The 51,874-nt window shown below is 37.1% G+C and overlaps 1 protein-coding gene and 1 pseudogene across 1 annotated transcript; both read left to right on the top strand.

Annotated features, from left to right (window-relative positions):
• Window positions 1–23,730: 23,730 nt before the first annotated feature.
• sfrp1a (secreted frizzled-related protein 1a) lies at window positions 23,731–33,766 on the top strand. Its single transcript, XM_087798341.1, has 3 exons — window positions 23,731–24,396; window positions 28,300–28,380; window positions 32,609–33,766. The coding sequence occupies exons 1-3, from the start codon at window positions 23,874–23,876 to the stop codon at window positions 32,932–32,934; spliced, it is 930 nt and encodes a 309-aa protein (XP_087654467.1). The 5' UTR covers window positions 23,731–23,873; the 3' UTR covers window positions 32,935–33,766.
• Window positions 33,767–49,395: 15,629 nt separating this feature from the next.
• LOC148088635 (uncharacterized) lies at window positions 49,396–51,041 on the top strand (annotated as a pseudogene).
• Window positions 51,042–51,874: the final 833 nt, after the last annotated feature.

Genomic DNA, 51,874 nt, shown 5'->3' with positions numbered 1-51,874 from the left:
ACTCTTCAGCTCATTCAGAACTCTGCAGCTCTTGTCCTTACTAAGACTAAGAGGCGCAAACACATTTCCCCTGTGCTGACCTCTTTACAGTGGCTTCCAGTAGAATTTAGAATACAATTTAAAATCCTTCTCTTAACCTATAAAGCTTTACATGGCCTAGCACCAACATACATTAAGGATCTAATCCAAACTTATAATAATAATAATAATAATAATCTCTATTTATATAGCGCCTTTCTAGACCAGGGTCACAAAGCGCTTTGACAGCCATTCACACATACTGATGGGAGTAGGCTGCACCACACGGCGCCGAATCTGCCCTCAGGAGCAATCAGGGTAAAGTGTCTTGCTCAGGGACACAACGACACAAGCTTGTCTGGAGCTGGGATTGAACCTGCAACCTTTTGGACTGCAGGCAACCACTCTACCATCTGAGCTATGACACCCCTGGTTATCAACCCTCTAGGACCTTACGATCCTTAAACTCTGATCTATTAGTTATACCACAAATCTCTAAATGTAGATTTGGAGCCAGGGCCTTCAGTTTTCAAGCCCCGGTGCTGTGGAACCAACTATCGGCTTTAGTCCGGAGGGCAGACACCCTCTCTATGTTTAAAAACAATCTTAAATCCTTACTTTTCGATTTCTGTTTATCTTAGCTGCTATAGGCTTAGAATGCTGGAGGAGTTTTAGACACCGAGATCTGTATATCCTTCCTTCTCTGCATTACATTCATCACCTGTGCAGTTTAAACCCACACTTTTTTATTTCTCTCCCGGAGCCCCAGGGCTCCACCTCCAGAGCTGCTGCTGATCCAGGACCCCCACCACGTCATCGGATCCAGAGTCCTCTCCAGCACCTCCATGGATTCTCCTATACTCTCCCCATATTTTTCTCTCTCACTGTATCCTCCCTGACTCTTCTCTCTGTCCATCTTTTTACCCTCCCATCCTTCCTCCCAGCCGGTCACAGCAGGAGGCCATCAACACTGAGTCTGGTTCTGCACGAGGTTTCTGCCTTCTAAAAGGAAGTGTTTTTCCCGCCAACGCCACAATGTGATTTACTCATTGTTGAATTACTGGGATCTGTTTTTCCTTTCTATAGTCTTACTTAACCTGTAAAGTGTCTTGAGAAAACTTTGTTATTATAAGACACTTTAAATAAAATTGAATTGAATTAAAGAAGCAGGGCATGATTACAGCTGGCTGGATGAGGAGTGACACTTATTATTACGTAGTAATGCTCTCGTAACCTCTTGTTCGCTGAGATATCAGACTAGAGAGAACTATAAAGTAATTACTACAAAACCTCATTATTATGAACTTACTGAATATGAGAGAGGAAGACTTTAACATTTAAAACATGTAAATAAGTGAGGAAAGTTGGGGGTTTGACATAAGTTGCCCTTTAAGCAAACCATGAAAATAAAAAGGTCAGGATCAAATGTTAAATCAATTTGTCTATCTTTTGTTGATGTACATACCCACAGAAGATACACACTCACATTCCTACTTTCCTCTTGAACATTTCATTTTGACAAACACCAGATCACGGTCAGGCCTTTCATGTCTTGGCCGAAGACCTGCTTGTATGGGAGTCTATCCAGTTTCAAGCTGGTTTCTGTTAAACAGTTTATATCTTTTGACTCAAATATATGAGGCTGTAGCAACAATTATCCTTGATGGGATCTGAAGTTAATCTATAACCCACGTGTGCTGCCATACTCTTATATCCATTAATGTTCTCTTTGGCTGCGAGCATTTAACACAGGTCTATGCAGTGAAGGCCAAACAAAAAATAGCTTCAGCATAACAGTGCTGGAATCTTAAGAACAGCACTGCCAGTATTCCCATTGAATTTAAAAAAGGAATTCACAAAAGTTCAAGATTTAATGTTTATGGGGTTCTTGGAATATAGTCCAGTAGGAACCACAAAAATACTGTCAACCATTTTCCTAGATAATTTGACCTATCTGTGGATTTCAACATGAAGGTACGTACGTAGGTCATATGACCCTACCATGGCAGCAAGAGGGACTTAAGTATGTAGAGAAAGGTTTCAGTATGTAACTACGTTGATAGACAATGGTGACATAGCCAGTCAATATAATAGATTGGTCTTTAATGAGCTTTAAAACCTGAGAAATCGGCAAATCTGTGTTTGCTGACTGCACGGCAAGTAAAATATCACCAGCTGCCCACTTCATTGGTTGGTTCTTTCAGCGTTTTATCTATAGCTACTTAAATCATATTAAGTACTATCATTTCATCTAGCAATGAGGAAGATTAGTAAAAAAGAGAATCATGTTTTTTACATGTTTGTTGCTGTACTCTTGTTGTTCTTTAAAGCTTTTTATTTTCAGGCTTGAATGTACATGGTTTTTGTGACTCATTAAATTCCTCCAATTTCTTCTTGAAATATTAATGAGATGTAGTTTTGCTTCATTTCTGTTTGTGTATTCAGTTCTGCTCAGTGGGTGCTTGGAACTGTCCCTCTAAACACCACTTAAAAACTTAGAAACAGTTCTACATCTTTACTAGCTATTGCAAATTCGTTTTTATAGTGTCTTTGTTGTTTTTGTTTCTTGATCAGCAACACAATTTTATATTTCACTTCCTTTAGCCATGTTATAGCCCAAACTACAAATGGATCTGCTTGCAAACCGTTCAAGATGTTGGTTGCTCTAATGTTGGGCATGTTTTGACTACAATTAAGGGAATCGTATTACCTCATATTTTACCCGCCAGAGCCAGTGGCATTTATCATCCTATTAGTCATGGCAGTTTTATAGCTTGGTGTGTGAGAGTGCTTATAAGTCATAGATCACAACCACTCTCCTACGGCCTACATTGCAAAACCTAAAAATACTGCATTTTTAGTTTGTGGATGTTATTTAAGGTTATATCTTTGAGACTTGATGTGCTCACGGTAGCTTGCATCAAATTTTCAATGTTAGGTTTGGTAGAATGCATCCTAAAATGAGTCTTTTCAGGATAATATAAAACAGATGATCTTGTCTATCTCTGATGATCGACAAACATTCTTCACATACAGGGAGTACACATAACATAAGTTCTATTTTGGCTGTTTTGTATTCGCAATGTAAGTAAGTTGTGGAGTGAGGTCTTTTCTGGTTTTCTCTCTCTGATATGTATTCAGTCTTTTGTTGATGGTCACACACAACTGGGTGAAAAGGTTTTAAAGCTAACCATGAGTGGGAAGTGGCAGAAACATTTTTTCCTATGGCATGAAGATGATGTGAATATCCAGGTTTGTCACAGAGCTAAATATATAGCACAAATTTTAAAGTAGTATAAAATGAAGTTGTTGTGTATGCCAGGAGGTAACATAAGAAATGAAAGGAGCTGATTACATTTTTTTTAACAACAATAGATAGATAGAACTTTATACATACAAGAAACCATTTAAAAAATCCCCAGTCTGTCAATATGATATATTTTAAATCTTGGTTCTGCATCAACATACATTCCAGGATCATCTGTCATGTCATCATTCAGCGTAAAAGGTTTGTGCACACTGGACAGAAAAGTTTTTTTTAACAACCCTCAAAAAGTAAAAGAGTGGCATAAACATCAAGGCTATGATGCATTTTTCTAAACCTTCTAAATCACCAATATGTTGTTGCTAATTGAACATTGTCCGTCTATAAAGGCTAATTTCTTAAATTAAACTTGGTATTTACATATTAGTCTGCTTTTCCAAGCACAGGAATTGGACAACAAATATAATTAAAGCCATGGAACTGCTGACCCTGTTATGCAGTTATAATAACCAACAGGGATTCATTGGATTTTGTTGTTCAAACATCTCATCGCTCATGTTTCTGTAACAATACCTAATCCAGTGGATCAAAGAAACCACAGTGTTTGTGTGGGTCTCCCTCAAAAGTAGCTCATTATCTGCTTTATAGTACAACATGGCAAACAACTGAAATGAGTGAGTTGATCAGACTAAGCTGTCTGGAAGACGGATCGTGTTTATCCCTAGAAAACCACCATGTTCTTCTGTCAAAGATAGAGATGTCTTTCATTTTCTCTGGCTTTCATTACACTTTTTGGAAATATTGGGTTTTATGAGTGAAAAGGGTACTTTCCATGTGAGTTTGAGCAGTAATGTTTGAAAAACAGACGGTCATAAAAAGTGTTTTCTGAACAAGGTTCCGCTAGAAATGTGGTGACAAATGACCAGCAAGTAATTGCAGTACTTTGAAATTGTGAGAGGGCTTCCACTCTGCCTTCTCAGCGCTTAGTGGCCAATGTTTTGGTTAACTTGAGACAATGTTTATTTGTTTACTTGAATACGATGATAATGTCTTTATTATCACAGTGCAACCGTGCTGTACCATGAAATTCAGTATGACCGCTCTACTCTGCTGGCAACCAACAGTACAAAAATACAAAACAAGATTAACACAAATTAAAATAAATATAATAAAATTGAATAAAATAAAATACAAAAAAGTTAAATAATAATAGGAAATATTGTTCTAATATGAAGTTTATAACCAAAATGTGATTGCCCGAACTACGGAGCCCCCAAGGGGACATTGTGTGATTACGCAATATTTTTGCGAGATCTCGCAATGATGCAGGAAGTACATTCTGGCCGAACAACCAGAAAAATGAAGACTGGGGGACAAAATCTGTGGGGAAGATTAAATTAATTTTATTTCGAGGTTGGCCTTAAATATAAAGATATTCGATATGTGCTTATTCGTAAGCATTCTTTGACCATTAGTGAAAGGCATCTTAAGAGGATTTTAAGTTAAGGGGACTCTCTCTGGGTTAAACGTACTGCGCTCAAGGAGATCTCGTCAGATTCATCAGCAACCAGTTGCAATCCTCTGGACAGGGCTGCCATGCTTTGAGTGCGACAGTCACTTAATTTGACCTATTCTCACTCTTAAATTCACCCATTCAATACTATATATTTATTTTTTAATGATAATAGACGTTGGTCATTTTTGTGTAAATCTAGCCAATCACTAAAGTCACCACGCAATATTTACCACTCAGAAGCAACATAAGGCGGGTCTATCTGTCAGTTCAGCATCTCTACTCACACGGATAGAAACAACTGCGAGAGGTCGGGTCATCATAACTTAACAACAACATCATACTGCTGTCAATCTATCAGTTGTTCCGGTTTCTCCACTCATGAGCCGCACTGCCCCAATCGCTGTTAAGAAGGAGGAAATAAACTTCAGGCTTTCAGATTAAGAGCATTAGCGCAACTGTTTTCATTATCACGGTGATTCTCTGAAATGAAATGTTTGAAACGCACATTTGATTATCTTTTTTATTATTCATTAATTCATTAATTTTTGCCATATGTATTGATTGCTTAAAACTATCTAAGTTTGTCACCCAATAAATAGGAGTTACTGTACATTCTGCAAATCTAGCGAAAAAGTATTGCAAGATCTCGCAAAAAAGTATTGCGTGATCTCTTGTACGTACGCACCATCGATGTCGTAATGAATCAGATTGTGGATAATGAATATGATATGCGTTATGACGGCTTGTAAATAACTTTAACTTTGTTTTTGTACTGTAATCCCTCCCCCCCACCACAACTAGCGCGATATGTAGCATTTTCAAATCATCCCCAAGAACTTTTAGAGTAAAAATAAAAATCCCACAAAACACATTACTGCCCTGACATCGTCTATATGCTCCGTGAAAAATTAAATTTAGGTTTGTATGCTTAGTTTGATATGTTTAATTATTCATTGGACAACGGAAACGTTTATTTAACCTGTGTATTTGACTACTTGATCGTATGCCAATTGTGTGATGTAAATATGACATAAATATTATGTTAAGATGACTCATGTTATCTAACAGGATCTCTTGAAGCAGTCAATACCCATTACAACCAGCAATCTCTGGGTTGAATGGCTATATACCTGGTTGTTAGCTCCACATTCAGTCAGTTGTTCTGCACTGTTGACTAATGAATCTTCAGAGCGTTCTTCACTGCATTCATCTTCTTGAGAAAAAAATTGATGCTTCTTTTTATGCAAATATAAAATCTCAGTAGTTTTAGTTTGGTTTTATCATAGAGTCTAGTAACAGTCTCTTCGATGTTGTTGTTTTTTTTTTATCAGAAATTTTAAATCTAATATCTTCAGCGTGTCCTTTTGGTGAGTGTCCATCGGTGGAAAAAAGATTCTTTCCTATATCCAGGATCTGTGCAGCAGTTGTTGTTTTTTCAACGGATGCATGTCTTGTCCCTCCACTGTTTTTGGTCCACACCTGGTGGTATTCATTTCCAATTTTGTTATGGAAGAAATGTCTGTTGATAATTTGTTTTAATCATTGTTTTAATCAAAAAACATCACAGACAACAACTCAATGAGGGTGTAGTTTAGGGCTAAAAGAGCACCACAAACAAAGAATGCAGAAGTATTTGTTTATTTAAATTTTATTTTGTAATATTGAATCAGCTAACATGTTGATGTTTGCTGTACAATCATACAATCTTCATCATAGCCACCTATAAACCTAGAAAACAATTGTTTTCTTCTTCCCATTTTCATTTTATTTTAGACTGTCTGTTAGACAAAGTATTGCGAGATCTCGCAAAAGTGGCTACAAAAGTACAAAGTACACAATGGCCCAGCAACCCAAAAAATAGAGACTGGTAGACACAATCTGTGGGGAATATTTATTGAATTTTATTTCGAAATTGGAATTTCGTAATATATATTTTTTCTTCCATGTAAGATTGCACATCAGGTGTGGGAAAGTTTTATTGGAGAGGCCTGGAAGAAGGGGTAATGCTTTTAACTGCCCGGGGATAAAAACAGTTATTCAATATAGTTTAATTTGCATTTAAAGTCAGCAATGTCCTTTAAGAAGGGAGGGAAAGGGACAGAGTCCGTGTTGCCTGGGTCTTTTAAGATACCCCTCGCTTTTTTTTGGAGTCACTGAAAGTGTTTATCTGGACAGGTTCATCTGGGCAGCTCCACAGATCGGAAATATAACTTAGAACGAGTACTAACACTACCATTTAAATCTGCCCTTGGGCAGTCTGAATCCTGGTCACTTTTATCAGTAATAGACTACTAGTCCTCAATTAAAATATTTGGGAGGCTGACAGAATTTAACAATCATTTATGTTATTGACTGTTTAAGCAACATTTTTACTGTGGCACAGTGAATTCAACTCCTTCACTCAATTGGTTTGTAAACTGTTTAGAATGCTGAAAGAGCTCCTCAGATTTCTTTTTCCAAATGCTCTGTGTAGCACGTCAGATTGTTGATAATCAAATCTTACAAAGTACTATCTTTCTTCAACTCCTCTGCATTTCATTCCAACATATTCCATCAACAACAGTACCACAGATGAATACGCTTGTCTGGCGGGGAACCCAGAGCATGATTTAGAAGTTCATATAAATAAGATGTTAAAACACTGGCCCCTGCCGTGGTCTGGGAAATATTTGTTGGGATTGAAAGACAAAACAGGAGTTTGGAAACTTAATTTATATTTTAGATGCTTTATAACAGCATATACGTTCATCTCCATTAATTTGAAGCTTTCAATCACACCAAATGTTTCCGCCATGATTCTATAAGAGAGCAAACTATGTGTTCATTTTGTGAAAAATGTAGATGCCAAGAATGATTGAAACAACATGTGTTATTATAACTCTTTAATTTCAAACTTTTCTGATTCATAGACCTGGTCCCAAAACAGGTCACTATCAAAATATGCACTCTACATACTAATTATCACTGACTTGTGTTTTAAAAGGGGTTCATGACTGGACTCTTTGGTATACAGTCCATGAATGCAATATGGCAAACTGCCCAAGCAAAAAATAAAATAAATAAATGTATTTAGTGATAGTTTTGGTAAAATCCATGGGGCAAATCTTTATTTGGTCAGTGTCGTCATTTGTTTTTCATAATATGTAAGTTTGTGAGCTAGCACCATTTCAAAGTTATTGATTTCAATTTGTATGCTGCTCTGAAATACAGTCAGGTGTGGGAACCAACATATGGTTTGTACTAAATGTATTTATTTTTGTTGTCACACCAATTCTCAGCAATTCAAACAATCCTTAGTATATTCGTCACCAGTAGAATCCGCGATGAACAAGAAACATGCATCTGATTTAAAATATACTGACATGAGTGTAATGAAGCATCTCTAATCAAGCCACATTTTGCAGTCCTTGTTTCCCCTCCTTTGATTGAAACAAACATAAGTGAGCCTGTCAGTAAAACATAATCCCATGAGGATTCAACACCTGAAGACAACAGGTGGGAGGCCTTGGCAGTTTTATGACATCAACAGACGTTTGTTACATGCTCTAACTTATTTATGGCCCTGCCCATGGAGTAAGTTTGTAAATATAGGTTGATCCAGTTGACCATCGGAGACAGGAAGTCTCCAAGTGTCATCCACCTTAGAGGAGAATAAACAGATGGACTGAAGGAATGTGCCGCGATGCAAGAACCAATTTGCTGACCATGACCCTGCTTGGATAAGACTCATTGATATGTCCTTATGTATGAACATGTGTAGATGTGTATGCGTGTATGGGTACATGTATGTGTATGGATCTTTGTATAAAAAAAGAGATATATGATGCCTAACCCTATAATAACTGCATGTGGTTATACTAGTCATAAAATTTATTTATTTAGAAGTGTTGTACTCAGTCCGGTGGGAAAGAATCTAGATAGAACAAGATGATTAAATTATCCCAAGATGATTTTCGGTTGTTAGGGAATGAGCTACGAAGTATTGAATAGCTGCAGAGGAGTGATGGAGGAGGAAGGAAAAGGGAAACAAAAAAGGATCTCAGCAGGGAGCCTGAATAGCAGCCAATAAGAACACTGAAATGGATCAACCACCCAGGTTTGTCAATATAAACTCAGCCCAACAAGTGTCAAAGTGTGTGCTCCACAACAATACTAAGTTGCACCCACTTGTGCGCTTCAAGACAACTGAAGCTTCCATCACCTGTGCTTCAAAGACTTCCAGCCTGCTGACTTTTTCTCTTGCCAAGTCCGTCTGCAACTGATTCCTCATCTCTTTGGCGAGAAGCAAGCGTCCGCCCCAAGTTTCGCATTCTGCTGAACTCAGGTCATCCTCATCTCTTTGACGAGAACAGAGCATCAGTACAAGCAATCTGCAACTACGTCCAAAGTTGTGGAAAGTCAGATCAGGTACGGTTGTACCGCTAAGAACTTTCCCTCACCAACGTGGGCATCATGGAACTCAACGCTGCCCTCACCCCTTAGTCTCTGACTTAGAAAGCAAATGCTGTGAATCACCGAACGCCTCGTGGAAAGAATCCTTTTTTTCTGGCCCCTCAGCGAAAAAACTTTATCTTTCCCTCGTCTTTGCCACCTTCACCAACTGCCCAAACCCCTCGTCGAAAAAACCCATTTTTCTCCTCATCACTTCCATCCTCCTCTTCACCTTTTATGTCCTTCATCAAATATTCAGAGTAAGAACCTGAACATTTCATCCCTTATACAGATTGATTGAATCTGGGGTTTTTAATCGGTTCTTTCCCTAATTAAATCCGTTAGCAAAGTAACATAACTTCATCATTTTCTCATGTTATATCCATGAAATTATCATCCATTTCTTTAATAAATCTATAAAACATCTCATCGTCGTACGCATATTCCTTTTGGTGTTGATCAGTTGAGGAGCCTCTTTTTCAAGGATGAAATAGACAGAATGGATGGCAGCCAGATTTTTAAAAAAAATGTGAACCTCTCTTTTTCTAAACTTGAAAAGAACTTGTATGCTGAAAGCAAATCCTCTAAAACAGTGGTCCTCAACCACCGGGCCGTGTTGCATTTGTTACCGGGCTGCAGAGAAAAATACCTAATAATGTTCCATGAAGACAGGCCCTAAATTAGGGGGGTCAAACTCATAACAGGCCAAAATCACACAAGGGGCGAAAATCAATTAGCGGTCTTAGTTGCGGGCCAAACACGTATATTTACCAAGCTCTCCATAACAGTAAGTATTTTTACCGTGACACCTGAATGGAAATATGTAAGAATATGGGCATGTTTTTGAATTCATGGCTGCAACACTCAAAGTAAAAAATGATTCCACAGGACACATTCAATATGATAATATTTAATTGATTTACTGTATGCCATGCACAAATCAATATTTTTTCATTCATTCCTTTTTCTGCCGCTAAAAATAGTATTGTAACTAAGGCTAGGTAGAGCCATTAGAGTCAAGTTTGTACTAAACCAACAAACAATGACTGACTGATAGTAGACCACTAACGTTACTCACCAGACTCATCCCAAGAAGGTTATTTCACACATTCAAAACATTCAGTACATTATTCTGCACATGTTCATTCATAGTTTTGATGCATTCAGTGAGAATTTGTTATGTAAATAGTCATGAAAACAAAAAACATCATTGAATGAAAAGGCGTGTCCAAACTTTTGGACTCAAGCTATCAAACAACAACACTAATCTACTCCAAGATGACTCTGAGGACGACACCATCCTATTGACATATAAGAAAAAAGTGGCTTCCTAAAGTCATTGATTCTTTTTTAAAAGTTATAGAATAAATATAAATAATTAAATAATAATAATCATTACTGACTATGTACAGTATATATTGAAAATACATGTGTTATAATTAAACCCAAATAGAAGTCAAAGTAAATCAAAAGTTGAAAAAAAAAATGATTCAAGCAAAAAAAATGTGTGACACAGAGGTAAAAATGTTTATCTTAGAGGCCAAATTTTTTATATGATAAAATACGACCCCCGCACATAATACTGGATTCCAATGGAATACAAACACATGTTAACATAAACAGCACTATTTTTATCCTTATGCATCTACTTGTTTGAAGTCTTTGCAACCATCATGTTTTGGAGCAATTTTACAGACTGTTATACAGAAAACAAGCTGTGTTTCACGCACAAGATTCTAACTAGAGATGGGTTTGACATTCAGCATGACAGTATGTACCTTATGTGACACAGCCTAAAAAGCACCTCAGTGGTCTCAAGAAGCAGAAAAGGTCTCATTGATTGGTCAATGGTTATGGAAATACCATGTACAATGACCCTGAGATCACCCCCACCACCATACAAATCCATAGGGTCTGACTATGGGGAGCAGGATAGAAATCCGGGGGAGCAAGGGAGAAAGAGGAGGGGGCTATATCCATGTGAAACCTACCCAAACAAAGACTCCCTGTTTCTGGATCCAGACAACCCCCACCTCTTCAACCAAGTTAAATAAATAAATACAAATGGAAAAGAAACCATATACGCCCACTGACAGACTCTGTAAGAGAGTGACTGACAGACAATTGAAAAGACAAATTGTGACATTGTCTTTGGGTGGGGGTAGCTGTGGGGTTGAAGCGCAAAGGTAATTACAAGGAGACGTGAACCATGGGGTCAAGGGTCGGACTGTGTGTCTGACCCAAAGTTTAGGCCATCACTTTGGAAGAAAGAAGCTCTGAATTGGGCCAACATTTCTTTTAGGCCATTGGTAAGCCGCATTGGTCACCCAGATATACAAATTGTCTCCTTTTACTGTTTTGGCTTTCAATAGTATTCCTTTAGTAAAGGTTTCTTAAAAAACTGTCTTTTTTTCTGAGCTAAATAATGCTGATTAGGCATTTGTCCTGCAGCTACTCACCCATGTTTAATTTAATTGCTTTTCCACCCCTGTGTACCACCGCTGACAGCGGCCAAGGTCTGACAGACGCAGTTGGAAGCTTGGAGGAGTAGGTACTGTTATTTTGACATTCAGGCGAAGAGACAAGGTTGACCTGACCCGAGCTTACTTGGCTAGCTTAACCATGATGCTAAGGCAGCTGGGGAAGGAGAGAAGAGTTAAAGGAGTATAAAGACAAGATGAAGATTTTCTATGATATAATTCACCTAATGAGGTATTCTACAAACAGAAAATATTTGCTTCTCTATATTGGCATTATTACGTAATTTTTTTATGCGGAAAAAAAGCGACTTAAATAACACGTGAAAAGCATTATCATAGTACTAGATTCAAAATGTATGGCAATTAATTAATGGCATTAATTAACACTCATGACTCATGTAGTAGAACTCTCTCAATACAACAGAAAAAAAATATGACAAAGGAATGAATGGTATATCACACTAAATTTCTAACAACATACAATCCACAACAAGTCCAGTTCAGAATTAATGTCGTGTTACTTATGTGCTTTGTGTAAATGAAGACAACTGGCAGCAATGCTGCATTGCCTTCCAGGAACTGTTGAGTGATCTAGTTCCTTTTATTTTATGGTTTACTTGGTGACGAAGTTGGTGCAGAAGATTTATTGCTGTGTACAGAATAGCATTATTACACTTCAGCTGGAAATTACACAGCAGGAGACCTAGGGAGAATAGACGAGGGCAATACGACCAAAACAATGAGTTAAAAGAAACCTATGACAGAGGCTATTATTCTCATGTTGACTAATTGCTATTCAAATTGTAATTCTGAAACATCTCGGAGGGGCAATAGTTTGCACAAACTCTACGCTACACTTTGAACAACATGTTGGAGTCAGGAATAAATATTGACCAATGTCTGATAAGCTTTTAGCAAAATGTTATTTAAAGAAGAAGAAGTAGAGTATTATAAGATACCTTATTTCTACAATTTGTTATTTAATTCATTTCAAATGTATATATTTCACAGGTATCATATTTCTATAACTAAGCACATTGTGTTTATTGATGTTCTACCAATCAAAATGTTATACATCTCTGAATTAATGATTATGGTTGTTAAGACAAGATGTACAAAAGGTGTCTGTATTCTACCAAAATGCCCTTATTAAATGAATATATTATGTAGTTTAACATTTATTTGCCAGTATCCAAAGCGAAAGTTGATGGATGTTCTGTTCGCAGAAAGCATAAGTGGTGGCAAAGTTTATACTTTTAAACTGACATTGAACATGTTAGGATTGTTGACTAATGAGTGTGCTGCCTCAGCATTTGCTCCTGCATTATTGGTGTCAACATAAAGAAAGCGTTAACATTAAAATGCAAACACCATAAAATAAATGATCAACCTGTATAAACAACTTCAAGTTTGGTGTTTGTGAATGTGAATAAAGCCTCTTAGTGTAGGTTAGCGTACTAAATTACCATATTCAGATGATCTGATTGTGAACACATTTTGGGACATTCTTACAATTACCCCTTCCACTAATTTCCGCATGAGATTAAAGTGGGTTAAAGAGAGATTACTCTAAAAATAATCCCAACCCTTAGGTGACATGAGGGTAAGTAAAGTTTGATTTTTTGTTGAAGTATCACTTTAATAACAGGCACTCCTATAGACAATTTATTAAATCCATCAATTTATGCTTTGGGACTGTGAAAGGGAGCAAAAGTCGAGAGTTGAAAAAAAAATAGGCAGAGAAAGCACCTGTTTGCTCTGGGAGTTATCTTAAGCACTTACCACAGCTGTGCTCAACATATTCTTTCTCCAATTATTCATTTGTTGACATTGATTGCTGCAGAATACAGACTTGCTGAAACGGTTGGGATTGTTAGGATAACAAACGTTAGCATTTGTTTGTGTTAACTATTATTGAATGTAAATCTGTTCCACTCCTGCCTCCTTAACCTTCTGTGTCCTCACACTTTAAATATTTACACCTGAGTGTAAGGGAAATACTACACATTTCCGTGGCAATGCTTCAATTCAAAACAGAGAATCTTATAAATCAGTTTTTATTTATTGACATGTGACTAATTTCGGGGAAGAAAATATTTATTGTATGTATGTAAGAATGTACTGAGGTGTTTGTTAAGTCTTAAACTAGAAAAGTACAAAGTTCTTCATTAAGAGTGTACAAGTAGTTGCAAAATACTGCTAAGGCCCAAATAAGGGCATATCTTGTATTTGTGATTTTATATTAACACTTAATTTATTGTGTGCTGTGAGGAAACACTGTGACCACTTAAATGACCATGTGAACAATAGCACCTATAGGGGGAGGGGAAGATTAAGCAGGCCACAAAGACTCATTAATCGCAATTATTTATGCATGTTAATGTTAGCCAGAACACCTGGTGAGGTCTGCTTTGTGTCAAACAGGCAGCATTCTTCGTAGGAGTGCCTGTGAGGTGGTAGCAGAAGTGTATGACAATCCTTAAGGGCACTCAGCAAAGAAGATTTATCACACAACAAATATAACTTTAGCTCTCAGTTTTGGGAAGAAATAGTCCATTTGCTTAACTGAATTCATCAAATGAGGCAAAATAAGAACGAGGATTAAAAAGGAGTGTATATATGTTTCATGTTTTATATAGTACTTGATGGTGGACATGGAGAAGGGAAGGAGGAAATACAGTGAGAATAGATTGATAGATAGATATAACTTTATTGATACCTCTGGAGATCTCCTTCGGGAAATAGTTTTTCCAGCCAGCACACAGCAACACAGACAATAGATTCATAAAAAACAAGTACAAAGTGCAATAAAAAGAAAATGTAAGATGACACAATCTTAGTCTAAAGATAAAGAACATAGATCAAAGAAAAATAACAAAGACAAAGGATACAAAGATGAACATAGAATATCATCTTTTTTACTCCACTCAAATGAATGAATGAATGAAAGCAACTATAAATATGAGGAAAGAAAAAACAAAGTAAGTAAACTCTGTGTGATCCATGTGGATTTTTGCATTGAAGTGCTTGGTGGGTGGACGATAAAGAACCTGATTTTAATCAATGTCAGCTTTTTATTAGCTTAGACTTGCACAACATGTGTTTGAATTTGGAAAGGCAAAGTGAAGTGCATGTTTTAAAAATTGAATTCCAAATAGCAAACATTGTGCAACATTTATGGGAAATTTGTAGATTGCTTTAGCATTTCTTGACACAAATGGTTCTGATCTTTTGGCGTAAGAGACTGAACATGTTTTCAAATAAGCGATGATTGCTAGGAATAAGCACAGTTCACCACAAAGCATGTTGCCGTCTAGTTGATCAAGTATGTGGCTCTGCTTCTTCATTGTGAAACAGGGAGGTTCCCATAAAGCAGCTCCCAAAATGTATTCAAAAGTTGCAGCGGTTTACTCATCCTAATTCTAAGCAGATGAACCAAGTCAAAGTTTAATTTGAAACAAATTTAAACAACCAATGACACCATAACTTTGGCTAGAGCTTAAAAACAATTTCTAAAAGTTTAGGGTTTCTATCAGAGATCATTTTTATTCATCATCATTTACTTGGTCACCAGATGTAGCCCTTGTACTTCCAGGAGTCTATTATCTTCACTCTGTTACACCTCAGAAGCAAGACCAAGCTACAAGAATGGCATTATTTTAGTTATTTCATTGTATTAAGTAAGCTAAGTAATAGTTATTTATGAAGCGCCTTTCTAGGCTAGGGTCACAAAGAACAATCAAAAGCAATACACAGTTTAAAATACATACAGATTTAAAAACTATAAAAGGCCAAGACAACATAAGACATAAACAGGAGTCCCAGAAAATTAGGAAAAAGCCTGCACAAAAAAATGGTCTTAAGATGCTTTTTGAAGCTGACTCAGTAGATTCTATTAAACGCAGAGGGAGAGGAGGATCGTTCCAAAGCTTCAGGGCAACAGCCTGGACGGATTCGTGTAGTAATAATAATAATAATAATAATAATAATAATAATAATAATAATAATAATAATAATAATAATAATACAACTACTAAAAAAACATGTTTCCAATCAACCTACATAGGTTTTTGGACTGTGGGAGGAACTTCTAAAAAGAAAGGTCACAAGTTTGCTCTCTCCTAACCGGCAACGTGAACGAAATGTACATAGCCATGTGTGCAGAAATTGCAAACGCTGGATTACTGTTTCACAGATGTCAGGTTGAACCCAGTGTTCATCTGTGCAATGGCAATAAAAGATAGTCTAAAGTCTAAAGTCTAATATTGTATGGTCCTCTTACCTTTCTCAAAAACCTCCACCAGATCCACTGTAGGATCAGGATGAAAACATGATGACCTTATAATTAAGTTTCATCATTTAACTCTGATTGAAAGGTCACATTTGGACAAAGGTTGAGTTGTATAAAATATACCTAATATAGAATCCATAAATGTAATTAGGAAAAAAAAGGATTCATAATGTGTACATGTTCCACAAGCATACATTCTGGCAATGACTCATAGCTTTTTGATGAACTATTCTGGAATACCAGTGAAGCCGTCATCAACATTATTTAGCTTCATCTTTCAAGCCTCCCCCTTCATCTTACTCCTTAAAATTCTCAACAGTGTTCATTTCTAGAGACTGGGCTGGCCATTGAAGAGCACTACAACCTTGCAAAGCACCACCCCGCAGGAGAATGTGGCCTTACTTTGGGTTTTGGAATGTCATGAGCAGCAGGAATATTCTAATATTTCAGTTTGTTAAAGTTGCCATCAGCCCTGCCGAGCTCCCACACACCTCTTTCTAAATGTTGCCACGTGTAAGTCACATTCAGGCTGAGCCAATTCTGATTCTAATTGGTGGACGATAAATTAAGTTGTGTTTAATGTCCTGGTTCAACCCTTTGCACTCATCTGGCCTGACAATTTAATTACAGTTATAAGGAAACCATTGAACTTTTCAAGAATCCAAATAATAGTACAGAATAAGTATTTTGATTCCTGCTACTATCTTAATGTGTTTCTATTTTCCCAGACAGATGGTTTCGATGTAAGTAAAATTTGTCCTCCAAGTCAATGAAAACCGATTTAGAATGCAGATTTTCTGCTGGTTACCAGACACTGATGCTAAGGGCAGGCGAGAGACATTCTAAAAGGGCCCTAAGTCTCCTCAACTTGCTCTCTTTTTTGAGTAGCAGTTGTATCCTTTTGAGTCCAAAACGACCAAGCTCCTAAGTATACCTAAGCCATAACCTGAGTAAAGACACACACGAGAAAACAAATCTTTGTGATTTTTATTCAAATCTTGCTCTTTCAGCCACTACTCTATGTTCATTACCATAGACGACCAAGAAGGAACGCAGATTTCCCTGTAAATCAAGTGGCGCCTTTTTCACTACGACTGAATGCTACATCGGGTCCACGACTGATGTTGCTGGAACAAATCTGTACAAGTCCTGACTTAAAACAAACATCAGCACCTCATCATCTGCAAAAAGCATTGATAATTAAATTAAATTAAATTAAATTGTATTTAAAGTGTCTTATCATAACAAAGTTATCTCAAGACACTTTACAGTTGACGTAAGACTATAGAAAAAAGAGAAAAGAAAAAACAGATCCCAGCAACTCAACAATGAGTAAAGCACTGTGTGGCGTTGGAAAGAAAAAATGTACTTTTAGATGGCAGAAATCTCGAGCAGAACCCGACTCATTGTTGACGGCCTCCTGCTGTGACCGGCAAGGTGGAAGGATGGGAGGATAGAGTGAGGGAGGATACAGTGAGAAAAAAGAGGAGAGTATAGAAGGGTCCATGGAGAGAACTTGGGATCTGATGACGTGGTGGAGATCCTGGATAAGCAGCAGCTCTGGAGGTGGAGCCCTGGGGCTCCTGGAGAAAAATAAAAAGTGTGGGTTTAAACTGCACAGGTGATGAATGTAATGCAGAAAAGGAAGGATATACAGAGCTCGGTGTCTAAAACTCTTCTAGCAATCTAAGCCTATAGCAGCTTAAGAAAAACAAAAAGGGCTGATTCAGGCACAGTCCTAGTCGGTCCTATTTATAGGCTTTATGGAAAACCGGACCGAAGCCGGTAGTTGGTTCCACAGCAGAGGGACTTGAAAACTGAAGTCCCTGCCTCCAAATCTACATTTAGAGATTTGTGATTTAAATAATAGATCCGAGTTTAGGGATCGTAAGGTCCTAGAGGGTTCATAAGTTTGGATTAAATCTTTAATGTATATTGGTGCTAGACCATGCAAGGCTTTATAGTTTAAGAAAAGGATTTTAAATTGTATTCTAAATTCTAGAGGAAGCCACTGTAAAGAGGTCAGCACAAGGGAAATGTGTCTGCGCCTCCTAGTCTTAGTCAGGTCACGAGCTACAGAGTTCTGAGAGACTTTTGAGAACATCATGACAGAATAGAGTTACAATAGTCCAGCCTGGAGGTAACAAAAGCATGAATGAGCTTCTCAGCAGCATCTAAAGGAAGGAAATGCCTGATTTTTTAAATGTTACGAAGGTGGAATTAGACACCCAGATTCTTTACAGTGGTGCTAGCAGCAGGTCCATTTTGGAAAGCTAGATCATTAGTTAACGATTGTCTGAGATTTTGTGGACCAATTTGTAGAACCTAAGTTTTCATCCAGGACTTGATATCAGTAATAGAGGACTGTAGTTGTGTAGTCTGATTTCTTTCATCTGGCTTCATTGACAAGTAGAGTTGGGTGTCAGTAAAAAAATGTTTTAGAGTGCCTTCTAATTAAGTCCTCTTTATTAAGCATATAGATTGTGTATAGATTGGACCAAGAACAGAACCTTGTGGAACACCATATTAGCTGCATTGTGCTTTCTATCTGACAGGTAGGATTTAAACCAGTTTAGAGCAGTTTCACATATGCCTATGTGGTTTTCTAATCTCTGTAGAAGAATTTGGTGGTCAACAGTGTCAAATGCAGCACTGAGATCTAGAAAAACAAGAAGTGAAAAATGGCCCTGATCAGAGGCCATTAGCAGGTTGTTACTAATTTTTACCAGGGCGGTCTCTATGCTGTGGTGTTCCCTAAAACCAGACTGAAACACCTCAAATTGTTCATTGTCATGGAGATAATCACAGAGTTGACTCGTAACCACTTTCTCCAGAATCTTTGAAATGAAGACAAGTTAAGAAATAGGCCTATAGTTAGTGAGAACCTCTGGATCAAGATTGGGCTTTTAAGCAGAGGTTTAATTACTGCAACTTCAAAAATCTGAGGCACATAGCCTGATGTCATTGACAAGTTATTAAGGTCAAGTATGAAAGTGCTTAGTAAGGGGAACACTTCTTAAAGTAGCCATGTGGGAATAGCATAAGGATAACATCCTTTCGCCTCTAAACTGAAGATCTTCTCTGCCCTAGTGCACTGTGAAATGTTGTCCCTAAAAAATGTGGAAAAACTTGGAGACTGGGAAAGAAGCCGACCTGTTACTGAAAATGTGAATAAGACTCTTCACATTTTCAGGGTTCAGGTCTCTTAAGGTTGAATTATGTAAATAATAAAAAATATTGTATTTCAAAGCATCTTGTTTATCCAAGGAACATATTTAAAAAAAAAAAAAAACCCAACATTTAAGGGGCCTTTTTTAACCTGCTGTTTTGATTTTGTAGAATTCTTCAATTCATGCTTCATGTTCTATTGCCAACAATCATACCACAACTATCGTTCTTTTCTCTTTTAAGTTCATGGAAAAACATGTTGAGGCAGGTAATCATCTCTTATCATAAGTACTTCTTAAGACACTCAAGTGGAAACGGCATACACTTTGATGATGAATAAAAAGGGGAAAATAAAGTCATGTTTCAGTCAGGAACTTCCAGCTTTGAAATTTTTTTTTTTCTTCCCCACCCATGCCTCTATTGGTGTTACCTGATAAAAGGCAGGTCTGCTTCTTTTTTTTCTATAATTTACTATAATAGAGCTTTGTGGCAAACTGCATCTTTTTCATACACCCCTTTTGCACTAATGTGGTGCTCTATAGCCCATGCCTGCACTGACAGACACTTAATCATGAGTGCATATAGCTGAGCTTCTGCCAAATGGTTTTACATGGCAATGCATGACCATGTTCCCTGATTTAAAATAGCACTACAGCCACACAGCTGTTTTCATTTCAAGTACCTCTCTTTGGCCATGGCAAGCTACATCTGAGAAAACATAGAGAAAATATCCCAGACAGACTATATTGTATTTAAACAAATCATCAATCAATATAATGTTTTAATATTTACATATATAATTTGGATGGAAAAAAGACTTACACATTCAAATCATTTGGTCAGCTTAATGTACAGTACGATATAAAATACAGTGGCATCATGTACCTTTAAGGGTATAACTCACCTGACTCACCAACATGTTTCAAAAGTCTTCCTCTCCAAGATGCAGTAAGTCTCTCATCATCTTTGTAAAGTTCTCTTCTATGAAATCTGAATGAGAGGTTACGAGAGCGTAGTCCATTATGACGTAATAATGTGTTTCAATCCTCTTCCAGCCAGCTCTAATCACGCCTAGCTTATCGTTTATAGAGTCCTGGATTGGTTACACGCAGTGACAAACCTCAATGCTTGACCAAACAGAGCAGAGTGGGTATGGTTATAGTAAACAAGATTTCATCTCCTGAAAAAGTTTTTTCAGTGGGCGGGCCTAAAGCAAATTTCCTAATGTAAATTCTCAATCAAAAGAGAGTTTTGTACAAACAGACAAACTAATGAGTAATGGGTTTCACTCCTCCTCCAGCCAGCTGTAATCACACTCTAAGATTAATTTAAAAGACACTTGAATCAACACATTAGTTACCCTTTTAATGTGTCTCTGTTAAGCAATTCTCAACATGACAACAGAATGCCGACAAGGATATGAGCAGTAAATATGTACGTACACCACCTTCAAACTTCTTTGGAAGTACTCTATTTTTTCACGCTCTTAAAAATACTTTATACATATGAACTTTGTCGTTATTGAGCAGATGGAGTGCACGAATGCTCCTCCCCAGATGCCACACTAATAGACTCAGGGACTCATTCATTCCTCGTGCAGAGTGAAAGATGGTGTATGTTAATCTTTGTATCATTCTCTTTGTGTTATTTCCTTTGATCTATGTTATTTGGATTTTGTCATCGCTTGCACTCCAGCAGGTCCACGTTAGTGTCCACAGTCAGCTGAGTGAGCCACGTCTCTGTGAAGATCAACAGGCTGCTCTCTTGATAGAGTCGCTGGTTATTGAGGGCAGACAGCTCTTCTATCTTGTTTGTCAATGAATTGACGTTCCCCATCGTGATCGCGGAGATCGATGGTCTGTGACATCTCCAATTGTCCCTTAGCTTAGCCTTTATTTTCTTGCTCTACATGCACGAAAGCGGTGCTGAACTTCCATTGGGATATCGTGACGATCTCTAGCCTGTGCCATTGACTTCAGTGACAGCAGATCCTCTCTTGAGTAAACAAGACGATTCTCTCCATGTTCAAAAGTATCCATCGAAAAAATTATAATAAAAATTATTAATAAAAAACAGAAAGTTATTGATCATTGCTGCAGAGCTACTGGAGAAGCTTGTGACGCCTTGTGAGATATTAGTCTACATCCTCTAGATCTCAGGCAGTTATCAATTGTTGATAATTATTGATTTATAGCATCGTAGCTAAAGTATGATGTTTTAATTATCAATTTGTTTAAAATTCTATATTCAAAATCTTTAACTTGCCATTCTGAGACCTTTAAATTGGCTGAGAATCTTAGCTTGACAGCAAAATAATGACAGCACTGTATTTGTATAAAAAAGTTACCATGACTCGATCACACAATGTTGTCTGTAAGTAGTGACGATGTAATGAACGATAGAACCCGCCTTTTGTTGCTTCTGATTGGTTAATATTGCGTGGTGCCTTCTGTGATTGGCTTGATTTACACAGAAAGGACCAAAGTGTATAATCATGAAAAGATAAATATTAAATGGGTCAGTATAATCATAAGAAAAACAAAGAATGTTTTATTTAAGGTCAAAATTGACTTTGTTGTTAAAGTCGCCTTATTTTCCTTTAGTTTTAAAATTCTCTCCGCGTCAATGGAAATTTGATGTGATGAGGCACCTTATTGTGTGCCGCAAACTTTGCCTTTTCACTGAGGTTGCATTTCCGATCAGCGAAACTAAATAAGACCCTTAAAAACATGACACTTAAATGGTCAAAGACACTAGCCAGAATGTGGAGAATCAGGGCAAATAAACGTGTCTGCAAGCATTATAGTGGCTACATTCAGCTATATGGTAACCAGCGCGCGTCAATTACATGTACCAACAGCCTCACCTGCCTCCCCTGACCGCAAGTCCCTGAACTGTGAGAGTGGGGTGTGATATCTGAGGAAATCCAGGTCTAGCTAAAGATTGCAGCAGAAGGCCAACAGCCCATAAACCAGGCTGTGTTGAGTCCACAGCCACAAAAACTGCCACGCTTATTAAACCATCACAGTTCATTTGAAATTTTAAGAGACGTATTGTCTCTTAAGTGGTTTTGGGAATCAGTTAGTTTTTTTTATTTAGCACACGTCACCTCTCTGGCATGCTGATTGCTCCACTGTGTTCCTCCATAACGTATGACTTCACTTCACAGTTGAATCGTTGTTGTTATTTTTCCCGTTCACTGTTGACTTCATTTGTATTTTGATTAGACCCGTACATTGATTTATTGAAATACCTTACAGTTTGATATGTTGTTTTAACTTATGCACTCAGCAAATTATTATCAGTTTTTCATTTCTCTGCCATCTGTCACCAGGCTGCAATTTTCTAATGTATTTACCATCCTGCCACGGCATGTTTGCGGCTTGCTTCCACTCAGCAAGTGAAAGAAAAAGGAAATTGGATAGTTAGCAGTGGCGATGGTGCCGACAGCTGCAAACAGGTACATTTTGATAAAACCATTTATATAGGAGGTCTGAGTTTGCCCTGTCCATACTTAAAATCAAATTAAGTACTTAGTTGTCCATGCTGCTCAGCAGGATCTGTTAACAAAACAATGGGATGCAAATGTGGCTTTGTTTAAATAGAGGCACCTATTACCTTTAGTGTTATCAGAATTCAGTGAGGAGATGGACACATGGTGCTCAACAAATTGACTTTCGTCTATGGTGCTTAATTCAATTGGATAAGGAAACATATCCCCAGTGTGCACATTTCTAACGCTTGCACTTTGATGAATGAGTCGAACCACTCGAGCAGGAATAGGGGCCAAGTAAAGCACCATGTTTATTCTCATTCAAATCTTAGTTTGGTAATAAGGATTACATTTGTATCTTATATTCCTCCAACTCCCCAATAGTGACAAAGTGAAAACCTTAGAATGTTGATGCTTACAGAGAATTCAGATGTACAGTAAAATGTGATTGTGATTGTTTGTGGAGATATTGGTTGTTCTTATCTCTCTCTTCCAGTATAAGGTTTAATAAGGACCTAACATTTTAGATAGATATAACTTGTCTGTGTTGGTTGTATCAGTTGCACTTAAAGTAGGAATGTGCCTGGCAAATCAAATGGCAAATCATTTTCAACTATTTTCCTCCAGCCATTTTGTTTGAAAATACAAATAAACATTTGATGTAACCACAAAGTGTGCACACTTGTCTAAACATAAAAGTTTTAACGTTTAGTGCTGGATGAAATAAAGGATATCAGTCCATTTTCACAATTGCCCTGTCAAGTCTGGTGCGTGATTTACATTTACGCATACCATAATAATCAAATCAATGCCAACCTTCATAAAATCCACTTGCATTGAAGAAGAGAAGTAATGCGGACAAAACAAAAAGTTTTAGTAGTTTTCCTTTCATTCGACGTTTTGTTTTGCTAAAGGAGAAACAAACAGAGGAGTGGAAGGAAGAGAATGGAGGCTCCCGGGGAGTTCTCTTACACGCTCGGTAATTAAGCTGTGACTGACAGCGCGGAGCCAAAAGGCTGAGCCGAGCTGCGATTGGCCGGGAATAACTTTAGAAACTCAGTCCCCTCCGAGCCCAGCGTTCAGACTCCTCACCTCCTCCTGCTGTCAGGACGCGCCACAGCACCCCCGGACCTAACTCCTCAAACCCCTCTTCTATCCGCTGCTTCTTTTTCCATGAGTTCACTGTTGAGTGTTTAACAGCGACGTCCACCATGAGGTCCACTTGTGAGCCCCTGAGCAGCTTGTTCCGCCTGTTGCTGACCGCGGCGCTCATGTCTTCCTGCGGCGCGTCCGAGTACGAGTACCTGAGCTGGAAGTCGGACAACTACAACGGCGGCCGCAGCTACGGCAAACCCCCGCAGTGCGTGAAGATCCCGGACGACCTGCGGCTGTGTCACGGCGTCGGCTACGACCAGATGATGCTGCCGAACCTCCTGGAGCACGAGACCATGGCGGAGGTGAAGCAGCAGGCCAGCAGCTGGGTGCCGCTGGTGCACAAGCTGTGCCACCCGGGCACGCAGGTCCTCCTGTGCTCGCTGTTCGCCCCGGTGTGTCTGGAGCGGCCCATCTACCCCTGCCGCTGGCTGTGCGAGGCGGTGCGGGACGGCTGCACCCCCATCATGGAGGCGTTCGGCTTCCCGTGGCCGGAGATGCTCACCTGTGACAAGTTCCCCCAAGACGACGTCTGCATCGCCATGACGCAGCCGAACGCCACGGAAGCCACAAAACCCACCGGTCAGTTCGACTTGTTGCAATTCATTTATGCCATTGGATTTGCTTTTGAAAGTCTTCTTTTTTAAACAATAAAGAACAATACATTCTTGGTAACCCTTTAAAGCAGATTTTAAAACCTTCTATTATTGATATTGTATTATTTTTACTAAAACAGGGTGCAACTTGAGTGCCAAGAAAGACACTTATTGTTGTTATTATTATTATTAACCTTTAGTGATCCGATTTTTTTATTGCCAATATTAATTTTGGAATGCCACAAATTACAGTTCAGTTACAGTGATCTATCAAGAGTGGTCCCATAAAACTCTTACATAGATTTACAAAAAACTTAGCCTGATTTCTTCCATTTTGTCCTTGTTAACAGGAGTTTGGGGGAAGTTTCACCTAAATAATTGTTCTTTATAAATGGGGGAAGGGTAAAAGTAGCACGATACCCAGAACACCCTCGATTTAACTGTAATCAGTAATGTTTAACTAGTCGGCTTTAAAAAAAATAGCATGATCGTTCAAATACGTGAGAATTATATTCAATCACAATATGCTGCTGGGAAAATGTCATTTAGTAAAAGTAAATGTAAAAATTACTCCTCACTTAAAGAGCAATTAAAAAAAAAAGGTTATTCATTATCATGAAACTAGGTGGTATCAGTTAATGTGGTCTCTTATTCGATTTAAATAAAATAGAATAAAATAGTGTCAAGTAAAAACTGTTTTTATAAACTGCAAACGGCACTCTATTACCCTTCATTACACAACTAATTCAAAGCCACTGCCTGACTAGAAAAACAAAAAGCCAACACTTTTGCCTCGCTGTAAAAAATGTCACCCATGCAGTTAAATGAGCTTGAGAATGTTGTTTCAGTAGCCACAGCATGTTTGCAGATGCAAATGCCCAAACAAGCCAGAGACTATTCAGCTGTGCCAACCCGGATTCGATAGTGTTTCACATCCCTTCAGGCTTTAATATGTCGTGATTGTGTATTACTTTCAGTAAAACAAGTTGCTTATTTGGAATGATCTGAAATACAAGTATGGATCTGTAAATGTTTATAATTTGTGTAAGGAAGCTTTCTAAATGGCAAACAATTTGGGTATGATGAACATAATTAACTATTACACAGTAAATAATAACAAAGGTGTTAAGCAAAATGAATACACATTTAAATAAAAACATTCTTTAGATATGAATTTTATTCATCAGTGGTTGGAACCTTAAGTCCACTTTGACCATGAAGTAGAAATGTATTGTATATGTATATGCAAAATTTCCATCTTAGGTTTATTCTTACAATGTGCAGGGCCAGAGACTGTAGATCTTCTAGCAGTTTCACAGTGATGGCTGTGTGTGTGTGTGTGTGTGTGCATGTGTGTGTGCGTGTGTGTGTGTGTGTGTGCGTGCGTGCATGTGTGTGTGTGTGTGTGTGTGTGTGTGTGTGTGTGTGTGCGTGCGTGTGTGTGTGTTTAGAGGGGGTGGGCAGTATTGACTGACATGGTGGCATGGATTGGGGCCTGTTCTGCTGAAAACTAAAATTCTCAATATGGGTTTTCACAGGCACACACAGATCTCTTTTGCTTAATGTAAATGACCTGTTATCACTTGCATTAAGCCCCCAAAACTAAAATCTTGCTGCTCAGGCCAGTTTTTTGCTAGGCATTAGTTACCTGCCTCATCTCCACCCGTTTTAGTTTCCAAGAACCACAACTGGAGAAATGCAGAAGCAGTCAACCTTGTTTTGATTTAAATGCACCTCAGAGAAGACTTTGGAAATGGATATTTTCCAAATTTCTGTACATTCCTTTAACCCGGGAAGTGAAACCTGCAAATTTATTGCGGTCTCAAAATCAGTTAAGAAGATTTGGATGGCAACAGGCTGGACAGAAGTACAAGCTGTAAAAAAAAGTATCATGCTTTTGTATTTTCCAGTTCCAGTTTTATCAAGTCAGGGATTGATTTGTGTTTTAAAGTAAGTCATTTATATTTGTAACATGCTTTTCACGGACCAGGGTCACAAAGTGCTTAAACAATCAAAACAATACACAGTTAAAATACATACTTTAAAAGGCCAAGACAACACAGTGACAAACACCACAGCCTCAAGAAAATTAAGCCTGCAAAAATAAAAAAGGTCTTAAGATTCTTGAAGGAGTCAGTCTTTTCTGTATGAGTCACTACAACCAACACGTGTGCTCATTTTTTTTATACCAGACCTTCATATTATGAAGACAGTAGAATGAATGAAAAAATTCACATAAATAAAACAACCTTATTTGATTCTAAAATTTCGAATTCCACTTTATTTGATTGACATATTTCGAATTAAATTTGAATTTCTATTTAAGTGACTTCAAGCCTCGCTAAATTGAATTATAATTAAAATGAACTTAAGTCAATAAACATGATAAATGAGTGTAAATCTTTTTTCACACACAGACGATGCAGATGATAAAATAAATAAAATCAAGAAAACACTTGTTGAAGATTATCCCATTACTATTTATTTTTATTATTTAAAACTGTTTATTTTATAATTTCGTATTCAATGCGAATTTCTGTTTGTTTTTTTTTCGTTTTTTTTATTACAAATTTTTAATTGTCATGAATACTACGGCAACAGTCAGTCAAATGTACAACATTTAACTATTTTTTTATTGGATTCTATTATTATATCTATTATTTATTTTATGTTTGACATATTTAACAACCAAGTACTGTTCTGATAACAACTATTCCCTTTTAACAAAAATTATATTGTGTTGGTGTTGTTGGTAATTAACTAAGCTTAATTAAAGGACTGTTAGAAGCCATGGTGGCCGGTCTACACATGGAGACGACAGGAAGATAACTTAAAAGTAATACGTCAGTATACGTACATAGGTACATACGTACATACGTAAGTCAGCCTGTTTCACAAATTCCTTCAATTTTAGATAAACATTTACATGAAGCTGTAGCTGAAATTTGTTAGACAGCATTGCATTACAGACCCACAAACCTTTAGTTAGATGGTTAAACATCTTGAAACAAAGATACACTACAGAGTTAACTGAGCTAACCACAATGGTGATAATTGTTTTAAAAGACAAACTGGCTGATACTGGCAGCAGGACACAGCAACTCTGTCAACAGTGTGTGTTTTCACAAGCTCTTCACACCACAGTGATACTTTCACAAGCTTTCGCCAAACACATGTAATGGACAACTGGGCAATCGAGAGCAAACTATTTGTACTCCTCCTTTCTTCCTTTCAACTCTTTCACCCAATCCACTAGATACACTGTGATGTGGGAATCCAGTCTGTTAGAATTAAAATGCTCAAAAATGCTTCAAAGGCTGTTCCAAAATTATTTGAATGAAGTGAGTTTTTGTGGCATGGTGATCCTATGTGTTATATTAAGGGTTAAGGAAGACCTCAACACTGTGTTTAGTTTTGGCTCTTTTGTGTGAGATTATTTTTTTCTCTTTCTGGGGGTTTTACAGTATTCTACAAAAACAGAAATGTCATATTTGATCCCTTTTGCATTTTTATATGTTTGTTCTCACGTGTTAAACTTGGCGCATCGTTTTGAATCAGAACTGGCCAAACGCTGCTGAAAGCAAAAAAGTGTTTACTTCAGTGTTTGGTTACGGCCCGTCATTAAAGCCCAAGACATTCCTGACTGAGGTCAGTTCATCAGGGAATACAAAGACTTGCAGACAGATAGCTGGGACTCACTCAAGATAACATCTCTGGATACATAAAGAGTATGTTAGGTGTGTTCGGCCTTCTTAACACAGATCTTTTTAAAGATTCCAAGTTCAGCGCTGAGCTGCTTTTAATAACTACCACATTTATTATGATTATCTGAGCCTTTTTTGTTGTTATTGTTATTTTTGCCTCTTTACTAAATATTTTTTCTTTCTAGGTTACTCACCCATCTGCCCTCCATGTGACAATGAAATGAAAACAGATGCCATGCTGGATCACATGTGTGCTAGCGAGTTTGGTAAGCCTCCTTACACAAGCCTACATGTACTGAAAGTTATTTGGTATGTACCTTAGCCCTTGATTTCACAAAACTAAAGTTTGCTTCAGGTCCAACACTTTTATGTTGTCTGTGTAGGGAAAAGTTTCCTTGGGTCAGAAGTCATTCGTCTGAGCACATACTTGGACTAGTGTCATTAAACTTTTATTTTAAAGGTCAGTGCAGTTGTAAAGAAGAATGTTTACTCGGCTGTCTGGACTGAATCTTCTACTCCCTTAAATTGATGTGGCCTTGTTTGCAAGTATGAGAATGACCTATTCCAGCGATACCCAAGACCAAATGTGATCAGCGGAAAGTGGTTTCAGATTTGTATTTTATTCTTTTATTTTAAAATCATGTGTACAAGGCAGGTCCAACCCAAAGTAAAAATAGCCAATAGTGTAATAAAGAAAAGTGTTATTATCTTCCTTACAGAAGACCAAAGCATAGTTTTGCCTCATTTCTGTCACAATAATGCTTGAGAGCTTTATTGTGACAGAAATGTTGAATGTTGGGGATTTGATTTATTGTGGTTTCATTTTTGTAGTAAACATATTAAAATATATAAAAATAAAAGTAAGCTTAAAGCAACATTATTATAACAAGAAAAAAAAATACAATAGCTGTCTATTTATTCTTATTGTCATAACATATCTCAATACCTAAAAGAGCAACATTTTTCTACAGAACATAAAATAATATGGTATATGGCATTAATAGCAGTGGGTCTGGCTAGTATCCTAAACATCCTAACCAAAGACTGATGTTGTTTCTCAGTTTGTGTGGCTTTTAAATCTTAAACTTGTAGTGTGCACAGTTGGCATCAAACTTCTCCAATTTTATTATCAGCCAGGATGGAAAACATACCAACAAATCATATTTAAAGTACTATACTAACCTTTGGAAAACAAGAAACTTGTGTAAGGAAAAATGGTGCTGTCAAAGTTGTTTGACTAACTGCGCTGCTGTTTATGCGTCAGTGGTGGTGGGGCCTTGTCTGTCAGCAGGGTTGGGGGGGTTGTACATTCACGTCTGGTTTAATCTGTGGGATGAAGGATTTTGTTTTGTTTCGTTGTCAATAGTCTAGTAAGCATCTGACAAGGAAAATAAACAGAGAGTCAATACCACCCTTAGGAAAGAGCAATGGAATATATACATGACAATAACAAATATCACAATAATAGCACGATAAAATACATAATAAAGTTTATTGGTACAAATTCTAAAGTACCAGTTGAGGATAAGATTGCCAAGGCTTTGATATAAGATCCTTTTTTTCGTTTGTCTGCTTCAGCTCACTTTGGACATGCCTTCTCAAGTTTTAGTCACAAATGAATGCCGAACACATTAGTACAGATAGCACAATGTAAATAGAAGTCTTTATTGTACTCTTACCGTTGTTTTCTAGCTATGGATGCAGCCCATATAATTACAAAAGTTAGAATTTAATCATTAAACAGATGTAGGTTTAGTGTTTAAATAAAACTTAATACTTCTGCATATACTCATTGGTTTACAGTCAAATCAATTTAACTTGCAGTATTATAAATACATTTTTGCATACAATATATGTTAGAATAATACTAAACCAGTACCAATCCATCCAGAATAGTCACCTCTAGGAAAATCTACTTAACCTCTACCATGTAACCACGAGAGCTTTTAGTTGGCGTATGGCTTGAGTTGTATCTGTGTGACTGGAGAGATTCCTGGGCAATATCACAGAAGCACAGCCAACCATTTGTTTGTCCTTTTTTCCACCAGACCAATGGAAACTTGTTCTGTTCTAAAGAAAAAGCTACAACAGTAAATACATCTGACAGCAGTTGAAGGCAAGCATAACACAACGTCTTGAATTTGAGAGAAAGAAAACATGCTGACGGAAAATACTTTTTAATCAAAATCTTATGGTAAAACAACAGATAGGACTTTGAGCTTTGATATGACTCTGAGATGACAAAATAAATGTTTCAATTCTCATTTCCGAGAATGTAGATACCCGCCACCACCACTATGTGACAAACTGTAACCTAAATCAAGTAAATCAATTTAGGAAAATATAAATAAAAAACCCAACCAAATGTTTAACCTCATTTTCTTAGCATTTAAAATGTTCCAGGCACACGTGTAGATTTTACCACACAGGTATACATATACAGTATATATATACCTTTTTGTGCCAACAGATGTGATAACAGATTTACAACTCATCCCACTCCACACTTCGGTGCCACTGCAATTTATCTCAGAACGGTCTTGTCCCAAAGACTGCAAAAGCACTTTCATTAAATCTCTCTCCTGCCTCTAGATTTCTCCTTTTTTTTGACATCGAAAAATTGTACCTCCCTTCCCAAGCTTAACGGATGATGTTGTTGTGTATTCGGAAGGGGCTTTGGAGTTTACGACCCACTGAGGGTTTACGTCACATTCGTGGGCCTGATTTAGCATTGTGTCAGAGGTCACATTGGGCAAGAGGAAAGAAAAGCATATAACAGCCATGGTTAGATTTTATATACACTTTGAAAATGTGGAGAGAAGAACATTAGATGTTACTACCGAAACCATGCAGAGAATTTAACAGAGATAAGGAATAAAAAAGAAAAGGATTCATGTACAGCCGTCTGCTATTAAGTAAACAGGGGAAGCTTTGAAAAATCAGCTTTGAATATTTTTAACAGGCAAAACCTACTGTCTGAAAGGATCTTGTGAAGAAGAACATAAAACCAGTGCATCTTGGTGGCTCCTATCTATTTTATTCCATTAAAGAACCAATAACCATTTTATTTTATAAACTTCTGCAAAGTGGCTCCAAAACTGTTGTTTATGTGGGCAGTTACATTGAAAATAACAATATATTTATAATTCTAATCATAATATATTTATTTAATACCATAGCAGCTTTTAAGAGAACATGGATTTGTTTTTCAGTTTATATTAGCCTTGCCCTATGGCAAGTTGTTCAACCTGATTTTCTTGGTAAACTTTTTAATGTCTTGGGTTTCAAAGAAACTATGCTTCTGTCATTTTTTATTAGAATAGCAGCTTAACCTTGGGGAAGGTTATTATTGTACTTGATTCTTTCTCTGTTCGTCAAGGAGAGATTAGACCATGAAAAACAAGGTGCAATTTAAGTTCAAGTGTCAGAGGATTAGCCTGCATGAAGGGTTTATCGCACTGGTGTCATTTTAGTGTGGGCCTTCCATCTTTTTGACTCACTAATTATGAATGTTACCCTTTTTGATTTGACTGAGCTTTAAGCCTCCGTCCCAGAGACGAGAGACAGAGGATAAGAGTCCTAATCCTTACCATGTGCACCCTAAATACCGGGAAAAATACACCTTGGATCACTTTTAACACCTTAATTAGCAATGCATGCTTCGAGGGAGGCACAAGAGGGGTTTACAAATTTTCCCAATGTGTACTTTTGTGTAATGTTTACACAAAAGTATGTAATTTCTATTTTATTGTAAGAATTTTTTTTTTATCTGCACCATACATACAAGATAAATCCTTCTTATTCAATTACACATTTGGTTAAAGTTCGCAGTTTACATCATGTTTTCTTTTGACTTTTATTTCTACCATTATGTCAATTCTTTGTTGATTTTTTTTAACCCTTTTTGCCTTAAGGCCCGAAAACAAATGTGTTTGTGGTATCCCCTGTTTTGTCTGTGGGTCAATTTGAACGACCTCCACCACTGCACATGTATTTATGGAAGCCAGGGAGGTTGTTCACCATGACCGAGAGGCAACACAAGGGTTTCATTAAAAACTAGTTTCAAGGTCACTTAAGTAACTAAATAATGATCTAATGTTAAACCTGGAATGAATGTCACATTAGATTAATTTTATAAACCACGGCTATTGTACCTCATTGAACCACCAGCAGGGTCAGTTATGCAGAAAAAGGTGTTTATGTTCTTTGCAGATTGTCTGACAAATTCTTCAAAACAATCTTTAACACAATCAATAGAACATTTTGATAACATTATATATATATATAAGTTGTAAAATGCTACATTTAGCCTTCATCACTCTGACGATGCTAAGGATGTCGGAAAGGTGATATATAGATAAAATAATTAGAATTTCTCTTCTTATTTTAAGTAACTTACCTCCTACATCTTTCATTACACAGACACACAAATATTTATGAAAAGTAATTTATCTTCAAAACCATTCATGTTTTCTCTTGCTTGCTCTCCTGCAGCTTTCAAAGCCAAAATTAAGGAGGTGAAGAAAGAGAACTTGGATCGCAAGGTGATTCTTCAGAAAAAGAAAAAGATGATCAAACCCGGGACCCTGAAAAAGAAAGACCTGAAGAAGCTTGTACTGTTCTTGAAGAACGGTGCCGACTGTCCTTGCCAGCAACTCGACAACCTTTCAAACCAGTACCTTATCATGGGCCGCAAGGTGGACAAGCAGTTTCTTCTGACCGGTATCCACAAGTGGGACAAGTCTAGCAAAGAGTTCAAAAAGGCCATCAAGAAACTGAAAACCTATAAGTGTCCTGCCTTTGAGAATGTCTTCAAATAAGACTATGGCTTGTCCTACACATTACAAGAACTTGCACAAGCATTCAAAACCATCTTTCTTTTGTCATGTTCATATCTATATCTTTGTATATTTTCAGATATACTTTGGAATGTCTACTGTTTTGCTTTAAGCAGCAATCGTAAGCAAATTAAGATACTTTTTTTTTAATTGCCCTTCGTCAAGGATTCCTAACCTCCAACTGCATGCAGATGCTTAGAGAACTCTCAAAGCGTAGTTCCTACAGCACAAAGTTTTTCATATTTACTGTACTATGTTTTTCAATACCTGTCTTTGTTAAAAGAAAGGGAGCATTTATGGATGCTTCAAAACGTTTCAATGTTTGCTCAGATTGGCACCGGCCATCCAATAAAAGACATTTCATTTTCCATATTCAGGTTTAAAGAGTGGAGAGAAACATCAGATGGAGATCCTGTTGGAAACAATTCATGGACATGTGACTTCCATTTAATGGAAATTACAAAAACAGCTATGATGATTGTCCTTATCTTATTATTCAACATTATAGGTGATTATCTTTTGTCTGGTTTAATCTCAAAGACTCATAACTTCCATATCTGCAACCAAACATATGCAGGTGTGTCGTCCTGTTGTTTCTGCAGCTCTCGTCTAATTGCAGCAATCATTATTCTTTGGTAATGGAAAAAGCCCTGCAGCGTTGAAAAAGTGACAATATTGCCAATTCTGTGCTCTGGTGTGTTTCGCTTGGTGTTGATGGTCTGTTTTAGCACTATTTGAGTCTTATGATTTGAAGGTTAAGCGATGAAATGTTGCCTCCTTACATGTACATATAAATTTTACATAAATGCTTAAACATGTATTATTGGTGTGATGTTATTTGAAATCCAGTTTAAACGATAATTCAAGCAAAGGAACTGAAAAGAAGAAAGAGCACATATAAAATGTTTTCTGGAATACAGAGCAAGATCATCTATTTAAAAAAGTTCAAGTAAAATGCATGAGTGGATGCTCATGGATAAACGATCAACATATGTAAATATTTTGTGAGATTTAGGACTTAAGCAGTGGAGTAAAATAATAGAGTCAAACTTGGGGAACAATGCTGTACAGTTAACTTGATTAAAAATGTTAGTAAGTTTTAGTATAAGGAGAAGTTTTGCACAATTATTATAATTATTTTCTGGTTTGTTGGGATGGAAAAAACGGAATCTTCCAATAATATACTAAAATGGAAACACAGACCTTGACTACAGGCTTTGATCAGTTTTCCATTTCATTACACGCAGGGCAGTAAAACAGGTCAAGTTTGTGAGCTTAACTACAGTATATACATACAATGTATTCCTGGACGGAAAACCTACTCATGAAAATACATAAAAATAAAATTTTGTTTCCGTATGAAACATCGTATTAGTAAAGTTACCACTGCCAAGGAGTTGCATAGATATTATACTTCTTTTTAGTTATGTTTAGAATTGTTTCTTAGCTACAGGAACAACTAGAAAATATGGAAAACTGGACTGAATTTATATCGAACAAATAACTCAAATGTATTAACTTTCCTTCGCTGTGGTGTCAAAATGTGTTAAAGATTATCATTCTTAGAGGGATTTTGTTAGATTCTCATGGTCAATTTTGTTTTATTTATTCAATGTTGTGCTGTCTTTGTGCAATCCGGCCTTGGTGGAAGGTTGCTGTCAATCAAACTGCTTAAAGTCAGCCAACCATTTCTTGGCGAGATACAGATGTTTCGCAACATTGGGTAATTTTGAAGACATATTAAGTTAACTTCTTACTAAAGCACGCATTCTCATCTTTAGACTTTAAGATTACATCGAAATAAAGCTCCTTGTAACGGGTGATATTATCGTCATGCTAACTGTCCCTAACTAGTGAAGGGCTGATAAATCTCTACAACGATTATAGAGCAAAGAGTGCGATTGAGTGGTCGCTAAAACATGCTTAATGAAGCATCCCTTTTTTTTTTCATCAGCCCTACACTTCTGATACCTCAGGTAAATATCAGTTGCCTCGCAAATATATAAAACATCACTGCCTAAAATTGCCATGGAGTCTGTTCAATCGTTGCATGATCAGTACCAAGGAAGTATCACTACATAGAAACTTTATGATGTGTTTATCAGAGCATATGACCAGCTACGTTACCTGTTCACTGTGCTTTTCAAACCAGACACAAGCAACAAGGACTAGATTTTAAGCTTGGAACACAATTGGAAGGATTGTTAATAGAACAACAGATCTGACAACAAAGTAGTTAGTACAGGACATGTAAATAGAAAAAAACAATGAATGGCCTTTCCAAAAACAGGAAGTATCACCCCACATCCTATCCATCTGGATCCAGTAATAGCTTTGGAATTGGAAAATATTTTTCAGATGTTGACTTACTAATCATGAGTCCTGCTCCCTTCAGAGAAGCGTTAGAAAATCCAGCTTTCATCTATTAGAGCAGGATCTTTGGGGTTCATAGTCGCAGTGGAAACCGCAAATTCTCAATCCTGATAGAGTTTTTTTATTGGTTACACCTCAGCTATCTGGAATGTACTCAACATCCCTGGCATTATAAATCACCACAGCTTTGATTTCATCAGATGGAACGCTTTTAGGGGTGTGTGCAACTGCTGACTTTATCAACTTCAAACTTACTACAACAAGTAGTCAGTGAAAGGCATTTTTCAAATTTTGACAGGAACACATAGCAGTAACAAGTTAGACTATTAAGAATAAAGAAATAAAAATATTACTCTAAACATTAGACAAAAGCCAACATTAAAAGGCAACTAATGCGTTGATTTAAGTGTCTCTTAAATTGATCTTGGACCTCTATTGTACTCATCAGTATGTTTGGACAAAACTCTCTTTTAATAGAAATATTTACATTAGAAAATGTGCTTAAGCCCCACCCACTGAAAATGCGTCTGGAGATTAATGGGATGCATGTTTACCATAACATCAAGGTGTGTCACCGCCATTTTTTTCAGAAGTCCCCACCTCCAGGGGACTCGTTGTGTAAACAAAGCGTGATTACAGCTGGCATTATTATGAGAACTCTATAAAGTTACAACTCCAAAACATCGTCATGATCAGGGACATTTTGGAAAGGAAAAATTTGACACATGTGAGTAAGTTAAGAGATTTGGAGTTTTTAACATTAGTTGCCCTTTAAAATTAGATTAGAGAATTTTATTATTGCTATTGACTTGATTTTAGCTCCCCATCAACTGTACAGTAAAAAGTGTTTATATAGCTGTTTGACTTAAGTATAACCAGATGGGAAATCAGTTGAAGTATGTGTTTCACTCTATCGTTTGACTCACTTAAAGCTATTAGCTTTGCTTTATCATTGTGTTCTTGGCAAGAATCGCTAATATGGCTAATACAATAACATATAATAACTTATACAATACAAAAGTTTCTTCTTATGTATTCTGCGTGAATCAGAAAGCAAATCTAAACCCAACTATTTTTTCTACTGTAATATAATTTTCAGTGTCCTCTGACAAACCTCCTGGGAGTTTATGCTTGTGGCCAAAAAAAACATGAAGATTCAGGTTCCTAATGAAATAGTTTACTTAACAGCAGGTAACGGAGAAACTGTTGAAGAAAAATGATTTTAGAGATTTCTTTTTAAATCATAACCTACAGCTGGGACTGGGCAACCTGTGTTCATCCCAAAAAATGACATGAAAAGTCAGAATAAAATAAAATAAATACATAATACATTTTCTAAACATGCCTTTAAAAGAAATCCTAATTCATGTTTTCCCTCAAACAGCTCTATTTGCCTCCTCAATTGCCACATCTGGATATATTTTGACCATTTTCAGACTCAACAATGAAGTATTGCAAATATTTGGCAGTATTTTAACAGGACATTTTCTGTTCTTTTTCACCGTACTCCTCTCTTTTATGGCTCTTTTAAACACAGCTTAACGTTAAAAGCTGTTTTTTGTCTCTCTTTTTTTTATGTGACGTCAAGGGAAAGTCAAAACCAGTAAAACTTTAAAAGAAACATTGATACATTATATACTGTTACCAGTTACCAGTTTTAATGTTAGTCAAATTCAATAGCAGGACAACCATGTATGTCTGATAGCAGAGTGGTAAAAACATCAAACTATAAGATACATATTGTCTTTTCAGTTTAGTCTTTTAAAACATTTTTTTTTTACAAAAGATAGAATGGAGTGCCAAATTCTGGGGTGAAAAATTGGAACTGCACTGGATTGTAAAAAGTAATTTACACAAAAGTGTCATTGGATCACAATCTGACCCCTCAGTAAACCATGAATTCATCTGGCAGGATTGGATTAGAAATAATGCCACGTGTTTCAATGTTAGAAACAAGGATCCCTTGAGGAATTCTGGGATTTTAGTCAATTTGGCAGATTAGTCCTATCGATCTTCATGCTTTTTAGCTGCCCTGAACCTCAGGCAGAGCAAATGCAGCTCACAGCATGCGATTACAACTCCATTGGCCACTGAAGCTCCATGGTCTCAGAGGTACCTTTGAAGGAGAGAAAGACAGAGCATCAATTGTGTTCTTTTTCACTACAGGGGAGCAGTGGAGGTACAGAGTGGTGGGGAGCCGTAAGGTTTTGAATAATAGCCATTACTATTAAAAGGATGATGTCATAACACATTTGCAGTTCCAGTAACTGTAATCCTTTGGTGCAGGGGTGGATTCCCTTAAGGCAAGTTATTAAATAGGATTCAATAAGTAGTGTGTGAAAATGTTTGTGTTAATCTTGAACCTATAGTTCAGACAACTCAAACATTCTTATAGCTCTGTCCAACAAGTCAGATTATTTGCTTTATACGATTTGCTATTTTTAGTTTTCAGCCGGCTGTTCTTTTGCTTTTTGGAAAAAAACTCTCAGTGGGCCCTGTGTTGATCGCCTGCAGACTTTAAGATGTGAGAAGAGATGAATATGGTCAGTACAGCGCCAGTGTCAACATGGTTGCTGTGTTTTGGGAGCACTTAGCTGTCAATCACTCAAGGAACAGCGGGTGGAAAAGTAGAAATGGATTGATGTTAAGACCTTCTCACCAAGAAACCTGTCAGGCAGAAAACAAATGGTCAATTCTGTAAATATTTTAGAGGTCAGACGCACTTCAGGGATTCCATCTTAAATGGTTCTTCTTGATTGATTCATGGCTAGTTCAACTGATATGTGATGTTTTTAGCAGGCGTTAGATATTAAAAGACAACATTCACATAACTCAATTATTTGTCTTAAAGATGATGTTTCTGAATTTAGTAGTCACAAAATATGTCTAATACTCTAACATATTCGACGGATATGTTGGTTTAGCAACACTAAGATTTATAATCGAATAAAGTAGTTTTATAGAGCTAGATAAGTTAACGTGATAGGATGGATTGGATGGATGGGTGGTTCAGTAAGTTCCTAATTTGATTACGAGCCTGAAGGTGACAAAACCGTAAAGGTCAATGAGCTATTTCAAATCTTGAAAACTAAACTGATATGTCAAAGGCCTTGAATGAGGGAACGTGTTTTCTTTTCCATACAAGAACAACAAGTAATTGCACTAAAGTACAAAGCAGGAGATATGGAAATGTAGTAAGCAAAAAACCCAAGAAAGACACCGTGGAAATATATTAAACAGTTAAAAAAGACAGGCAGAGAGAGATGGAGATCGTGAAAAGAAAGTCTCTCGAAAGCCAAGACGAGAAAATGTGCACTGAAATGTGATGAAATGTATGTAGCACTTAGCTTCACTAGGACGACAGTGGGAGACGAGGAAAGACAGGTGTGTTTACTGCGTATAAAAGTGTTGGCAGCAGTAAGTAAAGCCGAGCAAAACCAAAAAAATAACTTGAAGAATGTACTCCCCCCAGTCACACTGATAAGCCCCTTAAGTTTTTTTGTGAGAATATACCCAAAAATCACCCTGCTCTATAAAAGCTACGCCAGTAAACTATTGAGTACAGTTAGAATCATTTATGATGATGAAACTTTTCCCTGTCCAATGATTGAGTGAAATGTTTACTGAATGAATGTTATCAATTAAAAGTAAAGAAAACTTTTTGAAGATATATATTGTCATTAACTGTGAGAAGAGTAAATCAAAAACCTTAATATGTAAAAGTAAAACACCTGGGGGTTCTACTTTTAATGTCAGATCTCACCCAATGAGAATACCTGGGGGTAACAGATCAGTTAGGTGGAGGGAGCGTAAGCCAACACAACCTCAGACCCTTGTTTCTTTGAGAAAACAAGTTCTTCCGACAAGTTAGTCTTGCCTGCTCCACCACATGTCCATAGAACACCTAAAAAACATAGAGGTCAAAGTGCAAACTGTAGCACCTGATTACTTCCCTCTGTTCATCTGGAATATAGTAAAATCAGGCGATTTTCAAGCTGAAGAACTCTGCTCAGCTCCAGGAACTTCTGTTTCCTTTCTGAGGAAGCAATAAAGACACGCTGCTGAACAAATAAATACAATTCAAAATGTGAATTAAATATAATATATACAGGCATTTATGACTGTATTCACAAATGTGTTTATTTATTTAAACATTTGGTTGTGCCTATACATTTATTCCTTTGTTTATTTAAAATTAAAATATTTATTTTCCTTCAAATTTCTTGTCTGTTTATGATGGAATCATCTGTTACCACACATCTATTCAAATGTGGTCAAAGTCAATTGGTTTATCCACAGAATATTATAAATAACATCTCATATATCTTCATGGCATTGAATGAGTCATAGTCTGTCATTTCTTAATTGTTACAAATGATAGAAGAGTATTGCAATTTAAACATATTATAAATCGGTAAACTTAGAAGTGAAGAAGTGTCATCATTCACCTGTATGTCTCCTCGCCACTGCTACATTATATACATGGCAATACGATTATAGCTTTGTTGTTCATTGGTTCATACATTGCAGAATGTAGTGTTCTTCTACACTATTCTGGACATTATAAGACACCACATGGTTGCCAGAATTAAATCTTGAACAACCAGAACCATCTATAAAAAGGTTGATCTAGTGAATTATTTTTATTAATTCTAAAAATAACCACATTTTCTTCAATCAGTATTCCAGGGGAACCCAAAAAGATCTCAGTTCATTTCATTAGGATGATGTTACCTGCAACCATCAAGAGTGCAAGTGTCTTCCAAATGAAAGCTTGTAAAAATGATCCCCGCAGGCCAATATGCACCCTGTGATGATGTGGTCATGTCTGGACATGAGTTTCCACAGAAATACTCTGGTGGGTTGGTGTAGCTTGATTAAGTAAACTTAAAATCACAAGGTGTGAGGAAACAAAAGTCATAAATGTCTGGTGAGATGTTTTTTTTATTGAAAAGCTTTTTCCAGCTTGACTGTTTACATAATGCACCTTTACCTCCTACTTAGTCTCCTTCAGGTAGTTATTTCTACCTGTTTCATTTTGAGAACTACCTACACACACGCAAAGCAAAAAGAAAAGGTTAGTCATTTAATCAGGATGTGAGAAATATACGGGATTTTTTGTGACCATAAGACATACTGTTGAAGATCATGTATTGATATATATATATACAGTAGATCCAGATTGTAGTATTTGTATACCACATGTGTCTGTGTTTTTCTTCTGACTTATTAAAATCCAGTGATGGGTACCATTTACATATACAGCCCATCACTTATATAAATATTAGTGAGTACACCCCTAATGTATTTGTTTGCAGGGCTGACCCAAAAGCAGACAAAGTCAAAAAGAAAATATTACTTTAGTCCAAAACAAATTATTCCAAGATGTATTAAACAGAAATCCAGTAAATCAAAAATGATTGTCAAAGCGAAGGTGTCTCGTCTTCAGTCATCTGTAGGCTCGTTTTTATGTAGAGAACAATTTTCAGAAGTAAATAAATTCAAGTCTATGTTCCTTCTGCTCTTCTCCTATTCTTTCTGTAGCTCATTAAATCTTTGACAATCTTATTAAATAGTCCTTCTCCTCCGTTGTCCCACTGTGTTGCTGTATAATATTAATACAACAACAATTGACAGTTGTTCCCACAATCCTATATTACATTAATATGTAAAGGTTCAAATTCCTGTTCTTTTGGTCCAAATACCAATCAACACTCAGAAGTTGGCAGTTACATTTCAGCAGGGGCCATATTATATAATATGACTGTTGTAAGTCATGAAGTCAAGAGAAGTAATGAATTAATCAAAGGAGCTTAAATATGACGGGAATCTTCGTTTTTTTTTAAAGAATAAAAACTAGATAACATATCCAATGTTTCTTGCCTGATTGTGCTGCATATGGACTGGCATTTCATGTTTTTCAGCAAGTCTGGAAATTGAACTACACTGCCACCTGTCGTCCATGCAGAGAAGCTTTTATGTTTCTATGATGAAGAACATATTATTTTCCCTTCACTTAACGAAAAAAAAGAAAGTTACAACTTTTTGGATTTCATATATTTTGTAGTAAAGAAATTCAATTTAAAAGATTAGGTGTAGTTAAAAAAGAATACATAATCTAATGTAGTCTGTTATATATAATTTGTAAATATAATTTAAAATAAATGTATTATCTGAAAATAATTTACAAAAATGGATCAACAAAAGAAAGAAAAGAGACAGAAAAAGTTCTCAAATAAAGATCTGTAATGACCGAAATTAGTTGAAAGACTAATAGATAACCATGAGAAAACATTTATACATGATCAACATAAATACATCCAGAGACCCCCTGACCGTACTTTGCACATGTCTGATATTTATTCATGGTTCATTGTGATGTTGAAAGGTTTTTTTTTTCTCTAGTATGTGTGCCTTCAGAAAAGATAAGAAAAACGAATGTATGCAACACCGCATACGTGAACCTATTCTGTAGTCCGGAGCCAGAGTTAGAGGGAAGACTTAATGATGGGGTTCAGATTTTTGAATTATGTGTTTTAAATATACCTTAGCTTAACCTAGCTTGAACCGTTTTTCCAGTCTTGCATCCCTTTCCTTTACAAATAATAGTTCTGCTGAACTAATGGGATTTTCCAATATGTGTACTTTTTTTCAGACTTTACTCCACTCTAGCAACAAAGAAGGATCTGTCCTAATAGTGTGGGAATCTTTTTTTTCTCTTTTTTTATCTACAGTTAAGAGTGGTTGTGAGAGTTGAATCATCACATGAGTGTTGTCAGATCTTCTGCCAGAATTTATTCAGGGTTAAAAACACTCAAGCAAAGGTTGTTGATGCAACGGCATCATTTGGAAACTACAGAAAGAGACAACGTTTTAATTGTTAGGACACATTAACTCACCAAATATAGACTTTTTCCTCAGAAGAAATTTGCTTTATGCAGAATTACAGAAACTGGGACTAATCTACATTGTGTACAGTATACAGCATATGAATGAACCTTGGTCTCCTTTACAACTTTTTGAAATAAAAAAATAAAATAAAAGCTTTTTAATCAATCAAAAACCAGCATCTGTGCTAAAATGAAAACTAAAAGATATATTTGTGACAGTCATTCATCCAGGTAACCAAACTCTAGCAAAATATAAGCTACCAAAACCAAAAAATAGGCTGAAAATTGGAAAAATAAATGAAAATAATAACACATTCTGAATTAAGTTAAAAATTGGGCTACTGGTTTCTTATGTAATGATCAGCTCTCTGTCTTGTTTCTCTTGGAATCGAATAGGCTTTCAGACAACAGACCATGCCTTGAGTCATGGCACCAAGTTGTTGAGTTGTTCCGTTGAGCAAACTTTTCCCTTGTTTTGAATACATGGCTTTGCTAAAGAAGGAAACCGACGCAGGAATGAGTTTAAGAGAAAATCCTTTTTTTTGTGAAATGTGCAAAGTCAGGTAAATCAATTGATGAGTTCATGGACACAGAGCAAAGGCTATAGGTAACATTATAACAAAATGGCCCATCTTTTGTAGCATAGTTTTTTAAGCTACATGCTTATCATTTAAATTGTGTATTATTGTATTGTTATTAAGTTACTTAAGATATGATGAATTTATCTTAGTAATTAGTTAATAATCTGTAAAATGTAATTCATAACATTGGATATATTCCAAAATCAAACCAATGCTTAAGTCTCTCATGATAGATTCCAGAGCGCACACAGTTTACTGTGAACTCCTGTTGTGTTATCAGTTTTATCTTGATCTTTAAAATATATACTTTATTGAATATTGTTTTGATTGTTTAAGCCCTTTGTGACCCTGGTCTGGAAAAGCGCTATACAAATAAAAATTACTTACTTACTTACACTCAAACAGCTTGCGATATTTAGCAGGAGTACATTCGGAGTACTTCCTGTTTATAGCATCGTTAATCTTTTAACATCTGCCACAAACAAGCGTAAAATATAGACTTATTTAAGTTTTTCCGTAACAATTCTTCTTACCGTGGCTTCAATACATGAGGGACATTATGGACAAGCAGTATGGAGGCATATGAAAATATGGAAATTTAAGCAACTTTTTGGTGGAATTTCATCCCTGGGCACTCGGTCGCTTTATTAAAATGCATACAGATTTTTGCTGGTAATAAAAGGAACAGATTACTCTGAAAAAAATAACCTTAGTCGACATGAATTTTGGGTGAACTATGAAGTTGAGTTCATTTTAAGAACCATCTGATAATCCCTTTTGTTACTTTTGTTACTTTGGAGATTTTTGATTTACTTGAAAAGTGTTCAGGAAAGGAATACGGTACAAGGTATTCTGATGCTTTTCATGTTATGAACTGGTTTTTCTGGGCCATTTCCTATATTAAGTTTTCAACAGGATATGGTGAGGGAATCCCCAGGTGAATATTGGTTCCTACCTTGGAGGCTAACATAAATCGTAATGACAAACACTCATCAGTCACAAAATTAAAGGTCAGACTAGGACTTCTGCTTTCAATGTGGAAAACACATTAAATGTCGACTCTTTGTGGAGATACGGTGTAAGTTTCTCACTGACAATTATAAGGATATGATTCACGGCACGAATGTCTGTTACAAAACAACGTGTATTTGCACCCTGCATTAACCCATCCAGGTGGAAAAAATATAAATGTAGTGCCTTAAATCTCAAAATATGTGAGTTAATTAATGAGACCAGGGCACAAGTTATGATTTTTGCAAAACATTGAGTATGAAATTATCTTCTTTGTCCAGTATTCAGTCATATCCTGTCACCAAATATATGAATAAGTTAAAACAAGACAGATTCTCTGATGAGTACATTAAAATACCATGCAAGAAAATAACTGAAACCCATTAACGAATCCAGCTTAAAAACAACATCACGGTACAGTCAGTCTGATAAAGTATATTTTTAAATAAGATTTAAGAAAAGTCAGAGACTCAGACAGTCCCATCTTCCCTGACAGGCTGTTTTAAATTCATTCATTTAAGCATTGACTCTGGAACAGTCCATTGGCAAGATTTAAAAGTAATCGGAAAATATTTTCATCCAATTCTAAAATGTACAGTTTTTGGCCAGGCTGTTGAGTTTGGACCAACAAGACGTGAGAGAGTGATTTTTGGGAGATATTAGAGAGATATTAGAGAGCTAGAGAGGCAAGAGTTTTAAGGTAGGGTTTGTTGACGAATGGTTTGTTTTTTACACATCTTTTTAAACTGTTGCAAGTCAGGCCCTTCACCCTGAGTGTGAGTAACCATTGGTCCCTTGACAACGTTTTTAAAAGAGTGCAGTCCTTTGTTAGCATCAACTTGTTTGTTGCATTTATTTTGCCACAAAACGGCAAATCAACTTCCATGATTATCATTCAGCATTTTTATTCTAAGAGAAATATAACTCACTAACTATTCTTGAAGTAGCTTGAGTTGAAAAAGGTGGATAAGGGTATTGATTTGAAAGCTTCCTTAGCTAATTTCCCAATTCATTTTTGGTAAACATTATTTTATTAGACAGAAAGACATGTCAATAAAACAGCCATTATTAAAACATAATTATGTCATGTGTTTTTAGGGCATACAAAAATGCATTAAAAACAATTCTTTTTAAACCTTGAACCAGTTCTCAAGAGATTCAGGAACACTGGCATGTTGTGGAGAAGTGTCATTTTCTGGAGGTGAGGTGTCTCGGTCAAGTCTTGACTGAGAGCATAGGAACTGATCTGATGAAGGTTAGTGCTGTTAAACAATGGTCGTTGCCTAACACTCCGAAAGAGCTCAGAACCTTTCTAGTGTTCTTAGGTCATCACAGAAGATTTTATTGAAGGGTTCTAGCCACAGCAATACAGCAATTATTCATAAAAATAAAAATAAAATATGAACAAGAACAAAGAGAAATAAATAGAAAGAACAAGATGATACAATGACTTCCGCTTCCGGTGAGCCTTTGATCGGCGGCTTGAACGTAAGCTCCTGCAATAATTGCCAAAAACAGTCGTTTTAACGACTACTTGTCCGGATTTTATGCTCATATCACTTAAGATATGTATCAAGCATCTATGATCTATGATCGTGATGCTCTTTTCAACATCAGAGAGTCGATGGAGGACTTCACTCGCGACAGTTACCAACGTCCGGTGAACGTGTTTCCGGCTCCGCTTCTCATCGACTCGGACTCTGTGGAATATCGTTTGATCTCTCGGGTACCGGGCGATTTCCACAAGCGATCGAGTTGGGCTGGAGTACAGGTCAGGATGAGACGCGCAGTCGCGATCGCTCGGAACAACTCTGACGTCATCGAACGTCATCGATGTTTGATCGACATTCCTCTCGCTGAAGAGAATGATGACACATCAGCGCTGCCGTCTGTCCAGACCTCAACGAAAGGTGGTAAGATTTTTTCATTTCCTCTATTTAATTCGGCTTTTACTACGGAGTTGAATGTCAGTGACAGCTGGTACCCACGTGACCGCTGTTCGCTTCAAAAGATCTCGCTCTGCGCGCCTGTCAGTGACGCGGCGTCGTCAGTGACGTCATCGGTGCTGAATGTGGGACTTCTTAATGTTCGCTCCATTACTAATCCTTTATTCTTAATGATCTTTTCACAAGAGTTAATTTGGATTTATTATGTCTTTCTGAGACTTGGCAAAGAGAGGAAGAGTTTATTCATCTGAACGAATTCTGTCCAGTAGGGAGCGCTGTTCTGGGGAAGCCTCGCCTCTCTGGTCGTGGGGGAGGTCTTGCTACTGTTTTTAGGGAGAGTTGTTCTTGCAAAGTGATTCAGACACAGGAATTCACTTCTTTTGAATCTCAGATGATCTTGGTTGGTTCTACAAGACCTTTCTATTGTGTGTCAATCTACCGCCCGCCTGGTCCTGCGGCGGTGTTCTTGAAAGACTTTAGTGACTTCTTATCTTCCATTATTCAAATCTGTTCTTATTCTTGGAGACTTTAATCTTCATGTTGATGACGTCACATCTTGTTCTGCTAAAGAACTTTTAACTTTAACTGAAGCCTTTAATTTTTAGCAGCATGTTTCTGAACCCACTCATCAAAAAGGCCACATTTTAGACTTAGTTTTTACTCTTGGCCTGGCCATTTCTAATGTATCTGTACATGATGTCCATCTGAGTGATCATTCTCTTGTCTTGTTTAACCTGGACTTCATCCCTGAACCTAAGCCTTTGAAAGTTAGGTCTCAGAGGCGTGTCATCTCAGCCGATACTGCAGACAGTTTTTCTGCTATGTTTGACCGTCTTTCCTTTGATGACTGCCCAGACGTGGACAGTTTGATTCACTGTTTCACTGGTCATTGTGTTGAAATACTGGATCAAGTGGCACCTGTTAAATCGAACTTGAAAATTCAGAAAAAACGGTGCCCTTGGACAAATGAAGATCTCCTGAGTCTGAAGAGACTTTGTCGAAAGACTGAGCGTCTCTGGAAGTCCACTAAACTTGAGGTGCACAGACTTCACCTCAGGGATCTGTTGACTTCTTACAATGAGATGGTAGAAACTGCTAGATCTGATTACATCAGAAAACTGGTAGCAGCAAATAGGAAAAACCCCAAAGTTTTGTTTGACACGATTAATTCTCTTGTGTCTCCTGCTCCTCAAATCACGCCTGTCTTCTGTGAAGCTGACAGCAATGCATTGTTGAGATTTTTCATTGACAAAATTAAATTGATCAAAGAGAAAATCTCTCCCCCTTTGTTTGGAACCCCTACTGTCTCTGAGCCCATCTCCTCCTCTTGGTCCTCCTTCACTGCTGTATCTTTGGGTGATATTTCAGCACTAGTGAACAAGATGAAACCATCCTCTTGCTCAGATGACGTCCTTCCTTGTAGGCTTTTTATCAAAGTATTTGATGTAATTGGCCCCTGGGTTACCAATATGGTGAACCTCTCCCTTTCCACAGGGGTTTTTCCCAATGCATTTAAACATGCCATTGTGGAGCCTCTGCTCAAAAAACCAGGCTTAGACCCAACTGACCTCAGTAATTTCAGGCCTATTTCTAAGCTCCCTTTCTTGTCCAAGATCTTGGAGAAGGTGGTGTCTGAGCAGCTGTCTTTGTTCCTGGATCAGAGCGACATCCATGAGAAGTTTCAGTCTGGCTTCCGTAAACATCACTCTACGGAGACAGCTTTATTGAAAGTGTCCAGTGACATCATGATGTCGGCTGACTCGGGTAAATTCACTGTTCTGGTGCTCTTGGATCTGTCCTCAGCCTTTGACACAGTTGATCACCAGATCCTGCTGAGAAGACTAAGGGATGAAGTGGGACTGTCTGGGTCTGTGTTAGAATGGTTCTCATCTTACCTTTCTGGGCACAGTTTTAGTGTATCTGCCAATCAAATGAGGTCTGAATCGGCAGATCTGTTGTGTGGAGTCCCTCAAGGTTCTGTTCTGGGTCCTTTATTGTTTTTGCTGTACTTGATTCCCCTCGGTAAAATCATTCAGAGATTTCCAGATGTTTCTTATCACATTTTTGCTGATGACATCCAGCTCTACTGCTCTTTTGACCCAACTGAGCCCCATAGGCTGAACAGCTTAGTCAATTGTTTGCTAGAAATCAAACAATGGCTGAGTGAAAACACTTTACAGCTAAATGTGGACAAAACTGAAACTCTGGTGATTGCTCCTGATGATAAGGTTCCAGGGTTGAGTCAGTACTTGGGTGACTTAGGTCAGTCTGTCAAACTGAGTCTGAGAAACCTGGGTGTTGTATTTGATAAATACATGTCTCTTGTTCGACATTGCAGAAAACTGACCAGAAACTGTTTCCTTCAACTGAGAAAAATCTCTAAACTTAGGAAAATGTTGTCGGAACATGATCTGGAGCTTGTAATCCATGCGTTTGTTTCTTCTCGTCTGGACTATTGTAACAGTTTGTTTTCATGTCTTAACAAGAAGGAGCTGTCTCGTCTGCAGTTGATTCAGAACTCTGCAGCGAGAATTCTGACCCGCTCAAGTAGAAGAACTCACATTTCTCCTATCCTTAAAACTCTTCACTGGCTTCCAGTTTCTTTCAGGATCAACTTTAAAATTCTGGTTCTTACTTTCAGAGCTATTCATGGTCAGGCTCCTCCTTACATCACTGATCTGATCCAGCCTTACACCCCAGCTCGGGCTCTGAGGTCTGTGGATCAGAATCTACTTATGGTTCCACGCACACGGCTCAGGACCAGAGAAGAGAAATCTTTTCAGGCTGTTGCTCCTAAGCTTTGGAACGATCTTCCTCTCTCTTTGCGCTTGATGGAGTCTACTGACTCCTTTAAGAAACACCTTAAGACGTTTCTATTTGTTCAGGCTTTTCCTTGAATTTCTCAAACTCCTGTGTTGTTCTCAGTATTATCTTGATCTTTAAAGTATGTACTTTTTTGAGTATTGTTTTGATTGTCTAAGCGCTTTGTGACCCTGGTCTCGAAAAGCGCTATATAAATAAATATTACTTAATTACTTACTTACTTACTTACAATCTAAGTCTAAAGATAAAGAACATTGATTGCTTGGGAGCAGCTGAAAGAGAAACTAATGAGTGCTCCTATTTTTTAGTAGAGCAGAGGTCGACAACCCAAGGCTCTTTAGCGCTGTATTGGCCAAGAGTTTGTTATTGTTGAGAAGAGCAAATACCCTTCCTCTTGATGAAACTACATTGGAAAGGGCAGGAGAACAATGCTGTGATACAGACAGACTTGTCTTGGAAGAGGGTGGTTATGAGGGTGAGCCAGAGAGATTTGCTTCTAGTTGGGAAGGGGAAAGGGATGACATTGAAAAGCCTATTCCACTTCAGGCAGGAAGGCACCAAAATCCTTTGATGTTACCCCAATTATCGTGCAATACTGACCTGTAAATATAGGAGCACTCTTGTTGGTATGAGAAAAAAACCTAAGTCATCGAGGATGTTGACTGAGGAGTAAGTAGCCAGGTCAACCTGGGGTTGGAGTTACCTTCCTTTGTTGGGGTGGGGCGCTGTTTCTCCACGTTTGAGATAGGTCAGTGAATAAGATTGTCGGAAGTCTCGTAAAGCTACAAAGAGATTGTGCTGAGAGCAGGAATCGCGAGCATGACTTTCGGCAAAGAAATGTAAGATGAGAGTCTAAAAAGTTCAAGTTGGAATTGATACAAAATGTTAGTATGATTGATTTTGTATGTACTGTATATGTTCGGCTCCTGTGACTTCAGAGTGGACATTGGTGGATCCGCGTGTGAACTTGAAGGAGAGAGTGAGTGTTCATTTATCTTCTTTACCATGTTGATTGTGATGTGTTAAAGTTGGGGCACGGAAAGCAAATTCCAGGACACACATGGGTATGGGCCCGAAGAAGGCACTGACAGCCGAAAAGGGCAACGATATCAAGAGATGTCTGGACTTCTTGTAGGAGGACATTTCTGTTCAACTGCAGCAGAAATCTATCCTCGATCTGGTGAAGGAGGTACTCCGCATACAGAACGCAGAGAGGGACCGGTGTCATCATTAGATTCATCAACAGAAAGCACAAAACTGCACTGTTAAAGCAAGGAAGGAAACTAAAAGGATCAAACGTATTCATAAATGAACATCTAACAAAACGAAACGCCGATATTGGCAGAAAAGCAGGCTTATTAAAAAAACAGGGGAAAATCCAACACACATGGACCTCAAATTGTAAAGTTTTCATCAAACTAAATGGGACACCGTAACAAGCCAAAGTTCTGTTGATCAGGGACATCGAGGAACTGGACAAATACATAATATAAGGTACGACAACTCATAATCAAAACATCACCATGACACAGTCTGGAAGAATTCATTCATCAACATCTGGAGACAATAGAGACATCATTCAAAGGGTCGCTGATAATGAAAAAAACGTGAACTGAGAACATTTCTATACACGGACCATAATTCACTAGACTTGGTGCATGATATAGACCCGGACAATCATTTCTTCTCCAACATCAACAACAATTGCTACTATTACACAGACGAACAGTACAAACAGACCATCAAAATGGACAGCAAATTATCAATCATCCATTTCAAAAGTTGCCAAAGTCGGTATGCAAACTTTGGCAATATCAAGGAATATCTAAGTATATTTAAAAAAAAATTAAAAATAATTGCTATATCAGAAACATGGATCAATGCAGACAAAATAATGGATTTTGAATTTGATGGATATTAATTTAACTGTGTAAACCGAAAGAGTGGAGGAGAAGTGGCTGTGACTGTGGATGTGGATGAACACTTGAATTATAAAGGATTGAGAACTTATTGGAATGTATAACTATTGAAATATGTGAAGAAAAAAGCAAAAATGTTATAATCAGCTGTATATACAGAGCACCAGGCTTTAGAAGCATTCAAGGACTGGATTGGGAAATGTTTCAAAAACAAATCAAAAAGTTGTTTTCATTTGTGGTGACTTAAATATTGATCTGCTTAATCCAAATAAGCACAAAATGACAGACGAATTCATCAATGCAACGTACAGCATGGGTTTACATCCAAAAATCACCAGACCTAGTAGAATCACATCCCATTGTGCCACCTTAATCGATAACATATACATCGATGATATTGAAAATAATACAGTTAGCGGACTATTAATCAATGACATCAGTGACCACCTACCAGTATTTTTAAAGTATAACAACAACCACCAGAGAAATCAGCCAGAGGAAAACTTCAAATACCAACGAGTAAGGACAGAGGAAACCATGAATTAATTAAAGAATGATTTACTGGCACACAATTAGGAAAAGGTATATAAAGAAAATGATACTGATGTTGTATATGAAACTTTTTTTTATGAATATTCACATCACTATATGATAAAAATTGTCCAATAAATCAATACTACAGAAAACAAAAATAAATAGATTGACCATGGTGCACAAAGGGATTACAAAATGCCTGTAAAAAGAAAATACATTATAAAGAGAATTCATAAAGCAAAGGACTATAGAGGCAGAAAATGAATATAAAAAAATATAAGAATACGTTAACCAATATTATAAGGGTGTGTAGGAAGGAATACTACAGTGAAATATTATATAGTAACATGAACAATATTGAAGGAATGTGGGACACATTAAACAGTATTAATAAAAATGGTGCCAAACAACAGAGCTATCCTAAATATTTTACTGATGACAGTATTAAAAAGGAAAATATGGACGATGTGGTCAACGGTTTTAATAATTTTTGTGAATGTTGGACCAAACCTGTCCTTCCTGATGCATTGTTACCAGACAGCTAAAGTTGTGCCGCTATATAAAGCTGGGGCTAGACACCACTTCAAAAATTTCAGGCCTGTTTCTTCACTTACAAAATTCTCCAAAATCCTAGAAAAACGATTCAACAACAGATAAGATAATTTCATCAACGAACATAAATTACTTTCAGAAAGCCACTATGGATTTAGAGCAAACCGTTCAACATCACTAGCATGGAAAGAATCAATAGAGGAGATCACAAACTGCACTCAGGAGGGGTTTTCATAGACTTGAAAAAAGCTTTTGACACTATTAATTATAACATATTAATAAATAAACTTGAA

This window comes from Callionymus lyra, chromosome 1, assembly GCF_982586985.1.
Source record: "Callionymus lyra chromosome 1, fCalLyr1.hap1.1, whole genome shotgun sequence".
NCBI lineage: Eukaryota > Metazoa > Chordata > Actinopteri > Syngnathiformes > Callionymidae > Callionymus > Callionymus lyra.
The sequence above is the reverse complement of the archived record's forward strand: the minus strand, read 5'-3'. Positions and strand labels throughout refer to the sequence as shown.

Bases quoted from the DNA above. Each gene is read 5' to 3' on its own strand.
- sfrp1a (XM_087798341.1), top strand. From the start codon at position 23,874: ATGAGGTCCACTTGTGAGCCCCTGAGCAGCTTGTTCCGCCTGTTGCTG. The intron at 24,397-28,299 runs GTCAGTTCGACT...TTTTCTTTCTAG, and splicing joins GGAAGCCACAAAACCCACCG to GTTACTCACCCATCTGCCCT. The intron at 28,381-32,608 runs GTAAGCCTCCTT...GCTCTCCTGCAG, and splicing joins CATGTGTGCTAGCGAGTTTG to CTTTCAAAGCCAAAATTAAG.